We start from the raw sequence: 69,951 nt of genomic DNA on the forward strand, positions 1-69,951 counted from the left end.
CCATCCATTTTTTTAATTGTGTAAATTACATTTTAATGTATTTTTTCATTAATCAATTACTGCTTTTAAAACAATTAACCAAAATATAATTTAAATTTTTTGTTCTTTGCTGTCACATTTGAAACAAGAATGTGCATATACATGTATACATGCTTAGAGAGTGCTTTTTGAGATGTGATTCAATTATTGATTCATTTATCCGGACGATTTCGTTGGGGACAGAGGCGTCCGGATAAACGAGGCGCCACTGTATATATATTTTTTGTATACATTTTATTTTTTTTATTTTAAATTTCATTTTCTAGATAATCAAATTAAGCAGCTTATTTCATTCCAAATTTCAGTTATTTCCAAGATAGATATTCTACAGGACATATCTGCCACCAAAAGTCATTTAGTGTCTTCTGTGAATGTTGATTTTGACACCATTGGAAGCTTGCTACCATCAGGAAGGAAGCTTAATTCTGTCAGAGAGGTAGAAAACTTTCAAGAAACATTAAATACCATTAGATACAGTTGTTAAAGTAGTCCAAGACTTAGCTGGTTATTACCATCAGAATGAGGAGAAAATATCGGTATTTTCTATTCCGTCTTTGGCGTTAAATCTTGGACATAGTTTAATGAAGGTTGCAGAAATCAATAGAGGCAATACCATAAGAACAAGAGCACCGCTAAGCGGGGCATCCCCTCGCGCCAGGAACTTCGCCGGTAATGGCAATGTCTCCATACGAGAAAAAAATTCTTAAGAGGGACGTGAAACAAGATACAATCATCTAGGCCTAGTAATCAAGGGTACCAGTATTACTATACTGTATATATAAAGTTTAAAATAAGGTAAAGAAATTAAAATGTATTGCAACACTGATTAAATTTCAACAAACTTCAAGGTGGATATCATCGGGGGGGGGGGGGGGGGGTCATAACAAGCATACGTGATTGGGCAGTTTCCCTTATTCCTAGCAGAAACATATCACGTGGGCTATAAATTTCATTGAATTACCTACCTGAGTAGCATGCAATATGCATCAAATCTGAAAATACGCACGGAAGTAATATTTTTTTTTTGTAGTGAAAAATGACAATATACCGGTGTTGAGATGTCAATGAAACTTGTGAAACTTTATATTTATAGCTTTCAAGAATTATGTGCGCCTCAAGATTAAATTCCACAGGCCCCTATTGTAAACACACACGTGTAGTGCATTGAAACCGCGACGTTCATCAAATTATTTCAGTTACTCAGTGACAGAGATGACACTTTTAATTCATACAAACTTTTCTCAAGATACGCATTAATATGACAATACGCGAATACAAAGTAGAACTTACCGAAGCGGCTCTATCGAAACGACCCGAATTTTAACCTGTTAAATTTACCGGAAGTGAGTATTGTCAACTCGCACATAAAATTGCATGGTTTGAAAGTAGAAAAAACGCGATATTTCAAGAACTATATCACCGATTAACTTGAAAATGAATAGGGTTCGTCCTTTTACAATGCCACATAAGTATGTGAAGACTGAGAAATGATAGTGCAAAGGTTCTCTTTAAATCTTGCCCACAAGCTGTAACGGACACACTAACACACACACATACGCACAGCAGCGATGCTATATCCCCTCCGCAACTAGTTGCGCGAGGGGATAAAAATGGATGACATAATGAAGAAAGAATGTGACGGATATTGGCAATTCATAGCTCAGACTGGGCACCTGCAGTATCATCTGTAGCTTTAACTACTCTAAGATTAATAAATTTAACAAGACTTTGGCACTGCCCATAACCAGTGACCTTGTATTATTAAAAAACACCTGGATGAACAAATGAGTGAATTGACAACAGATCTGAAAAATCAAGGAGAAAATGCTATACTCTGGAAAAAATTAGCTGGAGCAGCTATGACTAGAATTATCCTTTTTAACAGGGGCGAAGTAGTGAAGATTCTAAACTTCTGTGTGCTAGTTATGAAAACCAACAAAACTGGGAAGAAACCATGAATGAAGAAATAGCAAGTGGTCTGAAGCCAGTGAAGATCTCACTGAAGAGGTATGAAATTTTTGATGACTCATCTATTCTGAGGGTATAGCTTTTTATTGTTTCTTTTCTGAAAAAATCATTATTTTACAATAGAATTTGGGTGTTTCTAGCTCAATTATTGAGTCATTTAAATGCCACGGGCTAAGTTGTGCTTTTCTGTCCAACTACTGTTTTCGGCATCTGTCTTGCTCTCTGTATATCAGTTTATATATATTTACATGTATATATGACCTAAAAATTTTGCATCTTCATCTTTGACTCAAGAAATGCTGAGTTACTTTCAGCCAAATTTGGCACAAAGTATCTTATGGTTATGGAAGTCTCCCTCTTCCCTTGGAATTTGTAATATTTCATCTTGGGAACAGGATAAATAAGACCAATAGATTACTGCTAACTAGGGTTCCCACTTCATATGCACCATGCAGTGATTTTTCTAAACCAAATTTAGGTCTGAATATCAGCCCTTACCCCTTTCCCCTGTCAGGAATTACCGCTTTATTCCCAGTTTCAGTTGCTCTTTTCCCAAAATAAACACGTAAAGCTGCCTACCCATCCGCTTTTGGGGTAATTCTTCCGATTTTTATCATAAAATTACGCTTTTACGCGAAGAAAATCAATTTTATGCTTTGAAATATTTTACCTAAATTAAAGAACGATTAACTTGGGAGTTAACAATGAATACAAGAAGTTGAATCATAGTGATTTTTAGAGGGTTTCGGTTCTTCATGATATAATTAATTATACAAACATACGTAAAAACAAATAGTAATATTATGGCTTTTAAAAGGGTAACATGCCATTGATTAGAAAGATATTGAGTGATATGTGCAGTAAAATAAAGTCTATGCAATTTTCAATTCAGTTTATTCTCACATTGCTTATAGCAGCATAGAGAAAACCGTCATACAACAATAATGTACAATTTGTATTAACATAGAAATAAAATTCTCTAATATGTGATTTGCTACAAATTAACCTAATGCTTCTTTAAGCATGTAAATTGAGATTAGTTTGATTTGACTGCATTTAGGATACCAGTGCTTCAACACCTGGACAATAAATGATACATGATTTGAAAAAGAAACCACCAAGCTTGCTTTGTTCATAGATCTGTACAATTACAGGTTTATTTAGAGATTACAGTATCATTGCAAAACATCAAACTAGGAAAACATAAAGGATTACGCCATTGCCTCTAAAATTCCACCAAAATGAGTATTTTCATTACACTTTTGCAATGAAAAAGGGTAGGCAGGTCAGAAAAACCTGGGTTTTTTTTTTGTTATATTGAAATGTTTATATATGACTTATCTAAAATGCTATGGTGGCAGAGGATAGTTTTTTGGCAATCAAACGTTTGACTGACGGTTTCCTTAATATTGAGCTGCTTTTAAAACGTGCAATGGTAAATTTTAAATTCTCTGTACATGCAATAATAGTATGGTCTAGTCCCTTGAGGAATTTGAAGCTTTTAGAAATAAAACATGTACAACTTACACAATGATCCCTAATGATGGCACAGGGACAATCTCAAAATTTCTTGTAAATTAAGCCTATTTTCACTTTTTCACCGGATCCGCAACTGCTTCCAGGCCCGGGTTAATGCCCTAAGCTACCACACAAATTGCTGACCGATACTTGTTCATACCATTGAACAGCAAAGAGATAATGGTTTAACCACCTCGTTTTCAAGCTACAATTCATCCTATGAACCCACCCCGCTTTTCTGGTGAAATAGCGGAAGAGTGATTTTTGATCTTAGTTTCGTATTTCTAGTCCATATCCCCATAAACAGTAGTAGAGACACTAAAGTGTCATATATCAATAAAATATACAAGGCCACCAATTCCCTCTAAATGCACACATAAAATATTCTAGCGATAAAATTACCTATAATATACATTCAAACCTTAGGTTCCTCTATTTTTTCTAATTTTTGACTGGTACTTAATCCGAAACTATCCTCTGCCACCTTTAACTTTCAAAGTCTGTCTTGCAAGTAATAAAACTTGCACAATTCAAAAAGAACATGTAATTCTGAGTAAAAATAAATCAAATTTGTCTAGATTTATTGAAAAATTAAAAAAGTTTGGGCCAAATAAGAAACCCTACCAATTATCGGTCAACCACCTTAAACCCATATTGTTTGTTACACACAAGAAAGAAGCAATTTTTACAATTCAAAAAGATCAGTTTACTATCAAAAAAGTGTCAAATGGTAATTTTAAGCTATTTCAAATACAGTTATATGCAAAAAATCAAATAAAATGTGCACATCTTGATGAAATGTACTCATATGTATAACATACTCCCCTTTTTTCATGTTCTGTGAAGTTCCATTTTATCTCCTTTTTCCTTGGTTTACATATCTATAGCTTCTTTGCAAAGTTCAAACCCCATTCAACTTTCAGGATATTTATTATGAAATGCAAAAACCCCTCTTGCATTACATGCTGAAGAAGAAGTGTCCTGGAAATGGCAGTTATACACCCTACCCCTCCAACCATTACTTCAGTATATTGAAAATGCACTTAAGATCTGATTTTCCTAACTACACTCTTTTTAAGTGTTTAATATTCACTTTCAACAAATTTGAGTAATCAAATACATACATTTAATTGACTATTCTGTTCTTCCTGAACAATTGTGGGCAGATTACATGGGCCTAGAAGAATTCAACAATTACATGAAAATGTACATCTTATTGATATAAATTCATTAAATATGCAATATACACTCATTGTTTTATTGTTATTCAAAGTAAATAATACATTCCATAGGAAACCATTGAAAAATTCAGATTCTGTCTCATTTAAATATAGATAAATAAAGATATTGAAAGGGGGGGGGGGTGTTCATTTTTCATGTAAACATCAATTATAGAATGGGACTAATTTGGAAAAATAAAGCAAGTTTTTTTGTATTACATATGGTTAGGTGTAGTGACATTTAAGTATACCGACTGATTTTTATTTTCAAAATAATTTCATTTAGTAAATTAAGTTGAAAAACTAGCAAATTTATGTAATTTTAATGATATCGCACTAATTAATACACTTTAATTTTAATTAAAATTAATCAATTAAAGAAAAAGTTGATTATAATTATGCGACAATACCCAAAGTATCAAATTCAAACAAATAATTCATTCTCTGCAAAAAAAAAATGCCTGAATCTTTAATGATTTATTATGCTGATGATTCAAAGTCTTTGAAAATGTACGCTGAAAATGAGTAACCCCTTACATTTTAGTGAATATACCCAATTGTACAGATTTTAAATGGAAGAAGCACTGATTTTTTTAAATTGACATACATCAATAAACCTGTTTATAGAAAAATCAGGTTAAAATTGATATTTCTCAAAATTGATGTATTCTTGAAGGTGGCAGAGGATAGTTTTTTGGCAATCAAAACGTTTGACTGACGGATTCCTTAATATTGAGCTGCTTTTAAAATGTGCATTGGAAAATTTTAAATTCTCTCTACATGTAATAATAGTATGGTCTAGTAACTTGAGGAATTTGAAGCTTTTAGGAATATAACATGTACATCTTACACAATGATCCTTAATGATGGCACAGGGACAATCTCAACATTTCATGTAAATTAAGCCTATTTTCACTATTTCACCGGATCCGCAACTGTTTCCAGGCCCGTGTTAATGCCCTAAGCTACTATACAAAGTGCAGACCGATTGTACTTTCAATGTCGAAGGCGACAGTCAAAAAAAAACAGGCAAAGAATAACAGAACAGGTAGGTAAGACTTCTAGACCAGGACTGAAGCTTCAGTGACGATAATACTAGGCATCACGTGACATGCCAAGCATATGGATAGACCAGGGTCAGAGGTCAAGCCAGTAGGGAGAAAGTGAAATATGTAAATAAGGCAATTTCACTACATTCCTCCCCGTTTTATTTAACAGGTCTAAATTATACATACTTATTCATAGAATACATTGATGATAATTTAAACATATTTGTAGTTAATAACAATAAATACAATACTCTGCAATAATTTGGTAGGAAAAAAAATCCAGACCTTTAATTTTGCAGAGAGTGAGTAATCAATGAGACATTCCACATGAACTTAGTCGGAAGATAATCCAGACCTGTAATTCTGCGGGAATTGTCTTCTCCTTCTTCTCCTTGTCTAACTTTCTCCTTCAAAATGTCAGCGGTAATTCCACGCAAGTGAAGAACAATGACTTTATCCTTACGAGTCAACTTAAGCACTAGGCGGAAGAAAACTTCCTCTTGATGTCTCCACAGCTTCACAGGGACAGTTCTGTCTAGCCTGATCTCACCTAATGTTACAACATATGGACTGTCCAACAAGTTCTTCATATGGAGGAATCTATCAGGTGTCGACTCATCAACATACTTGGGATGAACTCCTATAGCCTTCTCCAAGGACCACACATATCTACAAGCTATGGGTGTGTTGATGATTCACTATAAATAATAAAAAAAAATAAATATTTGAAAAAGAAACACAACACAAGTTGTAATTTTTTCTTTTTTAAAATATAGATGTATATACCTTGCTGTTTCATAGCACTAGGAATATTCTTCCTTGCCACAGAAGAGGGTCGTCGTGTCCACTGGAGCTATTGAAAAAAAGGTATGAAGCAGTTTACTTTGGAAATCGTGTTATTTAATTTAACGAAAACATTAATATCATTTGATAACCAATAAGAAATGTAAAACGGTATTATGTTTTGGACAAGTATTGCATTTAACTATTCCTTCTTTCAGAATAATTACCACCTCCACCTTCTATAAGGATTTTCTCCCCTTCGTCGCTGGACTCCTCTGTCGCAGGAAATAGTTCATGCATTAGAACACCAAAGCTGTAGGATTGCATTAAAACGAAGGCAACTCCCTGTTAGCTGGTATGAAGTCAGAGGAAGAACTTCCAACCAGTACTGCAGAGGACACCTCTTCCTCCGTCTCTGCATCTGAATTCACTCAAAATAAAATAAAACACTTTTACGGAATTATGGAGAAGGAAATAAACTGCGTTTTAGAAATACAGAAGTATGCCTATTGAAAACACTGAGAAACATACCAGGATTAATTTCCCAAGAATTTTACTTGGGACTCTGATACCTCTACCAACCCTGCCCATGTATCAAAGAGTGGTGTTGTGTAGTGGTATTTGGGTGGCGCATTTGAGGTGTAAATAGATTTTAGGTGGTTGAAGAATCCGTTGTTAATATTGGACTTAACATCTGCCCTCCACATGATCTCGACAAAATGGCCCTCAAATTGTGTTATCTTGGTCCCTGCCATCCTCTGTCCTGTTTGTATGGGCATAGACCTCTTCATTTGTTTCTTTATTGATATATGACTTCTTGAAAGCGTACTTGTGTAAAACGGTGAAGTGCTGATAGCCGAGATCATTCAGAGGGCAGTACGCAGACCAACCATCGCTGTATATTGATGAACCTTTTTCTATGTGTCTCTCGATGATGGGTAGCAGGATTTCGTCACTTATGTCAGACACTGGGTATAAAATGATGCCAAATATCCATATCTAAAATAAAACAAAAAATCCTGCTTAAGCAAAGACGCCTATAAATCAAAATGCATGCATTAATCAAATTTGTACCCACCAAAACTTGAAAAGAAAGTGGTTGAAATGAATATGTGAAATGGAGGCAACTTACCTTCAAACCACGATTTGGGTTGCCTTTGTGGAATTTAACCCGCCTGCCAAAGAGGGATTCATCAATTTCCAATGCCTTGAAATTTGCGGTGGCGGATGGTGGTGTGAAAGTATTCCTTAAACACCTCTCTTATAAAAGATGCCCAGTTTAACGCTTTAGTAGTGTACGACATTCCCGAAAAGCGGGAACACTGAGCAAGACTATATCTCTCTAAATAACATATAATAAACAATACAATGTCCTGCAACACCAAATTGCTTCTGTCAAAAAATGAATATCTTGTTGAGGACTTGGTGTGAAGTCTGTTTAAGGAACAGCGGAAAATGACCCCACCGGGAGCACGTGATAAAGTAGCTTATGTCATGTCCCCAGCACAGTTCTCAACAGGGCAAGCAAAAGATGTGGCCAGCAGATTATTTTGCCTACACCATCGGTAAAGCTCATTGTCAGACCTTGAAAAAAGTTGGAAAAAGTACCATGGGTTGACGAAATCTGCGGGAGTTATGTCTAGAATGTCGTTTGTGCGTCTCTCGCGGTAGCTCCCGCCACTTTTCCTTGTTTTGCACGGGCAGACCTAGAAGTCACTGAGAACAATTCTTGGGAAGGTTCATTTTATAACGTGAAGGGGGGGGGGGGGTAGGCCAGTTACAATGTAATTAAAATAATTGAATATGTATAGTTTGGGGCGGGGTATTGACGTCTTTGGGGCGGGGTATTGACGTCACACCAGAAATTGCACTGAATACAGCTAATCTGAAATCCTTGGCAAACGAGAAATAAAAAGATAAAAAAAAGAAAGCATGTTAAAAGTTTACGAATACATGTATCTTAATTCTTGAAATGTACAGATTTTAACGTAAATATCTGGGAACGTATCTTCTTACCCGTCCGTCTATATACTCATATCGCCTAGCCCTGACATTCCATGCGTAGAGGTTGTAATTTCTCCCATTGGAGAATAATCTACAATTGAGTTCTAAAATATCTAACTTATGGTTTGGAAGTAACGTCGAAATGTTTTTTTTTTTAAGTTGCATTTTTTTAATTAACCTTACCTGAAAAGTGCATTAAAGAGGTTGATGGCCGAGGAATCTTGGCCAATCTCATTAACGCAACCCATTCCATAAAAAATACATGGATTTAAACCGTTGATACAAACGAAAGCACTAATAAAAATTCTTTGAAAGTGCTTCAAACATGGAGTCCAAAACAATCGTCTCGTGGACAATGGCCAATCCTTTGCTGGTCCTACGATGTCGACATCCATTTCTCAGGAATTGCTCTGTTTCTGAACGCCATTTTATTTTGTGAAGAGCGTGTCGTTGTTTTTGTGTGTGTGTGTGTACTGCTGTGAAAGCTTTTATTATTTTATTGATCCAGTGTTATTAGACTTTATTAAAAAAAATAACAATACATAATACATTCAATAGTAACACCACCAATGTCAATCACAGCAGCAGAATATTTCCTCACGAGCGAGCCTTGTATACGTGTATAACTTCCTTTCGTCCTGCTCGCAACGACATATTCTTCCTGTTTAAATCTTTAGAAAGGTTCAGGCGGTTCTTTTTAAGGATGTCCTTTTTGATGACATGATTAGCAAATCTTTTTTCTTCCCATGCATTAGCTGTTGTACCTCAAGACGAAGGTATGCCATCTTCTGCCTCATTCACAAACTTTGTGATGTTCTATTCTTCTGCAGTTCCGAGTACACGGTGAAGTGTTGTTCTTTACGTTGCCTCCAATCATACTGGTGACGCCAGATGAAACCGAAGTCAAGTCTGGATTTAACTGTTTATTGTGAAGATTGTTGATTGATTGATATTTTTTATTACGTTTGGGAAAGGAGTTAACGTTTATTTGGGAGGGGGGGGGGGTGATTTTTTTTTTGACTGGGAATGGACACCCACCCCACAACCCTTTGGAAAAATTCATGGTTCCTCGCCAGGTATTTACGACCCTAATTCGAGGATCACAAAGAACATATCTGGAAGCATCAACACTGTAATCAAACGAAAGGGAGCACCCATTGACGCCATGGTTTTGTCACTGCATTATTTGCAGACATTCTACAAAGGCGAAATTCTTAGAGGAAGATGACGAGCTTAAAAAATCCACAGTACTGTGCATTAGATAGGAATGAAGTTTCCTTTCCAGAGAGCATCCGCCAACATGAGGAAATTGTAAAGATGACAAAGAGTGAGATTTCCATGGAGACATGTACAGCTTCTCAAGGACAACGATAACCAAGACCAGATTTCTGCACATTCTTCAGAAAGTACTACCCTAATGTATCTTGCTTTTGGATGCCATCTAGAATAATAGAGTGTATCCTCCCGGGGGCGCAAACATTTATTGTAGAATGAAGCAAAGGAGACAAGTATCCTGTAACACTTCACCCTCAGGAAAAGTGCCGGTGTCCAAGCCTAGGAAGCTTTTTTACTATATCCGGCAAAGCTGAACGTCGGCATTGAAGAACTTAAAGAAAATGATATACAACTTAACTATGAAAAATCAACAGGAAAAAAAAACCAACAAAAAATGAAAAAAGTGCAAAGACCGTGTGATATTGAGGAAGTCATTGCCGGTCCTGATTTGCAAAGACTAGATTGTTTTCGAGACAAGTTCCCGTTGAAACCGCATAGGAAATGTCGGATATCCCAGAAGGGGATTTGCTATAAGTTGCTACACTATCACCAGTTTTCGGTTCTAGGAAAATAAAATCTATTCAAACAATAGTGAATGTGTTAAAAGGTTAACATCGATCCGCGATTCATTATTGGTCCATCCAATTGTGGGACATCTTGATGTGAAGTTCGCGAACAGTTTTCCAGGCCTCTGGCACCATAAGCTTCACTCATTACTTGCAGTTAAACAGTTCAAAACTGTAGCCAACATTTCTTACATCTGTAACCGTGTGAAAAGTTAAATAGCAGAGCGAGACACATCATCTTCGCCTTATTGACTCTTATTTTCGATGATGATAGAGGTCTGATCCTTTGAAGGAATTGCAATGTTATATTATAAGATAAAACATTTAAATTTTCAATTACACATATGTTGAAAAAGTTGGACATTATTGTACTTAATTGAAATCATATATGCCACTTAGCCCAAGATATACAATGAAAACTGTACATATTAGTGTATAGCAATATATTGTAGTGTGGTATGAGTGTGTGCAGGAACGACTTAACCTGGCACCGTCCGTGTGTGATGCGCATGTGCGAGTTAGTTGTCGTCTGGTTTGAGTGGTGAACGGTAGTGTGCAGTTGTGTGAGACCGTGCAGTAAAGATTGCACATTTATACTGTTGCAAGTCTTGTATGATTTAATACTGAATACACATATAAACGTTTACCAGCGTTGTCAGTTTACACATACAATACTTCACTGCCGCTGCGAGCAATCGATTCTGCACGAGAAACCGTGTATTGAAATTCATTAATTTTTTTTCTGGCGGGAAGCTGTCAAAGTCCCACGCGTTTATTTACGGTAAATTTTATAAATTGGTTGACAATTAGCTTAAAGTTATGAGAATTTCTATTTATTCATGATGTGATAGTCATCACGGCCGCAGGGTTCTGGACGAATATTATGGTTTTTGTGCATTTTGTTGAAAAAATGCGCGGTGAGGCTAATCACCGGAAGATGCACATGGTCGAGCACATGGTATTGTAATACCGAATCCGCTTCCCTGCCAGTTGGAAGATTGAATTAAATTAAGCTGCTAACATATGTTTTGGTGATTTATATAACTTATTGTACATTTTTGTGAAATAAACTAAACACACTAGTTTGTTTATATATTCTGCCCCCCCCCCCCCCAAAGTAACATGATGCCTAAACACAGGCAGAATCCATTCAAAATAAACATCAACACCTGTGCCTATGAAGATCTTGGAGTCCTACCAGGTGTTGGTCAGGTCATAGCTGACCGTATATGGGAATTGAGAAAGCAAGGCCCCATTGACTTGGAAACATTTGTAGGCATACCTAAACTAAGGGTCACTCCAGAATTAATTGAATGTATAGATTTTCTGCCACCATTGTGCATAGACCATAGCTATGCCAAGCCCGCAAGTGATGGTATGGAGGAATACTTCATGGAGTTTCAGGATTATTAGGATCATGGTGAAGTAAATACTGAGCACAAGATGAATGACTGCACAGCAAAGCCATCTACTCATCTTCGACACACAGCAACCCCGTTGTCGGAACCTACGAGGACTCCTTCAACAGGTGAAAGTAGTTGTGCATGGCACGCATATAATGATGAGTCAACACCTACCCAGAAACTTCCTATACCTAGCAAAATGCGACCATTTTGTATTAAAATTTTTTTAAATATTTTTATTTTTAAATTTTTAAGTCCGTCGGATGGGACGTTAAATGGTGCCCCGTGTCAAGGATTGCAACCCCCTTGGCACGCAAAAGATCGTTTTTCTGGTTTTCGGAAAAGAGTAGGCTCACTGGGGGCCGCCAGAGAAACCAAAAATCTTTCAAAACCGATCATATACGAGGGCCGTTCAAAAATTACGCGGACTCTACTATTATTTACTCTTATAGACGTCATATAGAATTGAAATTTCACAGAAACATATTTCTGAAAGATTCCAATAAATCCTTGGTAAATATTTTGATTTTATTCAATTTCTCTTAAAATTATTGCTGTTTTGATACTGCTGATGGTGATGTACGGAGCACGGCAAAAATGTTGAAATACAAAAATGCGGTATTCAATATTTTATTTATTTATTTTCCAGATTTCACGATATCATTCAACAATTTTCTCTAAAAATTTCTTTTTATTGTTGTATTATAAGTATTTAGATTTCTGACGTAATATTTGAAGTACTAACAGAAATATTGCAATTTTTCTCCGATGTGACCCCTACGAAATCAATTTCAAAAATGACGTCTCGTAATTTGACGGAGTAGCGCACTTTTATCAAGTCATGAATCGTGCTGGGAAAATGCCAAATAAGCTTGATGAAACATATAGTAAACCAGCGGAATTTCCGACACATCTCTACAAAATATAGAAAAGAATTTTAGACTGTTAGATCTTAGTTAAAAGACAGTCCAGGAGTGATGGAAGAAGTTCATCGACAAAACACTGATCTGGACTGTTAAGAATGTGATTGAGATCGACTGACGTCAAACTTTACTTCAGAAATATCTGCAGTTTTGGGGTTTAACACAAACTAGAACACATAATACTAGTTTTATAGTTATTAAGCTGGATCAAAAATGGTATATGGATGTTTATTTTGAGTGGTTAAGGTAACCCAAACTAAACAGTATCATATACTAAGGGAAAATACTGAGATAATGAAAGCTCCCATTTTTTAAAATGCCCGTGACGTTGAAGGTTTTACTGCGCCGTGACTTCATGATATGTCCTGTTAAATCACCCGAAATTGATACTAATTTACAATATTTTTATATGGAATTTTGATGACCATATATAAATAGATTCTTTTATATCATTTGTGACTTTTTGCTTGATTATGTCGTCAAATATATTTTCTGTGCAACAAGTCCGCGTAATCTTTGAACGGCCCTCGTAGAATTAATGTTCAGCCGAAATATGGCTGAAATATTGCCGACTCGGCGTTAAACCCTAATCAATCAATCAATCAACAAACCTTATTTTTTAAGCAATGGTTTCACAACTGCCCCCTTGAAACTCGATGGAACAGAACACTCAGATATCGATTTGTTGATACGTGTTAGACGTGTTATTGTCCATTGAAAAACAATGTCTCGATTATCTAATCGTAGAGATGTGTTACGAAAGTAAATTATATCTTTTTGTAATAGTGTTAGATTTGTATAAAATAAAGTTGTAGAACTTGCCAGAATAGATATTTTAACTTTTTTTTCATTTGTCATTCAAAACCTAGATTCACCCCTTTTTTCTCCCTTACCTGTACACACACACACACACACACATATATATATATATAATAATCGGGAACGAGTACCCTCTTTTAGCGCCATTCTCAACAGCGAACGCGCCAAAATGGTAAGAACTGCACAGCACAGTTAAGGCTGCAATAAGGAGGCGGGGCCTAATTTTTACGGGAAATGCTTACTATGACATAACACAAATATATATGTTCTTCAAATTACCACAAAATGAAATGATTTGCTATTTTAACCTTTTCGCTGCCAACGTAATTTTTTGAATTGCCAAAAAACGTAACGTCACACGTAAATGACGTTACAATAGTTGTGACGTTATTAATAATTGCGGGTTTACGTTGTATCAATGACGTTAATCGCACCTGCGTTATGTATAATTTTAACAAATTTTATCAAGGCGAGGAAGATCCTGTTTCAACACATAATCTGAGACAAAGTAATTTTTTTTAAAAGAAAGAGACATTTCAAAAAATTGTGTTGTCTGAACATAACGTCATCTCTAACACGTACACAGTTGCACGGTCGATTCTTTATATTTTTTTTAAATTAAATTATGCACCGATTGATAATTTGGTAAATTTACTGTGAAGTATATGTAGTGGAAAGTGGATGTATTATAGCCAATAAAATTACTTCGGAATATGAATTGGTAAACTTTCCATTTTTTGCATACTGGTATGTATTTACAATGTACGGAAGATAAATACATTGTTTAAAAATAAAAGTACTCTGAACGCATTCTGTTTGAAATTTTATGGGGTTTTTTTCCTAAAGAAAAATGATATACCCCAACAAACACGTTCACTTATAAACCAGCTAGTCTGAAACTCTACACTGATAAGAAGACCGTGTAATATAGAGGGTATCGCCTTTATCAAGAATTTACAAACCTAAAACAAATCGCACGTATTTTATTGCTATACCTTGTTGTTTAGAGAATTCAAATACTGTTAGGAAATTTTTGTCTTCCTGACACGCCAAACCTTTATGCCATTAAATACATGAAATAAAAAAAATCAAATGTGTCATTTCTCATTTATTTACTTATTTTTTAAAAATAATTATTTTCTAGTACGAACTTTGAAAACTGAGAGTCGAAAATAGAATAGTCCTCACTTTGTATGCCTCTATTCTTTTCCCAAGTAAATTGTGAATGATTTACCTCAACCCTTATAAGTACTATTACTTTATTTTCAATCTGTATAGAGTACATATTAAACGTAAATGAATATACATGTACATTGCTTTTTGATAGAATTGCCAATATTGAAGCATTATGCAACAATTACATAGTTATAGGAAGTGGATGCACATTCTAGATTTAACGTGTACAGTGACCGATGTTCTTTCGTTTAACTTGAAAGAAAATGAATAATGGTAAAGCGGCTTTTTTTTCATTTTTCAAACATTTAACGGCCTCTCCGGTCTCAAACAGCGGTCTGTACTTGTATACAATTTACAATATTTTCAGAAATCGGTGGCGAGTGCAGATTTTTTTTTTTAGTGGGATACGAGTCAGAAGCAACCAGCTCAAACGTGAAAAACATATTTTGTGTACCGGGTATATTCATGTATACGAATGGAGGGGATAGGGGAGGGGCTTGGTTAAGTTTTTTTTCCAAATACACGACTCTCTCCTCATACTTTTTAAGTGGGCTTTGTTTTCCTAAGGTTGGTTTTTCGTTACTTTTACATATAGATATTTAATAACTCAAATGGAACATTTCAAAATGAGGGACCCCCCAACTCGCCTCATGAATTGTACATAGTTTTTAAAACTTAACATCCCAGGTTACCTGCAGTCCGTCAGCTTTGTATCCGATTCCATGCTTCTTTTGATACAAGATTAAACATAAACTGCATTTTTTGATGGATGGTCTACTCAAACATAGATCAACCACAAATTATGAAAATCGCCCTCCATTAGATCACTAAAGTTAAAGATTCATATACTAGTATATCGCCTTAATTTTTGGTAATTAATCCTTCCTGTTGGTTTATTATCAACTTGCAATACTGGAACGAAGCCCATTTATCTTTTAATATATTTTTCAGTTACGCGAGTCCACTTGCGATCTTTTAACAGGAAAGAAAAAAATATATAGTGTATTAATTTTTTAGACCCGGTTCTTCGCGTCTCAACCCTAATCCGAGTGTCCGAATATTGGGCGTTATCAAAATTTTAAATAAATGTACCGATTTCTGCGATAGCAATCGTATTATGATTTAACATAAATATTTTTAAAATACATAAACTCACCCTATTAAAATTTAAAAAGAGACTTCACAAAATTCCACATTTTTTCGCATTTTGTATCTAAAAAATATTCATGGTAACATAATTAAAAAGGATTGGTGGTTTAATAAAACTAGCTGCAGTAATGTAGCCCCTCCCTTTTTTTTGGGGGGAGGACCCTTTCCAATGAACAGTTATTTAATAAATTGAGATTTAACAACCCCCCCAATTAAAGAAAAGATACTCCCCCCCCCCAATGCTCAATCACTTTATGTTATACTAATTTAACTGAGAAACTCAACACTTGAGAATTACTGAAGAAGTCAATCAATAAGTTTAAAGCATTATAATAATGTATTCAAAACAATTCAAACTAAATCGCATGTTTTAGTAACTGTGTTTTTACTCTCTCTCTCTCTAATTGTATTTGTCTGTATAAATGTTTTCAAAGGTACAACTACACACATGTACATATTTCATAATGTAAATGGAACACACACGAATTAGTAGAGAGAAGGTCGATATTTAAAAAATCGCATATTTCGTAGCACGTACGTACTCTAACGGATGGGGGTTGGGGATGGGGATGGATCGAGTTTCACCCATTTTTTAAAAATGAAATATGTAGTCATTTGCTATGATGTAATACAATGCATGTATTTAGTTTATATTTTTTAAACTCAAAGACGGCTGTCCCCTTGCCGTTTTTTCTTTCTTCTTGAAGCCGAAAACAATAGTGAGAATTTTCAAAATAATCACCTTTAATATATTGTTTTTGCTTCTTGTTTTTCATTTTTCTCCACCCCCCCCCCTTTCCCGTTTTGCGCTTTAGGCAAGTTTCTACTGTAGTTTTAAATAGATTTTCATTAATTGTTTAATATTTACGTAGTCCCCAAGATATCATTAACCTGATGCATGATTAGCATTAATTCAAAGGGAAAAATATATAACACTTGTTGTTTGTACACGTGAACTTGATTTTGTATAGTCATCATCAGAGGGAGGTGCAATTTTTACGTCCTTAGCAAAAAATCTAAATAATCTGTAGTGTAAGGAATGTATTTAGGATATATCCTACACGATGAAAATAGAAAGATCAATAGACTTATAACAAAAAAAAAAAAACAAAGGCCCAAGGGCCTTGAATCGCTCTTCTGATAAATTGTACAATCTATCACTTCTTTTAATATTGAAGCCCTAACTCTAAATATCCTAAGATCCAAGATGCATCAACTGACAAAGTTTGATGATTCTTAACCAGTTAGGACTGGAGATATTTCAATTTAACTATAAAATACATGTACCATAAGTAGGTCACCGTGACCTACTTTTTAATTGAAATTTTCTGAGGACTTATGATGCATTAATTGACAAAGGTTAATGATTCTAAGCAAATAAGTTCCTTAGGTATTCAAAAGTAGGTCACCATGACCTACTTTTTGGTTGACATTTTTCGGAAAAAAAAACCCAAGGTGCATCATATGATTCTAAGCCAGAAAGTACCTAAGATACTTAAATAAAGTCATAAAATGTCAAAAGTAGGTGACCTACTTTTTGGTCGACATTCTCCGAAAACCCAAGATGCACCAGCTGACAAAGTTTTTGATGATTCTTTGCCAATAAGTTCCTGAGATATTCAAAAGTAAGTCACCGTAACCTACTTTTAGGTCGACATTTTCCGAAAACCCAAGATGCATCAACTGACAACGTTTGACAATTCTAAGCCAATAAGTTCCCGAGATACTTATATATAGCCATAAAATGTCAAAAGTAGGTCATGGTGACCTACTTTATGGTCGACATTCTCAGAAAACCCAAGATGCATCAACTGACAAAGTTTCATGATTCTTTGCCAATAAGTACCTGAGATATTCAAAAGTAGGTCACCGTGACCTACTTTTTGGTTGACATTCTCCGAAAACCCAAGATGCATCAACTGACAAAGTTTGATGATTCTAAGCCAATAAGTACCTAAGATACGTAAATATAGCCATAAAATGTCAAAAGTAGGTCACTGTGACTTACTATTTGGTCGATGTTTTCCGAAGACCCAAGATGCATTAACTGACAAAGTTTGATGATCATAGGTCTGAAAGTATTCAAAATATGCCTTTAAAACAATTTGAAAACAAATGCCTGCAAAATGTAAAAAGTAGGTCACAGTGACCTAATTTTTCATAAATATGTTTTAAGGCCTCAAGATGCATAACTTACAAGATTTGATGATTCTAAACCTCTCGGTGTCTGAATTAATGAGATTAAATGTTTTAGAAAGGATTAGCCATAAAATTCAAAAAGTAGGTCAAGGTGACCTACTTTTAAGTTGACGTTGTTTGAGGACCCAAGATGCATCAACTGACAAAGTTTGATGATCATAGGCCTTAAAGTGTGCAAAATATGTCTCAAAATTAATTTCAAAACAAATGCCCGCAAAATTAAAAAAGTAGGTCACCGTGATACTTTTGAGTTAACATGATGTGAAGTCCTAAGATGCATCAACGTACAAGATTTGATGATCCTAGTCTTTATAAGCAAAATATCAATATTTTTATAGAGTAAAATTTTGGTCAACTTTGAAGTGACCTTGAGACCACGCCCTTTGCCCCAAGGTAATTCCCCGTGCAAATTTTAATCTTCAACATATCCTGATCCTTGTATGTAAGTTTGGTGAAAATCAGCCTGGTAGTTCTGGAGAAGATTTTTTAGCAAACAGTACTTTTGGTTTTATTTTCCTGATTATATCCCCTTGTTTAAGGGTCCCAACCCTACTTTTAGTATAAATGGTAGCCCTTGGGCCAAGGATACCCTGTGACAAATTTGACAATGATTCGCCAAGGGGTTCTTGAGTTATGGCCCATATTCTAAAAAGTTTACGCACACCGCACAAATGGCCATAGCATTAGCTCTTTGAGCCTTTGGCTCAGAAGAGCTAATAAAAAAAAATAAACAAAAGAAACAATCTTTTTCGAAAATAGATTGTCATACAAACAATTTCATTCATTCGCCGTACATGTATATTTCCTCATTAGAGATTTCAATAAAATTGCGTCATTATTTTCCAGTAAAATTCTGGAAGAAAAATGGTCATATCAAACATATTAAACTGATCATGATTACCCTTTTCACTGTTTAAGCATTGAATTCATGCGTCTTGTTAAAAAAAAATCTATGAAATATTAAAAGTTACGTAATAAATATTTAGTCAATACGGAACAAATAAAAAAAAAATATTGATTAAAATTAAAATTTCGGAATACAATTAAAGCAAAAACAAACATTTGAACTTATTAGCTTTGGTTATCTTTTCAATATGTTTAATTATTATGTGCTTTTAGTTGAGTAGCAGCATGTAATATCTGCATTTAGGAAACTTACGAAAAATACATCGAACACGGGAAACAAAATTTAATTTGTTCTTTAGAAAATATGGCATGTGCAATGTCTCCATACGTAACAAAATAAAATAAATAAATTTGACAATATTATATCACGGAATTAAACAATTATTCAATCAATCTAAATGCCTGAATCAGGCGCGGATCCAGGAATTTTTTCCAGGGGGAAGGTCCACCCCAGTGAAAAAAAATCCAACCCAGAAAGAACTAAGTACGTTACGTTTTATTCGAAGGCCCACAATTTTTCGTATTTTCAAATACACGTTTGCAAAAATATAACTGCTATGTACATGTAGAAGAAGATTGGTAGTTTTGATATATGCATAACAAAATTTCACAAGTACGTTGATTAGAGGTATTCACAGGATTTAAACATCCGTTCTTTCCGGAAATTGCTATTTTTTCCACTATTTTTACAACAAATTCCCAAAATTGAAGTAGTGCACATCCCTCGAGCAAAATAAAACATATATATTTGAAAATAATTTGATAAAAGACAAGCAAAAATAATGGTAAGAATTTGATCGAGGAATGTGCAGTATGTTAATTTTGACATTTTATGACTATTTCCGGTGGCGGATACCAAGTTAGTCGAGAGGCTAATTCTTATCTAGGAGTAATAATAATGGTGCATTTCGTGTAATAATGCTACAAAATATATTTATTATTGATTGACCATATTTATATTGCTCATACAAATATATTTGTCATGAAAATAGCATAAAAACTAAAAAAATGTTTTATAGAAATGGCATACTATTTTATACAAGTAAGCCTTACACTTGATAATGTTGCCAGCAAGAAGGGAAGAGATCAATTTAATAAACTAAAGCAATAAAATAAAAATGTTCAGCTGACTAATGAAATCACTAAAAGTATTATTGCAGAAAAGAAAATGCTTTAAAAATTCGAGCCTTTATTTCATTTTGCTACTGAAACGGCCTAGTTGACGTCTGCATGTATGTAAATAAATTACGCAATAAACTCAAAGATGACGTCACAATAGGTCCCCTTGCAACACATTATTTTTTGGAAAGGGGGGGGGATAAATTCTTAATCTTTTGGATGCCGTTGGTCAGGACTGATCAGGTTAATTAATATTCTGAAGTCTTGTATTTTCAGTCATTTACACACGTGCACGGTTGATGTTTGAATATATTTTCAGATTTTACAATTCGACGCACAATATAAGCGTGTTGCATCTGCATAAGTTTACATTGTAGACATTGCTGTTAATATTATGCATATAAAAACAAAGACTCATATTTCACCTAGTAAAATTTTTTACCCGTATATTCTACTTAAGATCATTCCACATATAACAGAGTTGTGATTTCTTATCTGTCGAGGATCCAGTGAAGTTGAAAGAAGACTAGAATGAGAAAGCGACAGAAAGGTCCAAAAAAGAATTTCGGACAAAAAAAAATAATTAAAAAGCTGTATCGGATGAGGGGTTCACTTTTCAGCAAGGTTACCTGTCACTAAATTTTTCACCTCATTACGACTGTGAATGTGTACCACACAATTTAATATAAGTACTGTGGAACAAAATTATCTGTCTGAAAACAAGTTATTTATCAGGCACGAAGAATCAGGGACGCAGGGCCCCTTCCCACTTTTTTCCCAAACTTTGAAAATGTTCATTGAAAGACTGCCCCCTCCCCCCTCTGTTTGCTGTAGCGTAGGTAAAGTTTAGGAATTTAGTGTATTGGGGGAAAAATTGATTGTGAAAAAAAAGTTTGAATCTACCATGAGACGGGGCCTCGGTTTTTAAGATCTCATCCGAAAGACCGGCAACTTTCACTTCAAAGTGCCGAGCGCTAGAACAGTTGCTACCTATTTTTTATCGACATAGGTCGATCGCGGCCGAGATTCGAACTCACGACCTCCCGATCACGGAGCGAATGCTCTACCTGAAATGGACTGAAAAGCAGGCATAGATGCCTATGATCTTTCTCTCCATAGGTTTGGTATCGAAGGCTTACAATTCTTACTTAAAGATAGGCTCTCATATTGAGCGAAACTTCAAGCAACAAAGTCAAAACTTCAAGCAACAGTATTTATCTATAATTATATGTACGTATTTAAAAAAAGATGTAAAAGTGTTCTTCAAAGAAAGTAAATGTTTATACATGTTTATTTTTATTTTAATTTTTTTTTAAATTTATTTATTTATTTTTCATTATTATTATTATTATTATTTTTTGGAAAAGCTATACCAAGTCGGTGAAAAAAGCCTCAATAAGTTGCTAGAGGAAATGCGATAGAAAGTTGCCTATGCCAACTATCCAGAGAAGTGCTGCATCTCTACCAGCTTTTGAAGGGGGGGGGGGGTGATACTTGACTCGTGCATTTGAGAAGGATCATCCGGTGACACATAATATTATTAATCGAATGACAGTACTTTTTCAGGGGGTTTTTTTGAAACTTTTTCAGTCGACAAGACAGAAACGTTTTGAACACATTTTGTTTAGATAAATTCGAGAGTGACGCCGTGACTCGTTGGAAAGGATAGGCTTGGGAATTTGCCCTTTCAATGTTATCTATTTATTACAATTTCAAATAATTTTCGAAAATATCTTGAATGCTTTCTCATGAAATTTTATAGGGAATCTAACATTCTATAAAATAGTGTTAGAAGTTTTAATGCAATCTTAAAAGCAAACCAAGTAATTCGAAAAAAAAAAAGAAAAAAAAACCAAAAAAAAAAAAACACAAAAAAACAACAGTGTAGTTTTTTTTTTAAAATCAAACACTTTATGAATTAGAATAATCGGATACATATAATAAACGTACTATTAAATATGCCTTACGCATCTCTCTCTCCCCCTCTCTCTCTCTTGTTTTAAAATCATATAAATTAATCTCGTCATTTTTACGTATATTGTTGGACCCAAAAACCAAACTGTTTGTCTGAGGCCTTTATTTAACCGATCGATGGGTCGACAAATGCATTTTGGCCGAGAACATAGTCAATAAATGTTTTGTTATACTTTTGTATCTTGTGCTGGCTTCCATGATGTAAAGGATGACTGCACTTAAAGAGGCTGGGGGGTTGTGGCCATTTTTGGACTAAATTGATCTCCTTTAGAAGAAGAGCTCCATATGAAGATATAGAAAATGATCAAATTTCAAAAACTAAAATTTTTGAAATTTTTCTTTGCCAAATGATAGTTGACAGCTTAAGATATCATATCTAAAAAATTAAGTTAAATCTGGTGGTTTATTTGTGGTTAATTTGTTGAATCCCCCCCCCCCAGCCTCCTTAAGGACATGCGAAAATTGCGACAAAATAAACTCTCAAACAAGCATTTTCCTTTTAATTGCAGGAATGGTCAACATGTAATCTACAACTTTACGTTATTACATTAAATAAAAGTATGCACTTACGAAGTACGAAGCTGTTTTCAAAGGTGGAGGTCATCACAATATCTTGAATCTCCGTACGATAATGAGGACGCCCACTTTTTCACTGACTTTGTACATAGTCAGCGCATGTTTGTCTATTGTTCTCCGTTTAACCAGTAGTTGTTTATTTACATTAATAATGTTGTGTCAAAAGGAGATTAATAGACAAACATGCGCTCATGGTTTAAAAGAGAAAAAACTGCTTCTTCTTAAATTCGCTCTCACTGTTGTAACCAAGAGCTACGGCATGTTGAATGTTGAATAATTCACCACGTGATATCATACCTTAGGTAACTCTGTGAATACTAAATTCCGTCACGTGACTTGTAAGATAGCATGTTTTGTGCTAACTAGGACACTCTTCTCGAACACGTTGAATTGTCAGGCATCGATTCAAAATATTCTTTACTTACATGTACGTGCTCATATTGTTAATTTCGTTTTGAAACCTTTGTAAATACTACAGTAGTGTACTTGTGCCATAAAGGATAAAGAGAGAGATGAGAAAGAGTGTTCACGTGTTTTAACACATGTCATTGTTATTTATCTAGTCTAATTTTAGAGACATTTTTACACTGTTAGCTCCACCTCTCATGCATACGTAATGTTTAATCAAGGGCAGGTAAGTGTAAAATCTCTATATTTGGAAAGGAGTAGGGACAAAAAACATAGAATTATTCGATTGTATCACAGTCTAAAATCATTTTAACATTTGAATTTTGTGCCAAATTGATAGAATTCCATAGTAAATATACAAAAGTGAAATAAGGTTACACTGTAAGATATAAAAGCAGCAGAAGCGACGGAAAAAGACCCAAAACCCAGTGTTAAGTGCAGTTATCCTTTACTTAAACCACACCGGTTAAAATTGGTCAATTTCGTCACTATCGAACACCAATGAATGCAAATGAGATTTAGCTGATCTCGCCCACAATTTCGACGAAAGCGGTCCAATTTCTCATCGACAGGTCAAATATCTTACTCCGCGGCCAAACATCGATTTTTTTTATGACCGCTCAGTACAACATTAGGAATGTGTATAGATTTATATAAAACCAATTTTTAATTCTGGAAATCTTCAGAATAAACTCTGAAAATATTGTAGGGAGCAAATGTCAAAAGCGATTCGTGCATACATGTATGTGTATAAATGATAGAGGCTGTATTCGAATGATTAAAACTCTATACCAGACAAGGGCGGTCTGTGAGAAAATGGATTATCTGTAAAAATCTGAACAGAAACTTTGAGTTGGTAAAGTCATGGAAAGAGAAGGGCGCTTCACAGTTGCTGATCTTGTAAATGCACAGTTACGCGGTAAAATAATAATAAAAAAAAGCATGGACAAACAAAATTATGCTACTAGTACGATTGTTAGCAAAATAAATTAACGTTTTAATAAGTGGCTATTGGAGCAAACTGTGTGAAATGTAAAGGGAGAATTTTTTTAAAACACCATGACGCAATGTTTTTTGACGTTATAATGTAGCTCCGGGGTTACCAAACATGTTGATTTTAAAACTAAGTAAATTAATTTCTGTTAAATCGAATGGAATTAAACTTCACATATCAACAAAATAAATATTTTTATATAAGAAAATGTGTTCTTTTCAATATTTCTTGAAAGTAATATAACGAACTTTCCAACAACTCTTGTATTTACGTAGCGTCGCTAGGTTGACGTCATAACGTCATAGTGTTATTTTCCAAAGAAACTATCTATATTCAGTTAGCTTTGTAGGAAAATTGATTTGAGATAATTACAAAAATTAAGTTGAATTAAAAAGAGGACATCTTAGACATGTTTCAAAAAAATCTTCATCAGATTTGGGGACAGGGCCGAATTTGGTACTTAACGTACTTTCTTCTTTGACAAATTTCTGGGTTGGATTTTTTTTTACAAATTTTGTCACAAAAACAAAAAAAAAAAAACAAAAAACAAAACGTGAAAATCCTATTTCGTGGGGTTGGGGTGGGGGGTAGTCGTTGACTTCCAAATCTTCTTCATACCTATGACTTCATACCAACTTAACCATATCCAAGTTTTTTAGGGGAGGTCTGCATTTTCTAAGGGGGGGGGGGGTCCAAGGTCACTTTTTACTTGGTTTAGTATATAAACTCACATATTTATAATCTATAAACTCGGAACGTTTTCTCAAGGTTTGGCTTACACGTACTTGTTATTATGACGTCATTTACGTAAATTGACGTTGATTCTAACCGTTGCTGGCAAATGGATGAGTAGTACCTCAATATACTCAATTTATAATAGTATGAGAATATATTTTTGAAATGAAATCGTGTTCATTGAGCATATTCAATAATAATAATAATACCTGTTTTATAAGTAACAACTCATTTATTTGAAAAAATTCATGGCGTCATCGCTGGTATGAAATTCACTTTGTTTATCCATAAATTTTCCTGAAATTTTCCTGATATTCTACAAATAAGCCATAAGAACTTTAATGTTATGCAATAAAAAGATGCAAAAGTTTAATAATTATTTACGTTGAAAAGAAGTAAAAGAAATACATAGTCACAATTCATTTCAATAAAATTGGCCTAAAATCGGCCCCGTGGCACTCTACGCAACTGTGTGATCGGCCCAAAATCGGCCCTTTGGCACAGAAGTGGTTAAACTGTTGGATAGCTTTAAACTACATCAATGCTTACTATTTTTGTTGTTTAAACCCCACAGAGTAATATATAAACAATTCACTGATCGCAATGGACTTGTCAATGTGACGTCATATCGCAAAATTTGACGCAGTTTGTATGCAGTGAGAGGCGGATCAAGTTATATTTTATACAATGAAAAATGTATTTTGTAAGTAAATAAAATATATTTGCAGATATATAAGAGGACATTAACTTGGATGCAATGTCTATTTTATGATTTTATTCATATACTTCCCGTACATTTCCTAGACAAGCGATACTGCCGTATATTTGTATGCAGATTCATTGAAGGGTAATAGAAGGGTCGTAATAAATCGATATATTGCAAGGGCATACCCTCAATGAATTATGACAAGCTTTTACACATAATCTCAAGAGGTATGAAGATATTTGAAAAGTGCTTCGAACCTGATGAAATCTTGCAAATGAATAAATTATATCTATGTTTAATGTACTTGACCAGCAAAATATTCAGCATACGGTCTAACAAACGTAATTTTAGCAATCATATAGTAGAATCTATATAGGTTGGCAGCACTTTTCACAAATTACAAAAAGTGTTGAAAATAATTATAAATCAAACTTTGATTTTTAACGTGGTTATGCCCTTGCAATATTGGAATTTATAGATGACCTCAATACTGCAGGTATATTTGCTAAAATCACGTGACTGCCACATTACATCACAAGTCCAGGTAAGAAATCTAATCGTCCCCAACATGTAGTTTTCAACCACATTACATTTGTCTGATGATAGTAAAGTCCTAAAAAGAATCGCCCATCCTTGTAAAGAATGTATTTTCTATATATAAATTCCCCCGTGGGGACCCGGGGTGATAAGAATAGGTCCCTGGCACCCCCTTGCATGTCGTAAAAGGCGACTAAATGGGGCAACCTGTTGGCCGTGGGTTGCGACCCGTGTTGGTGGAGAAGGGGATCCTGGTGGCTGAGGTCTGCGGGTGCTGGGTGTAATGCACCTGTCTGACCAACACTCCACTTTGGCCCCATATTCATCTAGACGGGAGGTCAAGTTTGGCCCGACTTGATCAATCGGCTGGTCACGCCGAGCTTATAATATCTATATGCCTTTAGTATTGATGTTTTTGCAATGTCCTATTCAACAATTGTTCACATTTTTTGCAACTTACCAATACGCCGACGTTTCCATATTGATATTTAAATTAAGCGGTGGCTTAGGGTCAATCAGGTATATCATGTCTGAGTATAGTTTCTTTGTATCCTCTTGGTGTCGGTCTTACTGGATGTCCGTTTGACTAGATATCGCCCTTGTTGGCGCTCCGAGGCGGGCGGGGAGCAAGGATTCTGAACTTCCTTCGTGTAACCATGGCTTCTTCTAAGAAACGTTCTTACCCATCAGATTTAGACTCCTTCAATGATGAGCAATTAAAAACTGTTGCGGAACACTGGCCCCGCTTCATCACACTTGAAGCACAGTTATCAGATCAGCAAAAAAAGCCTTTAACAAAAATATCGCCTTTTATCATACAAAAAGGCATACAAGGAATTATTGGTACGCCCAAATCTGTGAAAAAGTTGAAATCTGGAGCTCTACTTATTGAAGTAAGCAAGAAACAACATTCAGTTTCATTGTTGGCTCTTAAAATGTTGGCAGATATCCCGGTACTCGGAAAAGTTCACAGTGGACTCTAAACCAGAGTAAAGGTATCTTGTTCGACAGGGATCACGACCTGGATGGTATTCCTGAACAGGAAATCCAACATGAATTGGAATCCCAGGGAGTGATCTCTGTTAAACGGTTCACAAAAAAGCGTAATGAAATGATTGAACCTACAAACACTTACCTTTTGACATTTGCTATGCTGACTCTCCCAACTAATATAAAAGTGGGACTGTACCAAATGAAAATTGAAACATTTGTACCCAACCCTTTGCGTTGCTTTAAATGCCAGCGATTTGGGCATGGGCAAATGAATTGTAAAGGCTCGGAAACATGCTTCAGGTGTGGTGAGGAGAGGCATGACGGTAAAACTTGTCAGAATGACCCAAAGTGTAAAAACTGCAAGGGAGAACACATGGCGTCTTCAAAACAATGCCCATTGTGGAAAAAAGAAAAAGAAATACAGAAAGTTAAAGTAGAAAAACGAATACCTTATCCAGAGGCAAAAAAACTAGTTAACATGTATAGTGTTCCGACACCTAAATTGACATCATATGCAACAGTTTTGAAAACATCCTCATTGAAGGATATGTCCACACAGGTCTGCGAGAATGATATTCTCCAACAGACCTCTTCTTCAAAAGTGTCTTTGTCATCTAATGACAAAGGTAAAACGAAAACAGTGCCTGCTTCTGCGGGCCCTGCAGCTGCGGCTGCGCCAAAACCTGTAGCTGCGGCTGTATCCAGGCCTGCAGCTACTTCTAGACCATCTGGGAGACAGAACACGTCTCCTTCCAAAAATTCCAAAAAACAGTTGAGTGATCGGATACCAAAGGGTACAACAGACCCCGTTGCTTTACATAATAAATTCGGGGCCCTTGAAGAAATGGATTTTACAACATCACATTCATCTTCTTCAAAAGACCGAAACCTTTCCCCAAAAAAGAATAATGGGAGGATATCCCCTATCACCCACAATAAATAAAAATGAATCATCCTACAATTATTCAGTGGAATTGTCGAGGTTTTAGAGTTAATTTTAACGAATTATCTTTACTTATTAGGGACCATTGCCCAGTAGCAATATGTCTTCAAGAAACACATCTAAAAGAAACCGATAAGATAAGTGTTAAAAACTATATTATGTATAACCATTTTGCTCCAACTGAAAGAGCCTCTGGTGGTTCTTCTTTGGCAATACATAACAAATATATTCATAGTCAGATAGATTTAAAAACAAATTTACAAGCAATAGCCATACGTCTTACTCCTGATAAAACAATTACACTTTGTTCTGTATATATCCCTCCAAATTATCATTTACAGTCTCAAGAATTAACGGAATTAATTCAACAACTTCCTGCCCCCTTTCTTCTCATGGGAGACTTCAATGCCCATAATCCGCTGTGGGGTGGTGATAAAATAACAGATAAAGGTAAAAAACTGGAAGATGCTATATCTCATCACAATTTATGTATATTAAATGACGGTTCAAACACTTTTCTACATCCAGGAAATGGTTCATATTCCTCGATAGATATCAGTATAGTGGACCCTTCTTTACTTTTAGATTTCGATTGGTCCGTACATGATGATCTGTGCGGAAGCGATCATTTCCCTATCATTATTAAACAAAACAAACCTTCAAACAACAGTTGTATTCAACACTGGAAATTAAACAAGGCGGATTGGACTCAATTTGAATACTTATGTTCACAAAATATTTCGGCGGATAAATTTGAAAATCATCCTGACCCTATTCAAAAATTTACTGAAATTTTATTAAACACGGCAAATGAGTGCATACCTAAAACCTCAACGAATTCTACTAGAATCAAAAAACCATGGTTTACAGAAGAATGCGATGCAGCTATTAAAGCTCGCAAAAAAGCAGAAAGACTTTTTCACAAATCACCATCTTCTATAAATCTTAATAATTTTCGGATATTCCGAGCAAAAGCCCGAAGAACTATAAATTACAGTAAAAGAAAGTCATGGAAAAATTTTGTTTCAAATCTAAATTCACATACACCTATTCACAAGATCTGGAATGCTATAAGCAAAATAAAAGGAAAAGGTTCAGGTGAAAAATATCAACATCTTAATGTTGGAAATCAAATTGTCACAGATCAAAAAGAAATTTCAAATGAAATAGCCGAAGCAATTGCTAGAAATTCCTCGACAAATAAGATGAGCGATAATTTTATAACTTATAAAAATTCACAGGAAAAGAAAACATTAGATTTCACTTCTGAAAACAAAGAATGTTATAATGAACCATTTACTTTCGATGAACTACAAAAATCCTTAGATAAATCCCATGATACAGCAGTGGGACCGGATCAGATTCATTATCAATTAATTAAACACCTTCCAAAAAGCAGCAAAGAATGTCTTTTGCAAATTTTTAATACGATCTGGGAAAAAGGTAATTTTCCACAATCCTGGACACAGGCAACAATTATTCCTATTCCAAAGCCTGGAAAGGACCATGCAGATCCAAATAACTATAGACCAATTGCTTTAACAAGCTGCATATGCAAAACCATGGAACGGATGATCAATGAACGCTTGATATGGTTTCTTGAAACTAATAATATTATAACAAATATACAGTGTGGTTTTAGAAAAACCCAAGTACAATAGACCATCTAGTAAGGCTGGAAACCTATATACGAGATGCCTTTGTTAAAAAAGAACATGCAGTATCTATATTTTTTGATTTGGAAAAAGCATACGATACTACTTGGAAATATGGTGTCATGAGAGATCTTTTTAATATTGGCCTCAAAGGAAATTGGACAAAATTGGACAAAGGAATCCTCGACAAATAAGATGAGCGATAATTTTATAACTTATAAAAATTCACAGGAAAAGAAAACATTAGATTTCACTTCTGAAAACAAAGAATGTTATAATGAACCATTTACTTTCGATGAACTACAAAAATCCTTAGATAAATCCCATGATACAGCAGTGGGACCGGATCAGATTCATTATCAATTAATTAAACACCTTCCAAAAAGCAGCAAAGAATGTCTTTTGCAAATTTTTAATACGATCTGGGAAAAAGGTAATTTTCCACAATCCTGGACACAGGCAACAATTATTCCTATTCCAAAGCCTGGAAAGGACCATGCAGATCCAAATAACTATAGACCAATTGCTTTAACAAGCTGCATATGCAAAACCATGGAACGGATGATCAATGAACGCTTGATATGGTTTCTTGAAACTAATAATACTATAACAAATATACAGTGTGGTTTTAGAAAAACCCAAGTACAATAGACCATCTAGTAAGGCTGGAAACCTATATACGAGATGCCTTTGTTAAAAAAGAACATGCAGTATCTATATTTTTTGATTTGGAAAAAGCATACGATACTACTTGGAAATATGGTGTCATGAGAGATCTTTTTAATATTGGCCTCAAAGGAAATTGGACAAAATTGGACAAAGGAATCCTCGACAAATAAGATGAGCGATAATTTTATAACTTATAAAAATTCACAGGAAAAGAAAACATTAGATTTCACTTCTGATAACAAAGAATGTTATAATGAACCATTTACTTTCGATGAACTACAAAAATCCTTAGATAAATCCCATGATACAGCAGTGGGACCGGATCAGATTCATTATCAATTAATTAAACACCTTCCAAAAAGCAGCAAAGAATGTCTTTTGCAAATTTTTAATACGATCTGGGAAAAAGGTAATTTTCCACAATCCTGGACACAGGCAACAATTATTCCTATTCCAAAGCCTGGAAAGGACCATGCAGATCCAAATAACTATAGACCAATTGCTTTAACAAGCTGCATATGCAAAACCATGGAACGGATGATCAATGAACGCTTGATATGGTTTCTTGAAACTAATAATATTATAACAAATATACAGTGTGGTTTTAGAAAAACCCAAGTACAATAGACCATCTAGTAAGGCTGGAAACCTATATACGAGATGCCTTTGTTAAAAAAGAACATGCAGTATCTATATTTTTTGATTTGGAAAAAGCATACGATACTACTTGGAAATATGGTGTCATGAGAGATCTTTTTAATATTGGCCTCAAAGGAAATTGGACAAAATTGGACAAAGGAATCCTCGACAAATAAGATGAGCGATAATTTTATAACTTATAAAAATTCACAGGAAAAGAAAACATTAGATTTCACTTCTGAAAACAAAGAATGTTATAATGAACCATTTACTTTCGATGAACTACAAAAATCCTTAGATAAATCCCATGATACAGCAGTGGGACCGGATCAGATTCATTATCAATTAATTAAACACCTTCCAAAAAGCAGCAAAGAATGTCTTTTGCAAATTTTTAATTTTAGAAAAACCCAAGTACAATAGACCATCTAGTAAGGCTGGAAACCTATATACGAGATGCCTTTGTTAAAAAAGAACATGCAGTATCTATATTTTTTGATTTGGAAAAAACATACGATACTACTTGGAAATATGGTGTCATGAGAGATCTTTTTAATATTGGCCTCAAAGGAAATTTAATAAACCCATGATGATCCGCATTTGCAATTAGATGGCGACATAATAAAAGTACTTAAAGAGATTAAATTTTTAGGTGTCATATTTGATAAAAAACTGTCCTTTATTCCTCATATCAAAATGCTTAAAGAAAAATGTACTAAAGCTCTAGATGTTATTAAAGTTATTGCAAATACTAAATGGGGAGCGGATAAGAGTACTCTTCTTAAACTCTATCGCTCTTTAGTAAGATCAAAATTAGATTATGGCTGTATTGTATATGGATCAGCAAGAACCTCTTACCTAAAAGCGCTTGACGCAATCCACCATCAAGGACTTCGGCTCTGCTTAGGGGCTTTTCGAACTTCCCGTGTAAACAGTTTATATGTTGAAGCAAATGAGCCACCTCTCGATTTAAGAAGAATAAAACTAACTTTACAATATTTCATAAAATTTAAAGCCAATAGAGATAACCCAGCATTTGACTGTGTGTTTCATCCACAGCATGAAAATTTATATAATAAAAAGAAAAAATGCATTAAATCAATTGGTCTTAGATATAAAAATCATATCAGGGATTCCGAGCTACCTTTGAATATTGTAAAATCTACTACTCGTTCTGCAATACCGCCATGGAAATTAATTAAACCAGTTGTAAATACTGCCCTAACAGAATTCATAAAGTCAGAAACAAATCCCATCGTTTTCAAACAAAAATTAGCAGAACTTAAACAATCCAAGCATTCCACAATCGAGATTTATACAGATGGTTCAAAAGACAAAAATAAAGTTGCTGCCGCTGCAGTGGTTGAAAATAATGTGTTTTCTACCCGACTTCCAAATGAAGCAACAATTTTTACAGCCGAAGCAAAGGCAATACAACTTGCATTTGACTATATACAATCATCTAGTGATAACTTGTTTACAATTTTTTCAGACTCCCTCTCCTGTTTACAATCCGTAAACAGTATGAACATTGATCACCCATACATTTTAGATATCTTAATCAAATACCATAGTTTCATTAATCAAGGTAAAATTGTTGAATTTTGTTGGATTCCAAGTCATATTGGTATCTCTGGAAACACTAAGGCTGATAGTGCTGCGAAAATTGCACTTCAGTATGAAATTGTTCACTTTAAACTTCCTTATACTGATTTAAAATATTTAGTAAAAAATTATGTAAATTCTCTTTGGCAAATATTTTGGGATTTTTGCGATGATAATAAACTCTATACAATACAGAACAAAGTCAATCAATTATCTGATTTCGGCCTGAAACGTCAGGACGAAGTCATTATATCAAGATTACGCATCGGACATTCAAGGTTTACTCATTCATATTTACTTAACAGGGAACATCAACCTGAATGTATCTCGTGTGACTGTGCAATAACTATACAACATATACTATTAGAATGTTCTGATTTCTCGCCTATACGTAGTAGACTCTTTAATAATGTGCATACAATGCATGATCTTTTTAAAAACACTAACCCTTTTACAATTTTAAAGTACTTACAAGAAACTGATTTTTACAGTAAGATTTAAATGAATACATTTTAAATAACGATTTTTTGTGGTTAATAATTTAGCTGCTTGTATAAATTTTTAATTTTAAGGTCCGTCGGATGGGACTTTAAATGGTGCTCCGTGTCAAGGATTACAACCCCCTTGGCACGCAAAAGATCGTTTTTCTGGTTTTCGAAAAAGAGTAGGCTCACTGGGGGCCGCCAGAGGAACCCAGAACTTTCAAAACTGGTCACATGACATAACTTTTTATCGCCGGTATATGGCTGAAATAGTGCCGATTCGGCGTAAAACATTAATCAATCAATCAATCAATCTATATATAAATTCGCCGATATTTCCATTCGTCACCTTAACTGTACTGCGTTTATTTGCGTTTCTTCACCAAGGTTGTACGCAATTTCAGCCATGTAATGGGATTCAATGTACTGCTATTGCATTGGTAGCTCTATTAATAATTATGAAACATTCTCCAAACCTCAATGAGGTTCATGAAAGCGAATTAAATGGCAGCATTTTTCATGGCACAGATCTATATCTGCATATTATTTCAAACAGTGATGTTAGTGGTTATTTAGCACATAGGGATTTACCAACAGATTTATCCGATTGGAATGGGTTAAATGGTCATATTACATACTTTTACGATCTGTATTTTGGACCTGTTTCTGGTGTTGCCCAGCATGAATTCGATCAGTTAAATTTTGCAACAGCATTTCATGAAGCAGTTCAGCTCTCTTCATATCATTTAATAACTTTTGGAGACAGTTCTGTTGCAGTTTATTATCACTTTGAATCAGGTTCTGTATATTTATTTGATTCTCATCAAAGAAATGAATATGGTTTGCCTGACCCCAATGGGTCAGCAGTTTTACTCTCATTTTCAGGTATTGATGAATTCCTCACTTACATTTATACAGCTTATAGTGAAGTTAACTATGAGATGACCCCAATTCAATTTCCATTTTGGTTAACCCCTTCATCAACTGAAAGTTATGTAATGGTCATGATGAACATACAAATGATCAGTAAATAAAGCAACAGCCCTCATCAAGATTAAATCCTTTGAAATTACATTCTTTTTCAAAGAAAATTGATCAATTAAAAAAACGAAAGTGAATTTTGTGTACTAGACAGTAATGAATTAAAAGTGGATTTTTTGGCTGATGCTTATCATTGTCATAAATATGAAAAAAAAAAAGTCTACGAGTGAAACCAGATTATTGTTGTCAAAGCTGTGAACGTTTTTTATTTGTTGATCAGATTTATCACATTTCGGATGAAAAACAAATAGCAGGTGTGCAATATAAAAAATCGTCAATACTATGCAACACATGTTATAAGATTATTAATGAAGGCAAAATACCATATCTTTCAGCTCATGGTAATGCATTGCACATTGGGGATTTACCTCAACAACTGCTATGTCTAAATACTATGGAAAAAAAAAATAATTGCGTTAGTTGAAATATTTATGACAGTAATCATACTACTTGGTGGACAGTTTGCACAAAAAGGTTTAGCTTTGCATTTACCATCCAATGTTCAGGAAATTGCAAGTCAAAGACCACAAAGTGTGAACGATACAAGTGTCTTTTCAGTAAGATTTTTGCACAATGCTTACACTTCTGAAGATTATAAACATAAAGTTTCTGGTTTTAAATTGAAAAATGCATGATTATGGTTAAAGAAATTCAATAAATTATACAGTGGAATACGTTCTATTTCCACTATGGAAGAGTTATACTTCTTAGTGCGCTCTTTTGTGAAAAAGTCGGAAAATGTACAAATCTCGCGGGATTTCTGGGACAAACGTAACATAAACATGTAAACAATATGTTGAATGTCGATGAACAGTTCCTAAGAAAATGCAAATGAAATATTTTATTGTTGTGGACTTTATTTACATCATGAGAGTAGGAATGACAACGATATCAATTTATATCTATTGTCGATCGTATGTATCTATTTATGGTATGGTACATCTAAATACAATACACATGCCTCGGAAATGTCGTATTTTTTATTAATGGATAATAAATTTAGGGTTCTCGCTCTCTTACATATGTTTTTTAGTTCTTCTATTCTTTGATTGGAATGACAAATACATTTAACATTTAAAATTGGATTGAGATTGGCATGTTTTGTATTATCCGCCACTCCATGCTGTCCCAGTCAGACGACCAAACTCGCCTCTAATTTTGAAGAGTTCACTAATGGAAATAGGACGTATTAAAATTGTGGAGCATTTTGTAAAAAATGAATTTGGAGATAAAACAATTGAAAATGTGTGTGATCATGAAGTTTTAGAAAGTTTAGATTTTTCAACCCTCACACCTTTGGATTGTAATGTTCCCAATGTTTCCATTAAAGATTACATATCTAATGGTGTTATTGAGGTACCAAGTATTGTAGAAAACCCAGTCAATATATATGAACTGAATCAAGGTGAAGAAAAAGCATTTCCATGGCTATTTCCAAATGGTATGTTTGGATTTTCCCATGAACGAGAGCAAAAGTTGTCATTATCCAAGTATCTGAAAAATAAGTTGTATAATTACAGGGGTTATTTTCGAAAAAACATAACGTATTTACTTCATTCAGCAGTGGCAGTTGATTTGTCACATTTAAAATCAGAAATTAGAATCAATATGCGAATTAGAAGAAATGCCAAAACAGTCACAGCTGGGGACATTAGAAACTGTGCACAAAATGATACTTTGTTGCAAAATTCTTACATGGTTATGAAAAATATAAGAGGTACTGTAGCTTATTTTAGAAATCAGTTGTACAATCTTTTGGCAATGTTTAAAGCTTTAGACCCTCCAAGCATTTTCATGACACTTTCAGCTGATGATTTGCATTGGCCTGAATTAAGCATGACAATAAACAATATCAATTTTAATGAAGCTGAAACAAAAGGAAATTGTTTTAACACCATGAGAAAAGATCCTTTACTCACAGCTATACATTTTGAAAGACGGTTCAAAGCTTTGAAGAAGTTTGTAATTAATGGAAAACAAAAACCATTGGGAGAAGTAACTGACTATTTTGCCCGAGTAGAATTTCAAAATCGTGGAAGTCCTCATATTCACATGTTTTTTTGGATTAAGGGAATTGGACAAAATACAAGCAAAGAAGAACTTATTCATTACATAAATTCTACTATTTGTACAAGTATTCCCAGTAGAGAAAATGATCCTGAAATGAATAACCTTGTTCAGAAATTGCAAACTCACTCAAACACTACTTACTGCTGTAGAGGACATAAATCATCATGTCGATTTGGTTTTCCTAAAATGGTTTGCAATAAAACCAAAGTTTTTGGAAATGCAGATTTTTCCCGTAGAAATAAAGGAAAATTTTATGAAACATGAAGAAATTCAAATGAATGTATGATTAATTCTTTCAATCCCACAATTTTAAGGCATTGGAGAGCTAATATGGACATACAATTAATTTGCAACGCGGAAGGTGCTGCATATTATGTTTGCAGTTATATTTGTGAGTCAGAACTTAATGAACTTATATCAGCTCTTGGAAATTTAATTCATCAAGTTTTTAAAGAAAACCCAAGCATACCCAGATACCAGCGTTGTTAAAAATAGGATTGTGTGTTTTACGTCATCGTAGGTTGAGTAGTCAGGAAGCAGCGTATCGATTAAGTAATTTAAATCTCATTCGTACAAGTAGGAAATATACTTTTGTGAATACCATCTTACCTGAAAAACGTTTCAAATTATTGAGAAGTAAAAGAGAACTGGATAATTTACCAGACGATTCAGAAGAAATATTTCATAATAACATGTTAGATTACTATAGATGTAGACCAAAGTCATTGGGAAAAAAGTCATTATCAGTTTTGTGCATGGTATGAGAAGTCATCAGCTCAACAGAAAAAAGTCGCTTAGAAAGATTTTACATTGAACAGTATGACATCTGGTTTAAAAAAAAAACACAAAGGCTATTATTGTATGTGTTCCAAATTTTCCAGTCAATAGTAAAGAGTACTTCTATGCCATGTTATTATTACTCTTGCCACATAGGAGTGAAAAAGATATATGTGAGCCATTTGATAATTACAAAGAAGCTTTTATTCATAAGCGTAAAAACTTTGATACATCAGTTAATCACACTTACTTCTCTTTTTCAAAACAAGTAGAGAATTCGATGAGAAAAATGAGAGTATTGGAGGAGGGAGTTGAAAATGAATGCTATTCAAATGACAATGAGTCTGTGGATTATTTAACATTAAAAAATGAGATACTGGAAAAAACTTTTCATTATTTAAGTGAAGAAGTTGTAAATAGAAGTTTTTCAAGTGAAGAAGATTCCATTAGTAGTGAAAATCTTCAGTATGATGAATTCCATGCACATTCAATGTACTGCTCTATGTCCATCTAGGAGTTCAAAGATAATTTGGAAAAGCTTTCAAATTCTCAACTTAACGTTATTAATTTTGTAAAAAAAAAAGCATATGAAGAAAAACAATTGCCATTTCATCTCTTTATTACAGGGGGAGCTGGTGTTGGAAAAACGTTTACAACAAAAGTTTTGATAGCATATTTACAGTTATTCTGCTCTTCTCAGGTAAATACTAATCCTGTTGTTTTATGTGCTCCAACAGGAACAGCTGCCTCGCACATAAATGGACAGACTTTCCATTCACTTTTTAAAATTCCTGTTGCACAGCATATAACATATAGTAGTTTGTCAGGGTTCAGTTTAAAAAAATTGAGAGAATATTTTCAACATGTACACACTCTTATTATTGATGAAATAAGCATGGTTAGCAGTGATATATTTTCTTTTATTAATAGAAGATTAATAGAAATTAAAAGTAGCAATTTACCATTTGGTCCACTGAATGTTGTTGTGATTGGAGATTTTTTTCAATTAAGGCCAGTGCAAGGTGTTTTTTTTTTTTTATTTTCAAACAATATACTTTGGAGTTTGTTTTATCCATTAATTTTGAATGAAAACATGAGACAGCACGAGGATGGTAATTTTTATTCTTTATTAAATAGAGTCAGATATGGAATTATAACTGAATCAGATGAGCAATTATTGAAGACTAGACTTTTGCACTGCAACGAAAGAGACGTTTTGCATATATTTCCTACAAGGAAAAAAGTAGATGAACATAACATAAAAAGGTTGAATGACACAGTAATAGACATTAATGCTTTTCATTATTACTCACAAGAAGATAAATCGCCGCTTGCAGAGGTTAAAGAAAATTTCATTGATTCAAACAGTAGATTAACAGGGGGACTGCCAACTGTTCTAAGATTATGCAAAGGAGCAAGAGTAATGTTGATCAGAAATATACAAACAGATACTGGTTTAGTTAATGGAGCAATTGGTACCATAGCTGATATTGGGCCAATATCACCAGAATTGTCTAATCCATTATTTATTGTTGTAAAATTTGATGATCCAAAAGTTGGAAAAGTGTTAAGTAATAAACAGGTTGAGCAAAGTTCTATTGCCATCAGTCCTGTTGAGCATCAATTTTTATACCATGGCAGACATATTATAAGAAGGCAATTTCCTTTCGTTCTTGCTTGGGCATCAACGATTCACAAGGTGCAGGGCATCTCTATTGATACAGCAGTGATTGACATTGGATCAGATATTTTGATAAAGGAATGATTTATGTTGCATTGAGTAGAGTTCGTTCTTTAAAAGGCCTTTTTTTGATAAGTTTTAATCCATCCAAAATTCAAGTACATGAATCTGTTATTGAAGAGTATTGTAGATTGAAAACATTGCTAAAAAAGGATACCAATGACCAGTGCAATAATTAACTGCTTTACATTGTATTTAAATATTTTAGATAACAGTATGCGTACAACCTTGGTTACTAGTTATGTAAAACAAGGTATTTGTCATGTAGAATTGTAATAGGGGTGGCAATGAGTCAAATTTTCAGGACTTAAATTAACTGTTGATAAAAAGTTGATTTATTACTGTAGATTCCTTATTTTTCATAAGTACTTCAAGTAAGAGCAAATGGGCTCTTCAACAGCAAATCACAAGAATAAAAATTCGTAAATAGACGTTTAATCAAGAGTTTTAACATAGATTTCAACACCATAAAAATAAAGGCAAATAATTTTATTTCGCATGTGGTTCCTCTCGCGAAATTATGCAATAATCCATGCGTACATTTAGGAATCTACAGTATGATTTATTTGAATTTAAATTGACATATTTTGTTTACAAATCTCTACAAATTTAAACAAATTTTTGCATAGTTTTGAACATATAAAATCAAAATTTTCTTTTATGTGTATTTTTAGGATGAATCAATATGACCTACTTTAACATTGTCGGAGCAAAAGGCAAAAAGGTGTATTTTGGAAGAGTATATTTGAAGAATATGTTTGACCTTGTTAAGGAGGGACTGAGCTTAAAGTTTAAGAATGTTGTGCCAAAAGGGGAGGATGCATTTTGGGCAATAAGTACATCCACAATCAGTTATTGTGCGGTAGTGGAGACAACCATTGACAAAACATCACTTTGCCTTCCTGAAGATGAACCTCCAGAGGGGGTTCAAAAGCCAATAACAAATGCCATGACGTCACCCGGCAAATCAACAGTAACTGGAAAAGTTGTCAAGGTAATTTTTGTATTAAATGACTTAATTTTGGTAATCAAAGTAAATTCCATATTTTTAGTGTAGCAGGTAAAATGCTTCTAAGAAAATTTATATATATATGAAGTTTTAATAAAATAATAAAAAAAGATTTTTTAAAAACAGTTTTAGAGCTGGTATTGAAGTAACATGGGGTAGTAAATTTTTATTGTTTGATAGCGCTTTCCTTGTAAATTGTATTTTTGTATGCTTGCTGAATTCTATCCCAATACAAAAATATTAAACAATATATATGTACATATTAAGGGTGTGTATACAATTGTTAAAATTATATTTAGGTGTCTCCTTTACACATGAGAATGAATGGGACCCTCCCTGTTAGAGCAATCATGTTGAAAGATGGTTCACCAAAAGCAAAAGTGTGTCTGTTTGGTGAAAATGCTGGCCACAATTTTTCTGTTGGGGATGTCTTACAAGTGTCAGCAGTGTATGCAAAGACTTTCCAAAACAACAAGCCATTAACAACATCTCCACATTCCAAATGTGAGGTAATAATTTTTAATTTATCTTTATTTTTTTTATTATATTAAAAATTGTCATTCTTTTAAAAAATTGGACATTAGTAACATGTGTAAGAATTATTCAAATATAAATGCTTAAACGTCAAATCTTTTATTTTTTTCAGTTTTTAGCAGACATCCCGGAAATCCAGATAAATGAATCCGATGCAGACACTAATGATCCTGATTTCGAAGAAAACATTGACGAAGACATCATTAAGGAAATAACCCTTACAGACTTCATGAACGTAGATTACTACAAATGTTGTAGTACCAAAGGTATTATTTTCTGAATTTGTGCACACAAGCATATATTAATCTGCATTTTATCTGTTAATTTTACTTTAACACACTATTGTTATTTGGTTTTTTTTTCATATCTTTTTAGCATGCAGACAGAAGAAATATGTCAATGGGAAATGCCCTGTTTGCAGTGATGAACAATCCAATGAATATTCTTATAGGGTTGTCTTCCATTACTCTACAAACACCGAAAAAGACAAAAAGGTTTGTCTTTTCCCAGGCACTATCGAAAAAATTTTGAAGAAAAAATTGAATGTTTCATCAGCAGATGATGTCATTTCTGTTTCCGAGCATCAGTTAATGCAGCGAATACCATATATAATATCCAAGAATAAACTGAATGTTGAAAGATTTAAACACTTGGTACAAGGACACAAGAGATTTAAATCATGTAATCACTTGGATTTAGATGCAAATTTAAGGTTGTTTTTGATACGTGTGATTTTTTTTTTTTTTTATAGTTTTTATATTCTAATTAGAGTCTTGTTAATTTTGTTTCCATTTCGAACTATGCACAAGTTAAATATTGTTTGTACATACTTTTGTTTCTGATTCTACTTTTCTTCTCTGGTACTTTATACGTTTATAATATTGTTAAAAGTGAATTATAAAGCATTAATTGGGAAAATTTAGCTTTGTACTTTAGGTATAATTTCTAATGAATCAACAAATTTGGCTTATAAATACACTTAAATCTCTCAACATTTTCTGCACTTTTTAGACTTATGGTGATTAATTTTGAATTTAAAAATCCTATTTGTTTGTCAACTTTAGAAACCAAAAAATATAATTAAAAAAATTAAAACGTCATAATTTAAATTAAAACTAGAACTGTCCAAAAGGGACAAATACCCCCCGCTGGGTTTTTCAGAGAAGGTACCAAATCACTAATGTTTTCTAGATGTGAGAGGTGTTCACAATTTGCTAAAACATTTAGAGTGAAAATTTAATTACTCATTATATTTTTTTTTAATGAATAAAACTAAGGTGCAGCCTAATAAAACATCAACTCTAGTAATTAAAGTGTTTTTTATTACATTGAAAATATAGTTTGCAACTATCTGTCATCTTTGTGAGACATGACACTCTGCAAATTGATTGTTGAAAAAATTAATTATACAAAATCAAATTGATCTTAATACAATGTACCTTTATATCAAACTCATTTTAAAAATAAAAGGCTGGTTCCAGTAACTATGTACACAATGTATTTTGACAGACATAAATTACAATTAAGAGACTGAGACAACAGAGATCTTTATTTCTTTCTGCCCAATTCCCAGGAGATATAGCTAAGACCTGCTTGATCGGAGATGCCCTAACAGCTTCCCACACTGAACTCATTAATTAATCTTTAACTGGATGCATGTCCACTCAGTACTCCCAATGGACAAATGGATTTACACTATCTGCTGTGTAATGTAAAAACTGTTTTTAATACTTTGTGATTTTTTTTAGTTCTAATGAGTAGTTTTAAGCTGTAGTTCACATTTTTGTTCAGATGTTCTAGATTCTATGTTTCAAACCTTAGACATGAACCCAAAATTACTAAGTCAATAAAAATGAAAAAAAAAAACACCTGTAAAATGCAGAAAAATTATCAAATAATGTTGAAAATACCAGGTGCACATCTTCATATGGTAAATAATAAGTGTAAAAATTTTCATACAAATCTATGCAATAGTCTCTGGGAACAGATCCAGACAAAACAACATAATAAAAATGAAAAAAAAAACACCTGTAAAATGCAAAAAAATTATCCAATCATGATGAAAATACCAGGTGCACACCTTCATATGGCAAAGAATAAGTATACAAACAGTTTCCAAGAAATGGTCCGGACAAAATCTCGTCTACAGAAAGACGGACAAACAGACAGACGGACAAGCTGATTCCAATATACCCCCCCTAAACTTCGTTTGCGGGGGGTATAATAAGCTTAAATGATTCCAGGTAGCTAATTTGTCCATTTGTTTAGTGATTATTGTGTCTCTTTTTTTTTTTCAAACACATTATCCAATATCATTTATTGTTTGTTCAGTCTTCACTTTTGATGCATTGTTTAATTTAACAAAGTGCATAATAACTCTTTCTTCAACATATTTTTTTCAACAATGGCATAATTTTTTCTACAATATGTACATCTTTTTATTTTTTCATTTAATTTAGTAGATGTAGTAGAATGTACATGTATTTTACTTTTGTAAATCTATACTTATAATTACTTTAATAATTATGTACCCCTTTTACTTGACATATCTTTTGTGAATTTCAAAGTTTTTTCCATAAATGTTGCATATACTTAAATAATGTCCACTTTCTTCTTGTATCCAGTTTTTAATAAACTTTTTAGATTTTTTTAATCGTATTTGTTTGTCTACTTTAAAGGAAAGTATTTAATTTGAAAGAAAATTTAATGGCTATAATTCTGATTAAAATAACGTGAAATGTTAGGCAAGTTTTCTATTCATAGAAATGTTCATCTTTTTTCTTTTTAATTATTTTTACTTACAACAATTAGATCTATATCAGAAGATATTATCTTATTCATTCTAAGTTGAGTTATTAAAAAGTACCATATTTGTTCTGGTTTGTAAAATGTATATTTTAATATTATCTGCAATATTTTTATGTGCTCTTCAAGAAATATTACATTTTCTCTAGTCAACATGTTTTTCGATGCCATAATTATTTCATCTAGTCAAGAAATTTTTCACTTCAACCTGCAGTATTTTAACTCAACATTTTTTAAATCGTTTTATTTTTTTCTCATATGCAATTGAATTTTAAACAATTTTATGTCAGTGTTTATTTGTATTGTTTTTATTTTGAAAAATATTCAGGTAAATTTTTGTTACTGTTTAATAATAAACTTTGCATTCTCTGAAGTATTTGTTGTGTTAAACTTATTTACTACCATCATATACCACCATCATATACCATACATTAAAGTATAATCAGAAGATTTAAATTTCATGGAAGTGCATATCAGAGTATACATATATATATATATATATATATATATATATATATATATATATATATATATATATATATATATATATATACATATAACTTAATCTCAAAGTTGGTATGAATATTTGTTTTGCGGCCGAATCTTGACGCTTGCGTCAAAGTTTTCTTGTTTACAGTTGTTTTTGTTATCCCCAATGCAAATACTTCCATTGTGATACCATTATGTCACATTATCAAGTACATGTACATAAATGTGCATGCGTCATACACAATGTCATTTCGCTTGAGATGAGAGTGACATAGAAGCTTAGGAGGACATTTTGTCTGTACATTGGGACACACCATTATGAAGGTCCAGTACCAAGTGGGGGACTGAATCTTCACTGTGTTTATGTGTTGGAGTTAAGCAATGGCACTTCTTACAGACGACTAGGGGAAGTTGCCAGTTTTTAGGTCACTTGATTATATAGTGAAATAGTGCATAAATCTTTGAAAATCTTCTTTTCTGCTCCTGGAAATTATTTAAACAAACTAAGTGCATGATTATGATAAGCAATGATGCCTTTTCAAAATTTTTGAAAACCATGGCCCCCCGGGGGGATGCTCTATTGATAATATAGTGAAAAAGCATAATTTCTTTGATAATATAGTGAAAATACATTATTTCTGTTAGATAATCCTGTCTGCCCCTTAGTGTTGAGCAGATAAATAAAGTGCTTAGTTATGATGAAAAATTGTGTTTCTTAATTTGGTCCAGAAATAGCCATGAAATTGTCAATTTAGTATTGCATGTCTTTGACATTGGTCAACTCTTTAAACAGGACTTTGGGAGATAAATTTCAAAACTGACTATCAGCTTACAATTTTTTTAAAACTTGTGGTCCCAGGTTTTGGTTTCGGTGTTTCGCAGGGGAGGGGAGGGGGCTATATTGATAAAATAGTGAAAATGTGCTGTGTTGAATCTGTAGTGAACAGGTTCTCCATAAATTCTACTCTATAAGGAACAAAGAAAATCCAGATCAAGTAAAAGCCGACATGTTATCAAGGCTCGAGTTGTTGTTTCAGCTGACGTCCAAACAGAAAGCACTGCCAAAAGAAGTAGGTTCGCTTTTCGATTGCCATACAGTTTTTCTCTAATCTTTAACATTTGCAAATTACAAGATTTTTCATATCGCACTACTTCTTAATAAATTTGATAAATTTTAGGCGTCGGAGTTGGATAAACTACTTGCGTTAGAAGAGTTAGTCTCAAAGAAGAAGGGAAAAGGCCAAATATCTAAAAGATGCATTAAAGTTATATAGGTATTTATATGAAAACAGTGATTGTTATTCCATCCTATTGATTATTAAATGCAAAACTGTCTGACAAATAACTCTTCTTAGATATTATAATTATAAAAGTATTTGCTTATGCATTTCTATCTTTTATTTAGAATGTCCAGTCATTACCATATATACCGACGAAACATCTCGACACAGAAGAGGAATCTGCCCCGTCCCTTGTGGTTTTCCTAAATGATGACGAAATTCTTGTAACATACGTGTTGGAGACGGGTGCAGAATACTGGAATCTACAAGATCCCTGTTGAATGGCGCGATTTTGCTCATAGGAGCTTACTATGTGTTTGATCTGGACTATCCAGTGATTTATGGACAGTGTTTAGGAATTTTGCAACATTGGGTGGTTGGGGACATTTTAACCCAAAACAAAAGCACTAACTGGATTAATTTTAGCGAGCAGTTTCGGCTGGCATACGTTAAAAAATAAAATTATCCTAGAACATGTGTAATTATCTTTGTTTTTTTTCCTAACAGGACAACAGACAAAAGGTTAAAGGAGGAAATTATTATTTTAAATAATGTGTGTTAACTGTTTAACACCAACCTTGGAATTAACACGTTAAAGCGTGAATTAAGTGTTTCCAGTGGTTTTCACGTGTAATGCGTTAATTTTATGAAACATTTCTACGTGTTAATAGATTAACACACACGTTAATGTATTTACACTTTAACGTGTTAAGTGTTTCCAGAAAAGTGTTAATAATTGTGTTAAATTATTTACACTTCTTTTTACAGTGTGATAGTAGTAGTATAAGGAGGTAGCATTTGGACCCCCAAATCTGAGATTATGGGTTGTGCATTTCGACCCATAATTTTCTAATCGGATTAAGGGCGGATTAATGGCACATCCAAGATGGCGGCTCTATCGTTAGATAAAAGTGGTGGATCCAAGGTACGCTGAATTTCTATAGGCGTAAAAAAAAACTGAGATTATAGGTTGTGCGTTTCAACCCATAATTTGTTAATCGGATAAAGTTACATCAATGATTGATCTAAGTGGTGGATCCAAGATTTAAATTTTCTATAGGTGTCATAAGATATTGCGAAATCAAGATCCAAGCTATTAGAACCAGTTGAGCGATTTGCTAATAGGGAGGTGTTAATTCTTCATCGTCTGTGTCAAGTCTGTCAATTAAAGGTTACGGCTTATCTTTTTATTGCGTATTCATAGAATATAATTATGAGATTTTTGAAAACACTTTCTCTCTTGCTCCGTTGAGCAGTTCTCAAGAAAGTGTCAATTAGCGAGTGTCTTTAAACGCGCCTCCAATTATAACTTTTTGGGATTTTAATTAAACTCAAAGCTGCAAACTGAGGAAAACACATCAACAAATGGATTAATGACAGTCGATTTGAGCGTTAACTTAATTGTTATGTTGTCTTACTAAAGTATAAAGAATTTAATCCTTTCAGTATATATATAAGACAATCTTTTAACATACATCCTTATGAAATTCACAATGGATAGCGAATTATACCGAGCTGCAGAAGGAATCATTTAGAAAATAGTAAGTTCAATAAAAGACTTTATTATATACCCAACTGTTTGTCACTCAGTTTTACTGCTAAATTTATGCAATCACGTCACGGTGTGATCCGACGTTCCGGATCACCACACTGTGGTTTTCTGAATCCATATCACCCCTCTCTGAAACTGATGACGTAGTACACAGATAAATGACGTTTTTTATTCTCGGGCATCAAAAAGTTCCTTGACAAAATGGTTTGTTTAATGGATAAAAGTTATGTAATTGATCAAGTTATATATTCCTTTTATTATATTTTGCTAGTTGTATAGGGGTATATAATAAATTTATCATTATAACAGTAACTTGATCCGAAGAGCCGTATCACGTCTCGTTGACAGGCGCGGATCATCAGATCAAACTCGACGCTTCGCGTCTCGTTTGATCTGATGATCCGCGCCTGTCAACTTGACGTGATACGGCTCTTCGGATCAAGTTACTGTTATAATAATATATATTGAATATAAAAGACTTGAATACTTTGTTCACTTGGGCGGTCAACCACGCGCTGACAAATCACCCGATAGTTGCTAGAAGGACTCTTCAATTTTAAAAATGGGAGACGATACAAAAGTAAGTCACAATGTAGAGAATACTTTTACTAACAATATTGCAATGAAATAGTTCTCAATTTAACATAATTGTTCACAAAACGGATCATGTATAAAATCAATAAAACCAAATAGAAATATTTACTACCACGTCTAATTAACTAATAAATTGACTTATCAAAACTATTTTTAAATTAAATGTTTCAGAAGAGCTAACGAAGATGACGATTTTTTGGAAGACTTTATGGGGGTTTTACCCGAGGACCACAGGCTATATAGGGCCGTTTAGAATATCATGATATAAAAAGTAAAAAGGAGAATGAAATATCTTAAGGACCTGGAGGAGGAAGAAAAGTAAGTTTTTTTTTTAAATTTTATCATGATTTAACCAATTAATAAAGACTTTGGGGGGGGGGGGGTAGGAAATCAAAAATTATAACTGTTCATTTAAAGTCTATATTTGTCAATTAAAAAAAAAGAAGCAGTCGTGCATGCTTGTACTTACAATACATACATATCGTGATTTGTTCTTAATAATTTTATAGGTCCGTGGAGAATGCCGAGGCCCAAAATCCGGAAGAACCGATGGGGCCTGATAGTGCAGAAAATAAACAACGGGTCGGGCACCTCAAATAAACTCTCTCTCTCTCATCATAACATTATTTTTGCAATTGGTTATATTTTTTTGGAAAAAACAAAGGCGAACGGAAAGGGAAAGGCATTAAATGTAAACGCTGCGGTCATGTTTGCAAAAACAAAAGGGAATTAATAAGTCATAGGAAAGAGCACAGTTACAGAAGCTCGCCAACCATCCACAAGCCCCGACCAAGAAAACCAACCCTCTACATCGTCCTATCAACCGCCACAGAGAGGGACACCTCCGTCAGGTCATCCTGTAACATGCAGAAAATTTCAGGAGTCTTTTCCTAACAGAAAAGCACTATACCTCCGTACATCAACAAAGTTGTGAAGGAAATACAGAGGTACAGTTTCCATGGGAAGTAAGAGGACACCTGCCCCCAAGGGGCGATGACACAAGACTTCGCGACACCTTTTTGGCAAATAAGAACGTTAGTTTATCAAAGGGAGATCAAGGTTCTGTAAAGAAAACTGTTAATTTTCCATTAGAAAATAACGTTTTTACAAATAATTTAATCGAAATTCTGCAAAATTCTTGTCAAACAGAATCACGGGCATTTAGATTGAGTCTTTCTTCTGGTGTTATTTTGCAAAATATTGAGACTGGAGAATTTAGATATTTTATTCCAGATAAAAAAGAACCTGTTTTTAATCGTCCAGCTCTCATCAATAACATGATAGATATCAGAAAGAAATTGCGCGAGAAATTAATAAATTCTTTAAATTTAAGGGAGTATTTAAAACCACAACGACCAAATAGTAAATGGCGTATTGTTCACATCACAAATGTAAAATTTTATTTTTTTGGAGCAAGTTTTTATTTGCTTAACTTTAATGTGTATGTGATTATTTTTTTCAAAACCTTTTGATATAGTTTTTTTATTAATTTATTCATTTTGGTACTAAATGTAAATAAATTGGTCGTCGATTTTTTTCCTCAGTTTTGCATGCGCTCTACTCATAAGGTCCACTCTTCTATAAAATTAATCTTAGGCCCAGTTCGTAATATTTACACACACAAACATAACTGAAGCTCTTTCATTTTACGTCGTGTCCCGATACCCTCGCCGGTGGAACCCGTTTTTTTTGTGGACGACGCTGGATCCGTGAAGATTATATAAGGACTCTCTGGCTCTATTTAGCTATTTTTTACGGTTTTGTTTGACTTGCAGATATGTATTGGTATTGTTCATTATCAAGTTCATGGTGTGAAAGTTGCAGGGCTGTGACTGCCATGAGTGTGTTACATATCCTACACCAAAAATTTAAGATATAGAGTTGAGACATTAGGATCCAAAAGAATTGAGAAAGAAATGTTCCCTTCAGTGAAAAAAGAGACAAAATTGAAGAAATTTGTATGGCAGATCCACTCATTCTTGCATTAGGAGATGTTTGGGTTATGAAAAACATTGACAATGAAAGAAAAAGTAAATACTACTCAAGTTTTTATATTAGGCTGGCGGCACGCCTTCTTCTGGCATTCAGACAATCTGTGCAATTAATAGAAATTTCAATGTGGAAATGCTTTAGTCCTGGAAACATTGACAAAGTAGCAGAAAGAGCACTTCAGATTTGCAATGATGATGAAGATAATGAACTCCAGCATCCAAGCACCGCGATCAAATCAAAGTTTGATGTGTGGATGGCATCCTCAAAAAATTAAACAGGAACAAGATGTGTTTGTGAAACACTGATGCCCCCGTATGGCATCTTATGGCGAAGGTTAAAGTTTCTCAAATTCAAATCAAAATCCAGGCCAAAAGATAAAAAATGTTAAATTTGAAAGCCCTAGCTGCAACTGTTCAAAAGTTATGGCAAAGGTTAAAGTTTTTTAAAAGTAAGTAAAAGATCAAGGTCAAACTTGTTGGTATCCAAAGGAAGGTCTTGTCACAAGGATTACATATGTAAAGTATGAAAGCCCTAGCTCTAACCGTTCAAAAGTTATGGCCAAGGTTAAAGTTTTTCAAAAGTAGGTCAAACTCCTAGGTCAAGGTCAAAGAGGTTGATAGCCAGATGAAGATCTTGTCACAAGGAATACACATGTGACGTTTGAAACCCCAAGCACCAACTGTTCAAAAGTTATGGCCAAGGTTAAAGTTTTTCAAAAGTAGGTCAAACTCCAAGATCAAGGTCAAAAGGTCAAAGTTGTTGGTATTCAAAGGAAGGCCTTGTCACAAAGAATACACATGTGAAGTTTGAAACCCCTAGCACCAACTGTTCAGAAGTTATGGCCAAGGTTAAAGTCTCATAAAATTTTGCAAAAGTGGGTCAAACTCAAAGGTCAAGGTCAAATATGGTACCCAAAGAAAGGTCTTGTCACAGTCATAGCTCCAACCAATCAAAAGCTATGGGCAAGGTAAAAGTTGACAACAGACAGACAGACAAACAGGACAAAAGCAATATACTCCCGGGATCTTTCGATCCCGGGGGCATAAAAACACAATACTGGCTCTGGACATCACGAACAGTGCAAATTCCCTATCTTTTTAACAACAAATATATACAATCCAGCTAGCAAACAGCTATGCAGCACAGTTAAGGCTACAAAAAGGTGGCGGAGCTTAATTTGTACGGGAAAAGTTAACTATGACATCATACAAAACCAACAATTCTTAAAATACTAGAAAATGAAATGATTTGCTATTTTTAACTATAGGAAACTATCAAACTACATCTAAACTTACTATAACATGCTGTTTTATCTTTAGTTAAATTCCACATAGCAAGGTAAACATAAGATCGCGATGCACTTGTCGATGTGACGTCATTTCGTAAAACCTGACGCAGTTTGTATGCAGTGAGAGGCGGATCAAGAGATATTTTAACACCGAAAAATGTATCCTATAATTAAATAAAATATTACTTAAAGATATTTAAGAGGCCATTAACTTGGATGCGATGTCTTCTTTATGATTTCATTTATATATATTCCGTATATTTCCTATTTAATTGATACTACCGTATATTTGTATGCAAGTACATCGGAGGGTAATGTAAGGGTCTTAATAAATCGATCTAGTGCAAGGGCATACTCTCAATGGATCACAGTAAGCTTTTACATATAAACTCTAGAAGTATTAAGGTATCTGAAAAGTGCTGCGATCCTGATGAAATCTTGAAAATGAATTAATTATATCTATATTTAATGCCGTTGACCAGCAAAAAATACAGAATGCGGTCATATAAATATGATTTTAACAATGAAATAGCAGAATCTATAGAGGATCGCAGCACTTTTCAGAAACTTCGATATGTGTTGAAAATATTTATACTCTAAATTTAGAATTTTAACTTGATTATGCCCTTGCACTAGTGAAATTTATAGGTGACCTCAATATTGCCAGTATATGTGTTATATCACGTGACTGCCGCATCACGTGACAAGTCTAAATATAAAATCTTATCGTCTTCAATATGTAGTTATTAACCATAATTACATTTGTCGGAAATCAATAAAGTACTGAAAAGAATCGCCATCCTGATTAAGAATATCTTTTTAATCACAAAAAATGCCGATATTTCCATTGCGCACCTTAACTGTACTGCGTAAACACGGCTCCGCATCATGGGAGACGCTTACCGCTAAACTATTGATTCCTAGCAGTGACCGTACAGCATCCGGATCAAATATATTGATCATGATGGTGACAAGGAGCACACGGTGGGTGTGACCGGTCGGCAGGGGAAGCTCACTCCTCCATGGGACCTAATCCCACCTCTGTTTTGGAGGTCCGTGTTTGCTCTGCTCCTATTTTGTATTGTTAAATGGACTTTTGAGCTTGAATACTGTCCATTATCTCCATATATTTCATGAACAGATTTTGCGTAGGCCTCACTTTTACCCAGGGTGAAACCAGTCTCTGCAGCTGTCGCACGGTATACCATCAACCCTTTAGGGTTCAATCGACTGTAGGTACACACAATATTGTCGGGTCTGTACTTAATTAGAGGATTAAGCGAGTATGGAGAGATGTTTACATGAAGTTCTGGTTACATTTTATAGACTTTTTCATTACATAGAGAATAAGCAAGTTTTAGAGTGAAAAATCCAGTCCATAGGTTTGCACTTCACTACACCTCATTATAAAGAAGCCCTCGCGGTAGCTCAGTCAGTAGAGCGTGGTCGGAAGGTCGTGTGTTCGAATCACAGCCGCGACTGACATAAGTCGATAAAAAAATAGGTAGCAACTGTTCCTTCGCCAAGCGCTCGGCACTTTCAAAGTTGCGGGATTATTACGAAAGTTTAAAAGTGTTTGTGGCGAGGGATCCTTCCATTTAGATGAGGATAAATCGTAAAGTAAAGACGGTGTTGTATGGCGATGTAAACACAGAAAAAGATGGTTCTTAATTTGCTGGAAGTCATCTCCTCTTGTAACAAATAGTGAAACTCACGTACTTTTGGGTGCATAATCTTCTAAATGATTTTATTTTCGGGAATTACGTATTGGCAGTGACCATACTATAGTGGATTGGAAGATTTTTTCCAGGGAAGTGTGTCTATCAATATAAGCGCGGCAAAAGAGTAATAGAACTTGGATATTCGGGGGGATCGAGAGGGAAACTTTTTTTTAAGTTGTGGATGACCGGAGTGCATCAATATCCTCACTTCGATTTTAATAAATACAGGCATGGACTTGACATTTTTGGGAGGGGTTGGACATTTCATGTTACATAAGATAACTTCTACCGATAAAGTAAAGAACTACGAACGATAGTATTGTTCTGTTGTACATCTCAACTTTTTCAAAAGTTAACATAATTGTATGATTTTTCATATTAAAAAGATATTTATGTGCCTTTTCATAAAATATAACATATTTGGAAAAACAAAGAAAACACTATATTTGGTGCTGTCATGGTAGCTCACTCGGTAGAGCGCTCTCTCCGTGATCGGAAGGTCGCGTGTTCAAATCACGGACGCGATTGACCTAAGTCGATGAAATAGGTAGCAACTGTTCCTTCGCCAAGCGGTCGGCAATTAGAAGTGAAAGTTGCGGGTACTTTAGATGAGACCTTACAAACCGAGGCCCCGTGTCACGGTAGGCGTTGGCACGATCAAGAAACCTCACTGCTCAATGGCCCTGAGTGTCGAGTAAAGATCTAAATTTGAAGTCCTTCACCGGTATATGGGGACGTCTCTATATGAGTGAAAAATTCCCGAACGGGACGTAAAACAATATACAATCAATCTATCTATATTTTGTTTTTTTAACTATGAAAATCAACCAAAAACTCCTGAGTTATTTTATATTGACCTAAGTCAATGAAATAGGTAGCAACTGTTCCTTCGCCAAGCGGTCGGCAATTAGAAGTGAAAGTTGCGGGTACTTTAGATGAGACCTTACAAACCGAGGCCCCGTGTCACGGTAGGCGTTGGCACGATCAAGAAACCTCACTGCTCAATGGCCCTGAGTGTAGTAAAGGTCTAAATTTGAAGCCCTTCACCGGTATATGGGGACGTCTCTATATGAGTGAAAAATTCCCGAACGGGACTTAAAACAATATACAATCAATCTATCTATATTTTGTTTTTTTAACTATGAAAATCAACGAAAAACTCCTGTGTTATTTTATAGGGCTGCCTTCTGACATTCAGAAATCTATATATGGTGTCACTTGGACTCGACATCTTTGGTTGATTTTATAATACATGTACAAGACTATGATTTATCAAATGTTTTCAAAGTGCATTCTGAAATATTTTCTCTAATATTTTTAAATGGAAAGTGGGACGTGCAAAGCATAAAGCTATTGAAGGTGTATCATGGTATAGAAAGTCAAACCAAACCTCTGAAGGATAAATTGCAGAGGGTGGCTAATGAAGAAACAGAGCCCGTACCAGGAAAATTTCCATGTATTTTATACCATTTTTATACCATATTTTGTATCAAAACATCATGCAGTTGAATTGAACCATTTGGATCACAACCAGTTAATGCCTTAGTAGTACTAGACTTATAATCACTATAAAGCTGAATTTGCAAACCAAGTGCACATGGTGCTTGTGTTCTAAATTAAGTCCCTTCAATTATTATCAAAGTTGTGAGGTAATCATGTTTAAAATCTTTAGGCATGTTATTAATAATAATATCACGATGTGGCCAAATACAAAGCTGCCCCAACTTAAAGAACATACGTGAAATCCAAGTATTGAATACAATTCCTGATGACTGTTGTGATAGTTTAAACATTCCTGATAGATCTTTATGACCAAAGTTATGTCTTAAGTCTATATAAAGTTAAAGCTGGTCCATCTTGCAGTGACAATTTAGTGATGTCTTTTTTAAATTTATTGAGGATCCATCAGGTACCAGATATGCACGAAGAAGACGATTACTCCTCTTTCAAACTCAAAATTGGCCGTTGACGACCATGATTTCCTTTATGATGGGACGATCTATTGGTGTTTGTTTGAAAGTGCACGAGGAAAATGATATATTATTTTTATTTGTTCCATTAATAAAAAATATATTCTAATATTATCAATCAGATTTTAAAAATTGCTAAATATTGTGTTTGAATTGTTTTTAGTATATTTTAATGGTTGATTTATTGTTTGTTGTTTAACTTCCCTCTCGAGAATTTTTCACTCATACGGAGACGCCACCATTTGCCAGTGGAGGGCTACAAATTTTGACCTATAGTCGGCACTCAGGGTCATAGACTCAAGATGCGTCAACTGACAAAATTTCACGACCATGGATCGTTTCACACGGCAATTTAAGAAATGGAAAAAAAGAGAGAAAGAATTAGATGAAATTCTTCATAACAATAGAAACAGAGAATTAGATCTTAGGAAACGAAATGCCTTGTACTTACAGAGAATACAGAAAGCCAATCGTCATCAACAAATACAAGCCTTACGGCATGTAAAAGAAGAGGAACAACAACCATGTTCTTCATCTCATTTACCACCTCATTCACCACCAGGGAAACCGAAGGCCATTTCCCAGTATTATAAAGTGAGATTAGATTCCACCAAACATTACAGAAAATTTAAAGCCAAAGAAAATAAATACAATATCAATTTTGAGGAATTTCCAGAAGAGCAAAACAAAGGATTTGTAAATAAAATAGAAACCGTTCAACCATCTGAAAAGATTTTAAATTGGGAGATGGTGGTCTGAAATTTGACATGTCTCATGTGAAATATCCACAAGGAAGTGGTGGAAATAAACACCTGATGGTCAATAAGAGGGAAAAAATCTATCGTTCAGATCCACAATCCCGGGGATAAAATGTGAACTAAGTTGATATTCATGAATCTATGTATCGGATCTTGATTTCGATCAATGATATTGCCATGGTAACAAAAATATAAAATTTAAATGTCATAATGTCATATGCCTATACAACAGATTAAAAAAAACAATAAATTTATTTCTCACAAATTCCACTTCTTGTTAAATTTAGGCAATATTTTTGGACCAAATTTTCCCCCATAAAAGTTTTGTCATAATTTGATACCTTTCAATTAGGACTTTATTTTATACTTAATCCACAAAATGAATGTGACTTTTATACATTTAAAATTATAAACATTTTGCACGCATAGCTCCCTCATTTACACAGAAAGTAATTATACTTTTTTTTAATTAGCTCAACAATAATGGCCACGAAATAAATAACAGTAATTTCAGGATGAAAATTACCCATTTCACATTTGTTTTCACAGAGAACATGGAGACTTACTTCGTTATGAGCGAGGCTGAACAAACATTAATGGATGGATACTTTCATCCAAAGGTATATTCTATGGCAGAAGCTTCTGCCATGAAAAATGGGTGTAGGATTTCCCTTGCACCAGTGCGTGTTAAGAATGTAAGTAAGTATCTCTGCTCTCTCTCTCACTGTGTGTGTTCTCTCTCTGTCGTATGTGTTTATAAGTAATAGATTTTAAATATTTTGGTCGGGGATATCACGCTAGTATCCAGTGGATCAAAGAGACGGGAGATTCAGATCACTATGGATGGAAGGACAGCCCTACTTACCCTTTGGGGTTCTAACCCAAACAGTTATAAGTATATTCAAATATACATTATGTTTTCTTTTCTCTCTAAAATTATAAAAATCACGCTAAATCAACATAGTTGGAAAAGATATTTTTCACTAAATGCTTACTTTGAAAAAAAAAATTGAAGCCCAACCCATTACAAACCTATTATCAATTAAAATCAATTTCAAACACTCACACCTCCCGGATAGTTGAAAACTTTTTAAGTACTTTGTGTATACTTCAAGCGTTCCTTAGTAGGGATTTCTTCAACTTCTTTCAACCTTTCGTTAAATGCGAGTCTTATAAGGTGCTGACTTGTAATTGTGCGTGTGCTTTTGTTTAGTGCAGCAAGTAAAGACTTTGTAGCCTTGTCAGCTGGGGTATTTTGGTCTTCATTTTCCTCCAGAAAAAAAATGAAATAAATATCAAACAAATTAACGTCTGAATGTATGCCTGTACTTTATGTTTAATTCGATCTAAAATAAAGGGATAAATATTAGGAATTTGACAAAGTAATACACTTTTAAATTGAAAGGTGATAAACATTCATATCTGAGCCACTTGCAAAGTGTATCTACTGCAATTTATACAGATATAAACATATAAATATAACACATAAGGATTGTGTGATTTTTTTTATTTTATGGGTTTGCTTTTATAGCTGCCAGTCCTGATATGTTAGTACCATGCAACTGTGGTGGAGAAGAAGGGCAATCACATGGTGTTCCGCCGATCCTACCAGCACCAATGTCACCCACTTGCAATTTTATCAACAGTTCATGTGTGGCATAGTTATTCCTTACGTAGCAGTATTCCTACTAATAAACTGACATGAGTAGACTTACTTGTTTGAATCACAAGCAGGGCATATGTTTATCTCTGACTTGGAATTTTTCATCCAGTCGTACATTTATGGCCCTTGGTTTCATTCGTTACAAGGTAGGACATATGTTTATTCCCACCAGTTCATAAATATGTGTGGAACTATTATACAAACGTTTCAAGAGGACAAGCAGGGCATATGTTTATCTCTGCTTTTACAATTACTTTTTATTTTTGACAGGTATACTCGCACTTTGCCCCTTTTTTCTTCCCTTTTCTTGGGGTCTGAACTTGATTAAATTTTAAAGTATAAATTTAATCAATTACATGGCGGTTTCAGACCACAAGAAGAATGTTTTATATATTATGTAATCATTTACGCAACATATTATGTAATCAATGTTTACTTATCAATCACATTGATAAGTCGGCTTCATTTTGTTAAGATTTTTTGAGATAGATAATAGTACGAAATTAATAATTTTATGGATTTCTTTACCAATTATTATGTAATTAATTACAATTATTTTCAATAATTAAAGTCATATTAGTGGCAAGCAACATACCTTAGTGTTTTGTCGTTTATTAAAGTGGAGAGTGAAGGCGGGAGCAAACACGGACCACCAAAAAAAGAGGCGGGATCAAGTGCCATGGAGGAGTGAGCATCCCATCAAGGATGCTTTCGATGGACATTAACCAGATAAAGTTGAAGAGAATGAGACATATCCTCCAATGAAAGTTATGCATCAGTATTTAATAAAAACAGTTTTAACTTAGACTTATACATTTGTTTGTTGTGAATATAGTACAATCTTTATATTTGTATTATTAGTTTCTGATGAAAAGGTTTCTGTTTTAGCCAGTAATGGACTTCCTCCACCTGACAAGATAAGCCTTCCTGACATTTCTGATCAAAAGTTTGGAGAATGCACTTCATTAATAATAATCTGCAAAATATCCAGAATTGGAAGAGAAAATTTGTCAAAGAATTTATGCTTTAAGAGATCCTCCTCAACATCAGAACCTCTGACTTATGGGGTAAAAGAGTGTCCTTTCCTTGGGTTCCACTAATTGTATCGCTTGACCTTGGAGGTAAAGACTGAATTTAACTTTTGAAATCAAATCGGATTACCTGTATTTTACCAGAAACAAAATATCTTTCAAAAAATAATAAAAAAAATTGGGTGGGTAAATTTTGACATGAAAGAGTATATTACCGGTCCTATGATGATACTGTACAATCCGAGTTCCCATGTCGCAGTAGGTGCTAGCACGAATAAGATCCCTCACTGCTCAATGGTCCTGAGTGCCGAGTATAATTCAAAATTTGCAGCTCTCCACCGGTAAGTGGTGGCGTCTCCGTATGAGTGAAAAATTCTTGAGAGGGATGTTAAACAACAAAGAAACTCGAGTATATTACACAAAACACTCATCGTTGGCTTACTGTGGAAGTTGATTGATTGATTGTATGTTGTTTTACGTCCCATTCGAGAATTTTTCACTCATATAGAGACGTCACCATATACCGGTGAAGGGTTTCAAATTTTGACCTTTACTCGGCACTCAGGGCCATGGAGCAGTGAGGGATCTTTACCGTGCCAACGCCTGCCGTGACACGGGACCTCGGTTTTTAAGGTCTCATCCGAAGGACCCGCAACTTTCACTTCAAAGTACCGAGCGCATGGTACTGTGCAAGTTAGCTGAAGAATCCTATTTTAATTTGTTGAACTTTCAGGAAAAGCAGGAACCAGAAGAACAAATAGCTGGTGTTATAACAAGCATTGACTTTGAAAGGTATGTGCAAGTATATATATATATATATATATATATATATATATATATATATATATATATATATATATATCACAACATGCTGCAAAGACGCATGGAATGAAAACTAAAATTCGCTGCAAGCTTCAAGTTGTATAAACTTGTTTTACTGAAAATTGTGGTATGTGAAAAAAGGAAATAACAAGAGGCCGATTATTTTATCTAAGTATTTTTAAAATCTGTTTGCAATAGAGCCATATGCTATTTTATATACAGTATTTAACAGTGTAATAAGACGCCAGTTTTTAAGAAAATGTCCTGGCTTGTCACCTTTAGGTAATAATGTTATAACTCAAAGTCTTTGTGTAATAGGCATGATATCATTCCTGTAACCATAGTTAGTAGAACTTACAACAAAAGGCCCAATATATTTCCAAAACATTTTGAAAAACTCTGTGGAGAAACCATCAGATCCTGGAGAGTTGTTAGCCTTCATATTATAAAGAGTATTTGAGGCTTCTAACAAGGTTATTTCACCCTCTAAATGGTTTGATTCTTCACAAGAAAGTTTGGGAACATCAGTATGTATCAACTCATTATCTAAATTTAAGTCTGTATTCCCTTCTTTAATGGTATATAAATTTTCATAGAAAGATTTGATTTCTTTCAAAATATGTGACTGATCATGGATAATCTCACCATTATTTATTTCTAATCTTGATATAATTTTACTTTATAATTCCTCGACTCCAGTTTACAAAAATAAATTGTGGGATTAATTTTCCCCTTCCTCAATCCATCTTGCTCTACTTATGTAATTACCTTGTAACTTGCTTTCTATTTTTTTTTTCTAATTCTTGTTTTTTATCATATAGTTCTTCTAAGTTAATATAGACCCTTATTTCTAATAGTAAGGTTTCCAAAAATAATTGATCATTTATGATGAATAATATATTTTAATCTGGCACTGTATGCATGTTGTCATAATTGTATACTGGAATTGCATATTGTCTTTTAACCTGTAGGATAACATCCTTAATACAGTTCAAGTACTTTTTATCTTGTATCAAAATGCACAAAATCAAAAAAATTCTATGAAATTCTAAATAAATATTCTTCTATAACAGCTGGTTACAAAAAGAGGATTGAATTATTTGATTTGGGTAGCAAGGAGTGCAAAATAATTCATAAATTACAATTCCAAGTTACAAAAAACTAAACTCCAGTGGTTTCAGTATAGAATTTTAAATAAAATATTGGCAACTAATTCTTTTTTATTCAAAATCAGAAAGGTTGTTTCTAAGCAGTGTATTTTTTGTCAAAAAGAAGAAGTGACCATTAAACATATCCTATGGGAATGTGATCTTGTACAATCACTCCTTGAAAACTGTGAATATTATCTCCAGCAGAGAAACCTCCATTTGTCCATAACTAAAAAAATCATTCATTTTAGGTATTGTAGGAAAAATAATAAAATAGCTAATATCTTAATCTTATGGTTAAAATATTATATTTATCCTTCTAGATGCACTAAAAACCTCTAAATGTGCACTCTGCGGTATCACACTTGAGTTATTTTTATCAAACACAAAAAATATATCATAAAAAAATAGTGAAAAAGAGAAATGTGATGTGCCAACAGCCCATTTCTCAGAGACTCCTACATCCAGAGCCACAGTTCACTGCGTTATGGAAACAGAAACAATGGAAGCATTTGCCACAAGTGATCATGAAAGCAATGAATTAACATCCAACACTGAAAGTGACTGTGAAGGTAGAGTTATAGATAATGAATTGATAGAAATAATTCAAATTAGTGAGGGAGAGTCTGATATAGAAATTGAAGACCAGGAATTCTTTTATGTTCAAACAATATTGAAACTACTCTTTAGGTGGCAGTCAGTGTTTTTTGTTTCAGATCTTGCATTATCTTTTATAATTTTGTTGCTCAAGTCCGTGTTTTATCTTTGTTCATTCTCTTCTACTTATTTTGACAAGCTGTACAGGAAATTTCCATCAACTGTATATCAAGCAAATAATGCATTGCATTTAAAGTTAGATAATTTTAAGAAATATGTTGTTTGCCCCAAATGCTTTACATTGTATGAATTTTATCAGTGTATTCAATCAATTGAAAGTAGAGATATGTCAAAGAAATGCAACAAAATAGTTCAACCCAACCATAAACTTGCTCTTTTCAGAAATCCTTGTGGTGAAATACTACTGAATACTGTAACAGTCAATGGTAAAGCAAGTCTTGTAGCAAGAAAAACATATTGTTACAAAAATCTGAAGGAAAGTATACAGAGACTTGTGAAAAAAAGGATTTAAGAATTATTTAAGAATTGGAGAAATTTGAGGAGGTATTTAGCGATGTTTATGATGGCAATATTTGGAAAGACTTTAATGGAAGAAAATATAAGTTTTTCACAGATGCAAGAAATTTTGGACTCATGTTAAATGTAGATTGGTTCCAACCTTATAAATATTCTAATTATTCTGTTGGTGCTGTTTAATTATCGATTTTAAATTTGCCACGAGAAGAGCGCTTTCAACTTAACAACATTATTTTAGTGGGTATAATACCAGACTGTAAAACAGAACCTCCAACAAAGACTTTTTGCAGCCTTTAGTGGATGAGTTACAATAGGCATGGGAGGGTTTTTATTTGCAAAGCTATACATCCCCATCTGATCCTGTAAAATACAGGCTTGCCGTTTTATGTGTAGGGTGTGATGTCCCAGCAAGCAGAAAGTTGTGTGGGTTTCTTGGTCATTCAGCAACAATGGGATGTAATAAATGCTTTAAAAGGTTTGAAGGAGATATTGGTCAAAAAATTATGGTGGATTTAATTTGAAGGAATGGGTGGAACGTGATAAAGATTCACATATCACATATTTTCACTTTTTGAAAAAAATGATTTTTGAAATTCGCTTCCGGTTGTGACCGTAAGCATTGACGACGCACGAAAAATTGGCCAGAACATCTACAAGTCATGCTCTATCATCTTTGACATGTCTCTAGTTTATATACTTAGTTGTTCTAGAGGAGATGCGAAGACAAAAATCCGATTCAAAATAAGAAATTTGGCAATAACATGGAATTGAAAGGGAATTTTTAAATTTTCTCCTCTAATGCACAAAGTTCATATCATTGTCCATTATCCCTGAAAAACTCACTGAAAACCACTGAATAGTTTTTTTTAGAAAACGCCTGCACAAAATATGGGAGCAAAAATAAGAATAACTAGATGAGATCTCGTTGCGAGCAACGAGTAGGTCTTCCGTCCAATTTTTCGATAAGATGAGATATGATTTTGACTATGACCTTTGTTAAAAGATAATAATATATAGACTTCCCTAGTTAGATTTCATTCTTTTGATTTATATAACATTATCAAAGAGCTATAAATGACATGCTTTTGGCCCTCTCAGCCCCTAATTTGAAGGGTCAGCCCCTTTTTCTTGATATCAAATGAAAGGTCTTGTGATTTTGAAGATTTTTTTGTTCAACAACTATTCAGCGATTTCTTTTCGTTGTGGAGATATGCTGAATTGAAATATTTAGGGGCCACCCCTCCAAGTCCTTAATGGGGCCGTTTGATAAAAACTGAAAGGGTGCATATTGTTTAGAACATTATTCTGACCATCTTTTGTTCAGTATTGCGTATCAAAAAATTCCCCCTTTTCGAGATATAAAGCGTCAAAGATTTAGCATTCTGGCCCCTTGTGGTCCCTTATTACGTAACATATGATCAGAATCTTATCATATATTGTTGTAAATCGGTATTATAAACATCTTTGCTTCAGTAATGTATTACAAATTATTGATTGTTAAAGAGTTATAAATGAAAGACTTTTGGCCCTTCTCAGCCCCTAATTTGAAGGGTCAGCCCCTTTTTCTTGATATCAAATGAAAGGTCTTGTGATTTCGAAGACTTTTTGTTCAACATCTATTCAAAGATTTCTTTTCGTTGTGGAGATATGCTGAATGGAAATATTTAGGGGCCACCCCTCCAAGTCCTTAATGGGGCCATTTGACAGAAATTGAAAGGGTGCATATTGTTTAGAACATTATTCTGACCATCTTTTGTTCAGTATTGCATATCAAAATATTCCCCATTCTCGAGATATTAAGTGTCAAAGATTTAGATTTCTGGCCCTTTATGGCCCTTAATTGTATATAGCATGGTATGTTGTTGTAAATTGTTGAGATAAACATTTTGACTTCAGTAATGCATTACGAAATATTGATCGTTAAAGAGTTATTGATTAAAGACTTTCAGCCCCTCTCGGCCCCTATTTTGAGGGGCCAGCCCCTTTTTCTGCATACCACTTTAAAGCTCTCATATTTTGGAACAATTTTTGTTCAACAACTAATCAGAAATTCTTATTCGTTTCCGAGATATTTGGAAAAGAAATATTTAGGGGCCGGCCCTTCAACTCCTTAATGGGGATGTTTAGGGAAAATTAAAAGGTTGCATATTGTTCAGAACATTATTTTGAACATCTTTTGTTCAATATTGCTTATCAAAATATTCACCCTTTTCAAGATATAAAGCTTCAAAGATTTAGTATTTTGGCCCCTTGTGACCCCTTATTACGTAACATATGATCAGAATCTTATCATATATTGTTGTAAATCGTTAAGATAAGCATCTTTGCTTCAGTAATGTATTACAAATTATAGATCGTTAAAGAGTTATAGGTTGAAGACTTTTGGCCCCTCTGAGCCCCTAATTTAAGAGGTCAGCCCCTTTTTCTTGATATCAAATGAAAGATCTTGTGATTTTGAAGACATTTTGTTCAACAACTATTCAGAGATTTCTTTTCGTTATGGAGATATGCTGAATGGAAATATTTAGGGGCCACCCCTCCAAGTCCTTAATGGGGCCGTTTGACAAAAATTGAAAGGGTGCATATTGTTTAGAACATTATTCTGACCATATTTTGTTCAGTATTGCTTATCAAAATATTCCCCCTTTTCGAGATATAAAGCGTCAAAGATTTAGCATTCTGGCCCCTTGTGACCCCTTATTACATAACATATAATCAGAATCTTCTCATATATTGTCGTAAATTGTTAAGATAAGCATCTTTGCTTCAGTAATGTATTACAAATTATTGATCATTAAAGAGTTATAGGTGAAAGACTTTTGGCCCCTCTGAGTCCCTAATTTGAGGGGCCAGCCCTTTTTTCTTGATATCAAATGAAAGGTCTTGTGATTTTGAAGACTTTTTGTTCAACAACTATTCAGAGATTTCTTTTCCTTGTGGAGATATGCTGAATGGAAATACTTAGGGGCCACCCCTCCAAGTCCTTAATGGGGCCGTTTGACAAAAATTGAAAGGATGCATATTGTTTAGAACATTATTCTGACCATCTTTTGTTCAGTATTGCTTATCAAAATATTCCCCCTTTTCGAGATATAAAGCGTCAAAGATTTAGTATTCTGGCCCCTTGTGACCCCTTATTATGTAACATATGATCAAAATCTTATCATATATTGATGTAAATTGTTAAGATAAGCATCTTTGCTTCAATAATGTATTACAAATTATTGATCGTTAAAGAGTTATAGGTTGAAGACTTTTGGCCCCTCTGAGACCCTAATTTGAGGGATCAGCCCCTTTTTCTTGATATCAAATGAAAGGTCGTATCATTCTGCATAACTTTTCTTCTATATGTTTTAACAAATTCTTAACATGTATGAAGATACAAAAGAAAAGGTGTCAAATTTTGTGAGATGTTTCTGAGACATTTTTTGAGCCCTACCGAGCTTCGGCGCCTTTTGCGCTAGAGAGATTTGGACACCTGCCTGCAAATCTACAAACCTTCCCCTACCTTCACTGAAAATCTTGACTCAATATCTTAAGTCGTTTCGGAGGAGTTTCCAGGACAAGCCGACCCTCTGAAAATCAGAAAATCCTAAATATCTCGAGATGGAAAGTGACGTCATCAACCAAAAAAATTTCCAATAAGGTTCAGATCAATACCTATCAGATCTGAAAGTTTCATGAAAATCGGCCAAGACGTTACCGAGAACTTGCGTGCACAAAATCGGTAAGAATAATAATAATAATAATAATAATAATAGGGAAAAAGAAACCGAACAAAAACAATAAGGTCTTCCGTTGGAGACGGAAGACCTTAATAAGAAACAGCAGAATCACTATAAGGTCTTCCGTGAAGACGAAAGACCGTAATAATAACTAGAAACCTTGTTGCCATGGCAACAAGAAGGTCTTCCGTTCCTTCTCTGTCTTCAGAGAAGTTGATCCCTCACTAAACAACATGTTATGATGTGCATTCCCTGTAACACCTTCATACAAAAATTAGTTGCTTCGCCATGCGCTCAGCACTTTGAAGTGAAAGTTGCGGGTCTTTTGGATGAGACCTTAAAAACCGAGGCCCCGTGTCAAGGCAGGCGTTGGCACATTAAAGATCCCTCACCGCTCAATGGCCATGAGCGCCAAGTAAAGGTCTAAATTTGAAACCCTTCACCGTTATATGGTAACGTCTCTATATGAGTGAAAAATTCTCGAATGGGACGTAAAACAACATACATTCAATCAATCAGTCATACATAAAATATAACTAAACGTTTATATTTTGAAAATATTGCAAAACTGGAATCGAAAATATACGAGACATCATTTTAAGGAGGGGGGGGGGGGCTATGTTTCAAAACATCTTTGTGTGAATTTTTTTAAACTTTGAGATTCTCACACTTAATTGTACAAAATATAAAATTATGATAAATAAGATTTTTCTATCTACACTGATTTGTTTTATTTTACCTGATATCATGCATTTGGTCCCCCTCCCTCCCTCACTGAGTCAGCACCACACACGCATAACAAATTGATTGACAATTTACTGATGTATTACGTGAAAACATATTTTTTCACATACTGTTTCGAGTATACAGATTTTTATGTGTTTTATTGCGTTAATACACTGTATACCATTAATTAACTACACCTTTATCCGCTAAGTCGCTTTGAGCTCTGAATTATGAAGGATCTTGTTTTAAACTAAATTAAACTAAATGTCATTGAAGTTTTTTTCCCTCTCATTTGAAATTGCTATACATTATTCAATCAAGATGAGAAAATAATAAATTCTACATTCAAAATATAATTTGAAAAATCTCCAATTTGTGATTCAATTACATAGCTACCTAGTACATTTACATTTTTAACTTGTTTTGTCATATCACACACATATGCATATGTATTAGTGCAAAAATTCAACTGCAAACTCTTTATGAAGGAGTAAAAAAACACAGTGCCATTGTGAAGCCAAACACCATTGCTCCGACGTTGAACGACATAGCCCCCCCCCCCCCTTCCCTTAAAGATTAAATATTACATTTGAGTCCAAACAACAGTGTGAAAAAATTCGTACATTCTGGGGATTGAATACGAGTCGACCGAGTGAAAATTCAACACGCTAACCATTACGCCATCAAAGACCATCGCATCAAAGTAGAAATCTAAAGTCAGGTTAATCAATTTTTAAATAAATTACATATTTAGCATTCTGACAAGATTTGGAAACAAACGATTAAACATCACCAAAAATTGAATGAAATTAAAAGTGAAAGTATTTTGACACTTCAAAAAAATATGAAAGTTACAAAACACTTTTGAAAAAAGTTTGTTGAAAAGATAACAGAGTCCCCTTCAATGGCTTTAAGGAAATGGGAGGAAAAGCTTTCAATACATATTCATGAAAATAAATGGAAAGACTCTTTCTCTTTACCCTATTTAATAACAGAGGACCCAAAGCTTTGATGCTTTCAGTTTAAGCTTTTACATCAAATATTTTTTACAAATAGCAAACATATGAAATGCTTGATACTAAAGAAACAGTTACTCATCTATTGTTCTTGCGTCCTTATTCCGTTACTTTATGGTCTAGTTTAAGAGATAAACTTCGAAATACATGTGGTTTAATAATTAAATTTACTGCTGAAGAAATCATATTTGGATATATCAGTTCTAGTGAAACTGCTTTCAGAACTTTGAACATAATTATTTTGGTTGCAAGGCAATATATAATGAATTGTAAATGGAAAAATATAACACCGTCTTTTTATGCTTACTTGGAAGTACTTAGATATTATAGAACTATAGAGCTCTTTTCCTCCTTTTCTCTCTGTCATAAGAAAGCAGACATGATAAAGTTGGGATTTTTTGAAAACATTTCTTAGTCAGTGAAGGTTTAAAGTTTACAGAAAAAATCATGCTGTCTATTTTTCAAAATTGTTCAAATGGATCTCTTTTTTATCTATCATTTGAAATATTTGTATTTATGCCATTTTATTGTAGTTTTGTAATGTTTGTATAAAAATGCATGTTGCGACGGAAATAAAAATATTAATGACAAAAAAGATCTCCTAACCTATAAATATCATAAAAAATAATGAAAAACAAAAAAGTTAAAAAAAAATTACCCTTTTTAAATCACTTCCTGTGACGACCAAAAGTGGCGACGACACACGAAATGTTTCCATCACACATCTACAATTATCACGTTCTATGTTGTATGTTCTATTGAATGGTTTCCATCATCATATATATTACTTATGTACCGTACAAATTACTAATTTTATTGCATCTGGAGGTCAGAGTATTTATGTTTTCAAAGATAGATTATCCATTTCTAAAATCTGCCAAATCCAACAATTCCTGTACATTTCATTGATCCTTATGCTAGTTTCGTTCAACAAGACGTTTGGCTGTTTCCGTAAACTCCGACCAGCTCGTCGGAGTTTAGGGAGACGGCCGCCATTTTGACCCCGCTTCAAATTTTAAAATGCAAATATCTAGAGTATGAATTTATCGATTTTAAAACAAACTATATATTAAGCATTTTTGGAATTGCATCTATTAACCCTAATAATATGGAAGAAAAAAATTGAAAAGCAAAAAAGTTGAAAAAAATCATTTTTGAAATTCGCTTCCGGTGGTGACCGGAAGCATCGACGACGCACAAAAAATTGGTCAGAACATCTACAAGTCATGCTCTATCATCTTTGACATGTCTCCAGTTCATAGCTTTAGCCGTTCTAGAGGAGATAGGAAGACAAAAATCCATTTCAAAATCAGAAAATTGGCCATTACATGGAACCGAAGGAGAATTTTTAAATTTTCTCCACAAATGCGCAAAGTTAATAATAATATCCATTATCCCTGAAAAAATCACTGAAGACCACTGAATAGTTTTTGAGAAAACGCGTGCACAAAATATGTGTGGAAAAATAATAATAACAATAATAAGAAATACTAGAAACTCATTGCGAGCAATGAGAGGTCTTCCGTTCGATTCTGAAAATAAAAACGAAAATTCAAGCTGAAAAAGTGATAAAAGAAATTCAGACACTGGAGATTTAACCCTGATCGTCAGTGTGAAAATCCAAAGTGATTTCTTTGATTACTTCCTGTGACAAGCGGAAGTGACGACTGACGCGTTTAACCCAATGGTTTCGCCTACTCCTCAAGGTTTATTACTCATAAAAGTTTGGTCTTTTAATCTTTTACCTGCTTTTGAGATCTCGCTCAGAAAATCTCTCATTTTGAGGACAGAAAAACACGCGACCGGAAGTGAATTTTTGAACGCTATTTAAGATTACCCTAGACCCTACTTAATCTATAAAGAATATTTATGGGAAAGTAAATATTCAAATTATTTAGTTTTTCTCTTATAACCCGAAGTTGTCGTTTTTGTTTCCAGTGGGACCAACATCTTTCGAATCTGCGAAAAAGATACAATAAAGTGATGCAATTTTTAATTAAAAAAAAAAAGAAAAGTTGAAATTTTCGATTTCTTTGATCACTTTCTGTGACGACCGGAAGTGATTGCTGACGCTCTGAACTCGAATGGTTTTGTCTACATCTTAAGGTCTGTTGCTCATATAAGTTTGGTGTCTTAATCTCTTACCGTGTTCGAGATCTAGCTCAGACAACTGATAATGTGATATTCTTTGCATGTTAAATTATATTTATATATGATTGTAGTAAAGACGCCTAAAATATTACATGGACCTTTCAAAATGCAAGGATATTAAAGACTTCTTTTTAAAAATGAGAATAGCGTAGAATTCACAAAGAAAAAAACGCTCAATGTCGTTTATAAAGATGAAAACGTAAATTAAAACTAAGAAATGAGAAAGAAAATTCAGACATAATTGGGAATAAACCCAGATCGCTTGCTTTAAAATTCAATATGGAAACCACTACACCAGCGCAATTTTACCATCCATCATCGATTTTTGTATCAATGCTTGAAGTAAAAAGCGTCAAGGAGGATAAAAGCTTTTTTTTAATATATATATACGGCGGAATTATAGAATGCGAACTAGTTAGCCAAATTTTGTGCGAGCAGATTAACATCGGAATTCGTTAATTGAGTTTAATTAAACAATAACTGTCAGCAGAAGAAATAATCTATTACTGATGAAATGAAGATACTGTTTACTTCTTTTATTCCTTATACATATATATTCAACTTTTTATTCCATGCAATTCCATATACATGTATTTCATGTCCATGTTATTTTTTTCTGCTCTTCTGTATCAGACCATTTGTCTACTATGAAAAGGGAGGGGTGTTACAATACATTATTTCGCGCCAAACGTCACGAGCAAATCTTCGCGCTTTTCTTTAAAATGTTTGTTCTATTGAATGGTTTCCATCATCATATATATTAATGTATTTACCGTACAAATTAATATTTTTATTGCAATTGGAGGTAAGAGTATTTATGTTTTCAAAGACAGATTATCCATTTCCAAAATCTGCCAGATCCAATAATTCCTGTACATTTTATTGATCCTTATGCTAGTTTCGTTCAACAAGACGTTCGGCTGACTCCGTAAACTCCGACCAGGTCGTCGGAGTTTACGGAGACGGCCGCCATTTTGACCCCGCTTCAAATTTTAACATGCAAATATCTAGAGTTTGAATTTATCAATTTTAAAACAAAATATATATTAAGTATTTTTAGAAGTGTTTCTATTAACCCTAGTAATATCAAAGAAAAATAAGGAAAAACAAAAAAGTTGAAAAAAATTCATTTTTAAAATTCGCTTCCGGTGGTGACCGGAAGCATCGACGACGCACAAAAAATTGGTCAGAACATCTACAAGTCATGCTCTATCATCTTTGACATGTCTCCAGTTCATAGCTTTAGCCGTTCTAGAGGAGATAGGAAGACAAAAATCCAATTCAAAATCAGAAAATTGGCCATTACATGGAACCGAAAGAGATTTTTTGAATTTTCTCCTCAAATGCACAAAGTTCATAATAATGTCCATTATCCCTGAAAAAATCACTGAAAACCACTGAATAGTTTTTGAGAAAACGCGTGCACAAAATATGGGAGGAAAAATAAGAATAACAATAATAAGAAACAGTAGAATCACTATAAGGTCTTCCGTGAAAACGGATGACCTTAATAAGAAATAGAGTAAAAACAATATGTCTCCAAACTTCGTTTGGGGAAAATAATTACAAAGTATTTGGAAACCCTTTTACCGTGTTATTTAACAAACATCGCCTGTAACTTTCAAAATTAAAAATCAATCAATCAATCAAAAAATGGTAGGATCGTGAAAACTCAAAGAATTGTTAAGGCTCGCTAAATTGGAATGGGACATACCAAAGGATGATGACGGTAAGCCTATAAGAAAAGCGGTCTATGTAGTACCTCCTTAGAGTGAAACAGATGAAGACGTTAAGGTCAATCAAAACAATCCTACTCAGGAATTAAATGATGAAACTGAGGAAGGAGACTCCGAGGATGACACCGCTAGCTAAGCTTGATAGG

At 34.0% G+C, this 69,951-nt stretch overlaps 2 pseudogenes; one reads left to right on the forward strand and one right to left on the reverse strand.

Moving 5' to 3' along the window:
• Positions 1 to 6,081: 6,081 nt before the first annotated feature.
• Positions 6,082 to 8,816, reverse strand: LOC133179529 (uncharacterized; annotated as a pseudogene).
• Positions 8,817 to 55,207: 46,391 nt separating this feature from the next.
• On the forward strand, positions 55,208 to 60,748 carry LOC133179530 (uncharacterized; annotated as a pseudogene).
• Positions 60,749 to 69,951: the final 9,203 nt, after the last annotated feature.

Source organism: Saccostrea echinata, unplaced genomic scaffold (assembly GCF_033153115.1).
Source record: "Saccostrea echinata isolate AGI-Se365-2 ecotype Australia unplaced genomic scaffold, CSIRO_AGI_Sech_v1 ptg000005l, whole genome shotgun sequence".
Classification (NCBI taxonomy): Eukaryota; Metazoa; Mollusca; class Bivalvia; order Ostreida; family Ostreidae; genus Saccostrea; species Saccostrea echinata.